Below are 72,089 nucleotides of genomic sequence, written 5' to 3'. Positions count from 1 at the left end.
GTTTACTCTTACGGTAGAGTTAAACTTTCAGAGTTAAATCTACTCTATTCAGTGCAAATATTTTAATACACATGATGATAATTTACTCAGTTTAGTATAAAATAAAAACAACTCCACCCTAATTTTACTCTGAGTAGAACAGAATTTTACTCTACATAGTATTTTATTCTAAATAGAGCAGAATTTTACTCAGAATTGAATTCTAATTTATTTCAAATAGAACAACATTTTCACTCCAAATAGAATTAAAATTTTACATACAACTAAATTTTACTCTAAATAGAATTAAAAGAAGAAAAATATATGACTTTATTTCGCCCTCTATGTATTATCATTCACTGCAAGGTACAATAAATAAATCAGAAATTATTTATATTTTAACAGCCACCTTTATTGTTCACAGGAAACAGTATGGTACAATATAAAAACTGGAATCACTATCACTGTATGACACCTGTAAATCAAATGCTTTACAACAGAAAAGCTCTTCAACACAAATTACATGAGGTCCATCTCTTGTACACAAAACTTGAACCCAGAAAATGTGCCATAAACTTGAGCACAACCAAACTGGCCACATTTAAGACGAAGAGTCTTACCAGAACAGAGTCCATGGATCACTTTGAAATGCTTTATCAAGGAATTAGCATTTGTCTGGGACCTCTTGCAAATGAAACAAAACATTCCAGCTCAACACTCTTAGTAGAAAAAAAAATATTCAACGCAGCATCCGAGCCCTCAACTCTGCAACCCTAGGATTCACTTTGGTTGTATCAACATCTATCTCGTAAATGGTGGTCTGCAGGAAGTTGTACATATTGACCAGATCGTGGTCATATGACGTACCAAAGACAAAGTGAGCTTTGAAAAGCTCATCAAAACAAGCAAGAGAGCCTGGTGACTTACAAGGTACTGCATGTTTGTCTATCACAATGAAGTACTTGTGAATCACATTCCTCTGAGTGCCCACTGCAAGAAGGTATGGTTGAAGGCTCTCTGTGATGCCATCGAGATGCCCCTGGATGCTAGTTCCCGTCTGTGACACAAAGACAGATAAACGTTCCAACATGATAAGACTTCGGTTAAAAAACAAAAAGCTGACAGAATTAAGGACAGATACAAAACAGACAAAACTAGTTCAATTTTAACTACTAGCTTGTCAAAACTAGTATCTGTTATCTGTATATCTACAAAAATCTATATGCAGATATAATCTATATAAATATGTTAATTACCATGACAGTTAATTTGTTGAAATTGTAGCATTTCTATTTACAATGAACTTAAAGTTTGGAATGACTTGTTGTTTGTGTACTTTACTCAAGCGATAAAAGAAATGTGTGATGTTGCAAATACAGCCTACATATGGTTGTGGAAGACATAAAGGCTGCTTGACTGAGCTGTATACATCTCTTGGTAATGACTAAATTCATAGTTGTATTTAAACATACACCTTTTAGTTCGTCTGAAATATTGTTATCAATGTAAATATAACTAGTTATGTTTCCTTTACTGTAACTTTACCTTGACAAACTTGACAAGATGGTCACAGGCTTGTCTGGCTGAGAGCTTTCCTGGTCTCTTGCGGCCATGAGGTAATGGTGGTAACAGGTGTACAAGGATCAAAATGGATGACATGTCACTGTCCCATCCTGGAAACATAAGTAAATTGGAAACAATAATTAGCTGCCAAAACACGTTATCTGCAACTGTGTTAACACTTACATTATAAAGTTTTGAAAAAAAAAAAAGCGACAGCAGGTGACGGTGTTACACTTTCAAATGCTCCAATTAAAACATAACAATAAAATTCCATTTATTTTATCTCACCATTTTCCACTTCTATTGTGCATTCAGCATTTTGCACAAGGTACTGAAGGTCATCTGATTGCGTGAGACCACGGCTTTGTTTGAGGACTTTCTGCTTGTAGATAGTGGGCCACTTCTCCAGGAACTTCACAGAGGTGGCTTCATCGAACATCAAAGTAAAATCTTGTTCAATCTGCAGAAGAGATGAAATTAAGTTTTTGAAACTCCTTGTATCAAACAACTTTTATGCTCACTTTTTTCTCAGATGCACCTCAACTTATAAATGTAACAGTGAGGGAAGTTGAAGGTAAGATAAACATACTAATCCTCCTATATCCAGGAATCTTGGGAAGTCCAAAAAGATATCAGATGACTTCACTGGATCATGAATCATCTTTTGGCGATAGTTGAAGGTCTGCTTCATCTTCATCATAACAATTCCTTCATCAGCTGTATGTTTCATCAGTGCAATAGCCTCAGAACACAAGCTGTCTGTCATTAGGCAGTTGTCTTCTCTGAAACAGTCTCTATCAGATGTTGGGCCCCCTAACAGTGGATATGAATAAGACAAAAAAGTGACACCGTGTCCTACAAGGCTTGAGAACTCAGCTAGAATTTTCATGCATGCAGTTTAGTCTCCAGATGAGTGAGACTTGAATTATAACTACTAACAATATCACATACCCATTTGCGTTTTTGACATTCTGGGAGTCTTGTTTTGTCCATTAGAAGCTTCCTTTTGGATAAACTTCAATCTCCAAGCCAGATACCCACTCCCATCTTCTGCATTGTAAAAATGCTCCTAAAATTAAATGAAATATTTTAATTAACATGTTAAAATATATTTACACTTTCAATCTGAAAATTGCAGCAATTGAGCTCCCTTGCTCGGGACTGGAGCGCTGAACTCTAAAGGGATTTAAATAATGAGAGTTAAGAAAAGGCAGCACAGAGGAAAGTCCTGCGAAAAGAAAAACATCTTCAGCTTTACTCAATCCAGAGCCAAACTGTTAAGTAAATTCTACATATATTTCATGCCTGAAAAATGTCTTACATTCACGAGTGAAAAGTAAATTGTTTGAACTTATTCTTTTTTGTACTTACATAGCCCAGCCTGCTCCTAGGATCAGCCAGGTATGGGAACAACGTGATGATACCCTTTGCATATTTCTCTTTAACACGTCTTGAAGGACTTGTCCTACACAGACAAACACAAAGTTGAAAGTCTAAATACCACCTCTAAGAAAATAAATGAATGAATAAATGACAGCAGGGCAGGGATAGCTCAGTAGGTAGAGTGGTGGCCCCATGATCGGAAGGTCGGGGGTTCGACTCCACTGAACGGCTACCCTGAGGTACCCCTGAGCAAGGTACCGTCCCTACACACTGCTCCCCGGGCGCTGCACTGGCGGCTGCCCACTGCTTCACTGGGTGAATGGGTTAAATGCAGAGGAACTATTTCTCTATGGGGACTAACACGCACACTTAAAATGATAAATGAATTTATCATATATATACTTATGAAATAACTATGTCAGCATACCCATGTTCACTTGTCATATGTGCAACTAATATCTTGACCATGTCACGCCGTCTGCTATCCGTTAGGCTTTTTGTCCGGGCATACTCATTGATGATCCTCTCTCCTCCTGGTTTGTTCTTTAGAACATCTTCAACCATCTAAGTTACAGTAAAATAGAGCGATATAATAATATATAATCAATATATCATAAATATTTTTCTTGTGATACTAAAAAAGCTTTCAGGTTCGTTCTAGATCAAATCAAAGGTCTATAGTCACGAATACATGTTATTTTTTTTAAAGTATGTTTTAGTATAGAATTGAGGTTCATTAGATATTCATGATCACTGTGCTTCAAAGCCACCTAAAGTTCTGTTAAAAAGCACAAATAATTACCCTTAAATTTGTCTGTCTCTCAAGCACACTAACTTTTTATGTTGCCGATCTGGTCTACAATTTGCAGACCTGTGCTGAAGGAAAGACAGCAGAATCTTGTGCTTTTATGACAGTGATAATAATACATATAATATATTCAAATTTGTGTCAACTTTCTGAAAGGGTATACAGCAAACTACATAGCTTACTCGGGCAAGAGAAGTGTCGTCAGCTCTCCGTCTTGTTGTAGGACTGTGTTCCAATAATATGGTGTCATCAGAGTCCACTTCAATTTCCCCACTGGAACTGGTAAAGGAGGTGCTTGCAGAAGAATCTATCAAATCATAAAAATTATAGAGGTCACTTTTGTGCTGCCCCTGACTGCAACAATGAGGTTCATGTAGCTGGGTTTGTAAAGTGCTTTATGAGTGAGCAGTGTTGAAGATTTTTAGTTGTAGTGCCTTGATGTTCCTGTTTTAGCCAATGAGTGACAGAATCGATAACATAAACTAATTTAAGTTTATTAGTCACAACCAACCACATGACATCACATTCCATAACAAACAGAAAATCTTTTTAAATGTTTAGCAGTTATTTCTTAAATCCAGCTTCAGAAATAGTTAAATCCATGTCAGTTTTTGAGAGCAGGGCTCCATGATGTAAATTAGCCTTTATATGTTTAGTGTTTCATGTCTTCTTGCCTTCTTGTTTAAGTTTGTATGATGGTTAGTGTTATTTACACCATCATAAACATTGTAGTACCCAGCAAAATATAGGATTATTTGAAAACAATTCAGTAAATTTATTAGCTTGCCTTACACAGAACATGTTCTACTAGCCAGGACTTAAAGCATGAATGACACAGTGGCTCAGTGATTGAGTGATTCTAGTGACATTTACCTTTCTGCAGATGTTAGATTTTTCTTTGCTTAACCTTCCTGCCTTCTTGGGACCTTTTTGTGCCACTGCTATGTGTTAAATGGCTGCCATTTCCACTGTGTTCAGTGGAATATAACCAAACTTGCCACAGGATAGTTTTTACCTGTCAATGTTAATATTCCAGTGTGAATTCCTTAAATCAGCCTAAAATGGCTGAGCAGCAGAAATCCCCACACCCATCACCCTGGGGACCATTTTCTGCCCATTGACTTCCATTATAAACGCTATTTTTCAACCCCAAATTATCATCATATGATTTTATTTTTTCTTCTTTTCTTGGATGTCAATGAAGACTCAGGGCCTTGAAGTTTTAATTTTTAAATTGCAAAAAAAATGCAAAAAAAATAATGGCAGGTCAAAATGTATGTTGGTGCCAATCTTTGGTCCATCTAAAGGCCTACTTATAATGACAATCACATATTACTTCAACTGGTTTTTTGTGGAAATATTTAGTTTCGTTTTTTGGTTTTTGGGGCTTATAACACAGGGCGCTCATGTAATAATACTGGGATTTGAAGGGTTAAAACAACGAAAATATAATTAAAACTTTACATGAATATTTCAGGGAGAAGTAGTTTTACAAGGTTGGCTAATTTAAAGTGGAATAAAATATGGATATATGGTCTTTTTATGGCGTGGCTGAGAATGGTCCCTAGGGTGATGGGTGTGAGTTTTTTAAAGGATGGCAGGAGGGTTAAGTTAAAATGCTGTTACCAAGCTGATGGGACATTAAACTGTTAAAAATTCCATCAGGGATAGAAACTCATCATTATTCCATTCCCGTGGGATCCTGAAAAAAGTTTGGCCAATCTTAATATTTGGACCAAGTAATTTGATAGGACAACTGACTGTGTTACGTAACTGCTCACACCCTCTCAACTTGCAACCAGGAAATAAACTGGACTGTGGTTTCTCTCCCCACTACCCGGTCAATTAAAAGTTTAAAAATGACGATGATGATGACATTCCAAGATACTTACCATCTGGATTTGGACCTTGTGCTTGACAAATCTCTAGCACACCAAGGTTTTGTTTTTTCATAAGGAAATCAAAAACATCCTCATCAACTTCAGTCTTTGAGTCATCAAAAACTTTGAAGTCCAAGTTTGGAATGTTGAACTTCTTGGCAACTGTGAACATTATAAAATTGCATTATACATTTGAAATTAATACCAGAACAAGGCAAAAAAAAAAGTGAAATTACATAAACTGAACCAGAAAAAAAGCCTAAACATTTGGTATAGCAGCTATTATAGCACCATCCCCAAAGCTTGACTGATTCACACAAGCTATGAAACACACTGGAAACTTTGATTTTTTTACTCACCACATTCCAAAAACGATGTGTAGGTCAGTTGGCCCTCAAAACAGATGTACTTTTGTTGTTCTCTATACTTTACACGCACAGCTTGCATCCTTCATGATATGAAAAGGATATTGTTAAATAATCAGATTTATTACAAATACTTGCAAAATTGAACAAAACACACACATATATTCCTTGTATGTCTTACAATCTCACGATGCTCTGTTCTGATGAAAAAGCATGTAAAAAAAAAACACATAAGTAATAGAAAGCTCTACATTGCAGCAATAGGAAGTTTGTATAATGCTAATCTAATACACTAGGGGCTACAGACTGCAACCATGCACACAATTCAATTCTGAGTAAAAAACATGTGCTCACCTACCATTTTGGATAAAACATTGGTGCACAGGATTTGTTAAAAACACACTTCCCTGGTCAATTATACTACCTAAAAACAGCTATTCAGCAATGCTAAATTAAGTTTATTGAAATATAGCTGTCTGAGTGGTCGAACAACATTAATTTTGTTGGAAGCTAACATTAGCATAAACCTTGGCAATTATGTAGCATGTAAGACCCACAAACTCAGAAGCTGTAATATAATACATGCATTACCCTTCACATAAACAAAAACTCCACATTTTATTCTATATAAAATCATTATTTAGCACTTTGCTCACTTACCTGGCTTATGCTGACAGTCGCCTCCGTTCCACTGCGGGATAAGAAAATGGCGGCAGAAACGAAACTTAAGAAGCGAAAATGGGCGTGGTCTTTCTATATTACTCTGATAGAATTTCCTCTGTTTTTTGGCTCCAACTCTAGCGGCCAATTGAAGTGATTAGGTTCCAAAACGTGCAATAACTACTCTTTTAGATGAAAATGATGTTGACCCTGGAAAAATTACTCTCTCCGTTTTCCTGTGTGTCCTTCTCCTCCTCTTCAGTTCGCCTCAACATAAGCTCGTCATATTCTGTGATATGATTTACTCTGAGATGTTTGACGAGGTTAGTGATGTTGCCACAACACCGCACTTTCCTGCCAGATGTATCGCAAACCAGGTCTTGGCTGTTTGTGCACAGCAAATTCAAAAGTGTTAAATGTTTTGGTGTTAATAGTCTCCTTGCAAAAGTAGAGTTAATTTTACTCTAAGCAGAGTCACATTCTTTTAATGTAACTCTGAGGTGTAAAATGATAGTAGTTAAAATCGAGCGTTAAAAATGAGTGTTTCTATGTCAAATCTGGAGGTGTTACAATGGAAACATTAACTCTTGACCTCTTAACTCTGAACTCCTACAGGGGCTATGACACCAACAGAGTAAATTCACAGACTCCGCCCCCAGCACGGCTCCAATCGAAGCTGAAGTGAAGCCGTTTCAGAACATTTTGCTCTACATATTTGAGTTGTTTGCCATGCTTGGTAAGTCATTTTTTCAAAGATTGTTTCAATTATTATTATGAGCTTTTACTTCTGTGGCTCTTTGGAGTTGAGACAAAGCTGTGTGAAAGGCATTAGCCATGTTGCTCGCTGATAGCATAACATTCTGTTTTAGCTAGCTGAAAGGTATTGTTTGCGGGCAAATACCACAGCCTTGAAAAAAGCTTGCATGTGAATTTTCAGTCAAACTTTTGGTCAAATACACCTAAAACAATGTCTAGAATGTGAAATGTTGGTATAATGGTGCTACTTGAAGCCTGAAAACGATCGCCCATAAAAAAACCGAGCAAACAGCAGTAGCAGACGTCCTGACTGGATTCTACGTTAGCATAGATCCCTCCAGAGTTTTGTGCACACGGTTTAGGTAAAAATGAAAAAGGTTGAGGTTTTACATTTAGTTCAGTATTACCTGTTGCCTGTGTCTTTGTCTTTTGGGAAAATACTTTACACAAGTAATGGCTCAAAGAGGATTCCTTTTTTTTTTACTGTGCTGCAATTGTTTACTGGATTATTTGTGCCATTAATTAGTGTCAACTAATTTTTATTCAATCTCCGCACAGGATATGCTTGTGAAGATGGAATATGGGGGAGAGCAGAAGTGCGTTGAAGTTCCACAAAGGGATGAATGAAGGACATGCATATTGTATTGAAGAAATAAGTGATGAGAATGCTGTTATTTGCATTTACCATGTCAGACCTTTTGACAAACAAAATTCTAATGAAAGTGAGAACATGCATACTGTTACATCTTTCAGAAAATGTTTTGAAATTGTGGTGCACAGTTCAGAATAAATGTTTTTCAAAAACCATTGCATCTTTTTAGTAAATGTTTATTTCCAAAATAAATTTCTAGAAGTTCAGAACAGTAAAATTCCCGCTTTTTAGAATGAATTAGAAGATAACTCTTACGTAGTTAAACTAAAATACTCTTTGAGAGTTAATATATAAACTCTTAACACCAAGTGTTAAATTATCAACTCCAGACAGATTTGGTGTTTAACACTAAATCAGAGTTAACTCTCCAAAAAGAGTTAAATTAACACTCTCTGGTGTGGACCCATATAGACACTTTAATAGTGTTGAAATCAAATCCACACATGACTCTGTTTACACTCAGCCATTGCTGTGAGTGCGCACGCCAGGGGCTGTGACACATTTATACAGCCGTGTTTTGCACATGACTGTGAAAGTCGGTAGAGGAAGTAGTTCCTTCCAATTTAGACGATCCGAATGATATAGTTTCTTTCCACTGTGTTCCTGTTAATGAAAAACTACAAATTTACCCCAGAGTACTAAAATATTGATATTTTAATATGAGAATCGATTCTAGAACATAAATTACTGGCATCGGAAGAATCGATATGTCAATATCGATCCGCACACCACTAGTAAGTAGTAAATATAAACACAAACATGCCTATTGTTAACATCACACACTGTAAACTTGTTTTTTTAGAAATTAACTTAAATATATATTTACATCTACACTTTATTATACATGATTGTCGACATGGGTTTTATATATGGATCATTATGAATATTTAAATAAACATGGATTTTAGTGTTTCAAAGCTTGTTGTAACTTTATTATAAGAGTCTATGATAGTGTGTGTATAACCCCAGCCTGAACTTCAGGTTCCAGTTTCCCTCTAGTGTCACCAAAAACATCCACTACAATAAAATCCAATCTAAAAGTCAGAGAAATTATGTGTTTTACACATTGTGTAATGCTTTTGGACCAATGTTGACATTCAAATGTGGAACACAGACCTTGCGTTGTGGGCAGCAAAAGCATATTTAACATTCAAGAACTACATCTTTGATGAAGGAGGGGCTTTGAGGCTTTTCCTGAGAGAGATTTGTCTGGGCAGAGTGACACAGATCCTGAGAGTATGTCCTGTGGATGAAGTCTCTAATCTTCCATATGTTGTCACTTTCTTCCAGTTCCTTTTAGAGGTTAAATGTCTCCAAAGCATTTTGAAACTGCTCTGAATAAATTGCGCTATTTAAATAAATTTGCCTGGCTTTGCTTTCACGATGCAAATGAACAGGTCTCTCTTTCAACTTAGCTCAAACTCCCAGTCATGCCTGTGTTTGACAGAGGCAGGAGAAGGTGCAGCACGGCAACAAAGGAGAGCGATTCTAATATCAGAAAAAGACTAATAGGCGATTATGTTAGAAACTGGAGGCTTTCTGGAAGAGGCAGCAAATGCACTGTGGACCACGGATGGCATTAATTTGCAATGCAGACTGTACATCGGCTCCAACAAAAATCTGATGGATGCAATACTTAAACTAAACAAACAGCAAAGGTCTCAGAACAAAGGAAGTGTGTGACATGTAGATGATACAGAAAACTCTTACAGCAACAGAAAAAGAGGGAAACAATCGCAGGACTTTTCTCTGTTGCTTTGATTGACATCAGAACATTTTTTTTAAGAAATCCTTCAGATGTGTGAGCTCTGTCTTTGTCTTCTACAGAGAGACTCCGCCATTAACGCAAACAGCCAGTTTTTGGACATGAACTAAATCTAAGTCACAGCACTGACCCTGTACAACTGTGTATAATAATCTCTTACATGCCTGTGTTTGCTTGTTATATTAGCTAATGTTCATATCCCACACATTCATGTGAAGTAAGCACAGGGCAGGAAAATGATGCTTTCTTTCACCGTGTTTGTGATCCCTCTGTAGTAAAACGTTTTATTAATAAAAGGTCATAGTAAAAAGGTCAGACCCAATAAATGATTCACATCCATTTCACAACAGAAAAAAGCATGAAAGCATGGTGATGCAGAGGTTAGTGCTGTTATCTCAGAGCAAGAATGTCCTGGGTTTGAAACCTGCCAGCTGGCCGGTGTGTGCATGTTCTCCCACGTGTGCGTCGGTTCTTCCAAACACATGCATATTATGTTAACTGGCAAGTCAAGTTGGCCACTGGTGTGACTGTGAGTGTAAATGTAGCTCAGGAGGTAGAGCAGGTCACCTACTGATCGGAAGGTCGGTGGTTTGATCCCTGGTTCCTCCAGTCTGCATGTCAAGTATCCTTGGGCAAGATACTAACCCCAACTTGCTCTCCAATGCATCCATCGGAGTGTGAATGTGTATAAATGTCGTTAGAAAGCACTAAGTGTAGATAAAGTGCTTGTGAGAATGGGTGTGATTGGGTGAATGAGGCATGTTGTAGCGCTTTGAGTACTCAGTGAGAGTAGAAAAGCGCTCTATAAGAATCAGTCCATTTACCACAGTCCTCTGATGAATCTGAAGTGGGAAATGTCTGTATTTGCATTCATACCTGTGAGTATATCTGCACTGCTTCGGCATCCAGAGTGAAACTGAGCTGCTCCTGGTAGTCTTATAGGTAATAATTTTAAACTTAGCAAGGGGAAAAGAAGTGATTCAAGCAGTAAGAATAATGTTGAGTAGCTGAATGTCTATACTGGCAGAATAGCTATTTACGTTAGCATGATGAGCAAACTGATGCCTTATTTCCTTGTTCCTTTTACTCTGACACACACACACACACACACACACACACACACACACACACACACACACACACACACACCATTCCAATTCAGTTCAGTTCAGTTTTATTTATATAGTACCATCGCAACAGCAGTCACCTTGAGGCACTTTATAAGGTAAAGACCTCATAATAATAGAGAGAAAACCCCACCAATCAATAGAGGGAAGGAAAAGCTCCCTTTTGACAGGAAGAACCCTCGGGCACACCAAGCTGTGGGAGGGCAGCCATCTGCCACGATCAAACTGGGGGTGAGGGAAGGGGGGCAGGACAAAAGACACAGTGTGGAAGACATAAAGAGATTAATAATAGCTAATGATTAAATGCAAAGTGTTGTATGAACACATAGTGTTTCACACTGTTTCCTTGTCTTGGCACACAGCTAACAAGTGTTTTGTACTGTTGTGATCATATTAAGTTATCTGCTGAGGAGCTCATCCTTCCCACTGTGAAGTAAAACCTGAACGCTGCTCCACAAGCAGTAACTCGAGTCTGTGTAGAAACATTACCATGCTAGTTGTGGATTATGTGGTGAAGGATATGAAGTCAAATCAATATATTCAGAGGTCAACAAACAGCAGGCTGCACACCCTGTGTATGTATCATCAGCACACACACGCTAAAGAGGTGTTTAGTTTTGCATTTCTCTAAAAAAACCTTCATCAGGCAGAAACATCAAAATGTATAGCATTATTTTCAAGGCTCTTCTCTAATGTCTACAAAGGAGTAAGGCCCCAAAACGAGACCTAAGAACTTTCAGAACATCTGCATCCAATCCATCCACTGGACTTGGATAATTGGTGTTAGATGTCTAGATCAGGGGTCGGTTTTAGCTGAAGTGTATTTTATTTATGTTAGTTATTTTTTTAGTTCTAAATTGGAAGATTATTGTGATATTGACATATAAAAATAAAATTATATTTAATTATTTTTTCATCGCTCAAAATCAGAGTTACACTCGTGTAAGCCGGTGTACCCACCGAAACGTGTGCATTTATGGAGACTTTCAACCCCAGCCAGGCCAGTTATGGATCTTCGGATCCACATTATGTCGGCAGCTGTTCTCCACCCTGAACTATGATGAAAACAAACGCCGCTCACGCTTCACAGATGACAGCTTATAGTTCTGCGTAAAGATGAAAGTGACTTCGTACAGCCCCGATCTGCAGACGCTGTGCGCAGAGGTTCGGGACCATAAGTCCCATTGTAAACATACCACGGCAGACCTAACGATGTTTCCATGAACACGCGTTTCAGCATCTCTTTATTGACCACTTTTCACACACAGTTGCTGTGCGCATACAGCCGGCTGTAGCTTTGCAGCTCACAGCCCGACATACAGTGGGGCAAAAAAGTATTTAGTCAGCCACCGATTTGCAAGTTCCCCCACTTAAAATGATGACAGAGGTCAGTAATTTGCACCAGAGGTACACTTCAACTGTGAGAGACAGAATGTGAAAAAAAAAATCCATGAATCCACATGGTAGGATTTGTAAAGAATTTATTCGTAAATCAGGGTGGAAAATAAGTATTTGGTCAACAACAAAAATACAACTCAATACTTTGTAACATAACCTTTGTTGGCAATAACAGAGGTCAAACGTTTACTATAGGTCTTTACCAGGTTTGCACACACAGTAGCTGGTATTTTGGCCCATTCCTCCATGCAGATCTTCTCGAGAGCAGTGATGTTTTGGGGCTGTCGCCGAGCAACACGGACTTTCAACTCCCGCCACAGATTTTCTATGGGGTTGAGGTCTGGAGACTGGCTAGGCCACTCCAGGACTTTCAAATGCTTCTTACGGAGCCACTCCTTTGTTGCCCGGGCGGTGTGTTTTGGATCATTGTCATGTTGGAAGACCCAGCCTCGTTTCATCTTCAAAGTTCTCACTGATGGAAGGAGGTTTTGGCTCAAAATCTCACGATACATGGCCCCATTCATTCTGTCCTTAACACGGATCAGTCGTCCTGTCCCCTTGGCAGAAAAACAGCCCCATAGCATGATGTTTCCACCCCCATGCTTCACAGTAGGTATGGTGTTCTTGGGATGCAACTCAGTATTCTTCTTCCTCCAAACACGACGAGTTGAGTTTATACCAAAAAGTTCTACTTTGGTTTCATCTGACCACATGACATTCTCCCAATCCTCTGCTGTATCATCCATGTGCTCTCTGGCAAACTTCAGACGGGCCTGGACATGCACTGGCTTCAGCAGCGGAACACGTCTGGCACTGCGGGATTTGATTCCCTGCCGTTGTAGTGTGTTACTGATGGTGACTGAAAGAAATCTCCGTCCCGGGTTTCTCCGTGGATCGGGTTTCCTCCAAGGCGTGAGCACCGATAAGCAGAGTTTTGTCCTTTCCTTATAAGATTCCTAATTATTCAAAGTAACGCTCAGGTATGCCGTTCAGCAGGTTAGTTACGACGTCGGGAGCAGTTAGGAGAACAAAGCGATACAGAGACTGTTCAGGTTGCTCTCCCACAATCAACTCAAAGGTTTATTCAGTATACAACAGTTTATATAGAAGAAAAAAAGGTTCGTGTGTCAGCAGGTTCTCAGTTCAAACCGGTACAGACCAAATAAGGAAACGTCTTCCTGCCTTCTGAGCAAAGAAGTATCCTTTGTGTAGTTTATCAGTTCAGCTACAATTTATGATCATCCCAGCAAAATACACTCCTAGACATAGAATACAGAGTTCTTTCATTAGTGAATTCTGAAACAAACCACCTGGCCTTTAACAAGCTCTTTTCTAGGAGATAAAGAAGGGAGGATGGGAGTAAGGGAGTGATCTCTGTGGTGTTTTCAACCTTGAGGTACCATCCTGTGATTCTTACACATTAATTCTTGGGTCACAGAGAAAGAGAAAAACAACTAGTAAATGGGCCTTATTGAGTAACAGTTTTCCTGTATAATATCACTATAAAACAATATCCTGTAAATGCTACCATGGTATCAAAATATCACAACAGTGCCCTTTGTTAGTTTGGTCCCAGCTCTCTGCAGGTCATTCACCAGGTCCCCCCGTGTGGTTCTGGGATCTTTGCTCACCGTTCTCATGATCATTTTGACCCCACGGGATGAGATCTTGCGTGGAGCCCCAGATCGAGGGAGATTATCAGTGGTCTTGTATGTCTTCCATTTTCTGATGATTGCTCCCACAGTTGATTTTTTCACACCAAGCTGCTTGCCTATTGTAGATTCACTCTTCCCAGTCTGGTGCAGGTCTACAATACTTTTCCTGGTGTCTTTCGAAAGCTCTTTGGTCTTGGCCATGGCGGAGTTTGGAGTCTGACTGTTTGAGGCTGTGGACAGGTGTCTTTTATACAGATGATGAGTTCAAACAGGTGCCATTCATACAGATAACGAGTGGGGGACAGAAAAGCTTCTTACAGAAGACGTTACAGGTCTGTGAGAGCCAGAGATTTTCCTTGTTTGAGGTGACCAAATACTTATTTTCCACCCTAATTTACGAATAAATTCTTTACAAATCCTACCATGTGGATTCATGGATTTTTTTTTCACATTCTGTCTCTCACAGTTGAAGTGTACCTCTGGTGCAAATTACTGACCTCTGTCATCATTTTAAGTGGGGGAACTTGCACAATCGGTGGCTGACTAAATACTTTTTTGCCCCACTGTATACCAACAACAGCAGAGAGAGCACAGACATTAATGCGGCGAGGCGTGATTGCGGGTGCCGCTCAGGTGCGTCCGACTCCCCTGCTGCGGCGCTGCAGACCACGCCCCACCACACATATTAACCTGGTAAAATACATATTTAGGCAGAATTTTGCAAATATCTATTTTACTTTTTTTGTCATGGTCCTGCGCCATGTTGGCCCAGTATTCTTAGTTTTTGTGTGTTTTTGTATTTTGTTCCCTATTTATGCCTTGGTTCCTAGGTTATTTAGTTAAGATGTTTCTTATTTGGTTACCTCCTGTGTGCCCCTGTGTATCTGTGAGCCCTCGTCTCTCCTTGTGTTTTATTCCATGTTTTCCCCAGCCCGTTATGTCTGTGTTCTCCCCATGCTCTCTCTCCTCCTGTCTGAACCTCTGTGTACTTCCTGTTTTACTTTGATAGTCTCTCGTCAGTATGCGTCATGTTGTGTTCACTCCTGCCCTGTCTCGTTATGATTATCTGTGTCAGCTGTGTTCCCCGTGTGCTCCCACTTCCCTCGTTAACTCTCTGTGTATTTATGTGCATGTCTCCATCAGGTCAGTGTTGCGTCGTCAATGTCTTCTCCCTGAACCTGTGTGTCTTTCTGTGTTCCCACGGTCTTCTGTTAGTATTCCCAGTTTAGTTCTGTTCCTTTGTGAAACCTGCAATAAAGCAGTGATTTTGAGTTCAGTTCCTGCCTCCGTGAGTTTTGCGTTTGGGTCCTCATCTGCCTCCACACAGCCGGTTCATGACAGTACGACGCGACCAGTAATGGACCCAGCAAACTCCCTACGGAACCGGCAGCGTGCAGACCCCGCCTTCCCTAACGAGAGGAGAAGGCAGGAGGCTCGGCATGCCCGGGAGCGCGAGTCTGCCTTTTATGGGACTCGATTGGCTCTAGGTGGGCCGCGCAGCCTCCAAACTACAAACGCTGCTGCCTTTTCCCCACATCGTCCCACAGTGATAAGAGTTGGAGGATTCAGCCTATCGCCTGCCACAACTCCTCCGGCCTTCTCAACTTCCGGTTCACCTCCCCAGTCGCCGCCCACGTCCCGCGCAAAAAAGAGGGTTACTCGGCGGCCGAGGAGAGATTTCGTGCCTCCGACAAGCAGCCTATCTCCGCTGCAGTCCTTTGCGCTCTTCCATGGGACTTCCACGCTCGGAGCTGCACAAGCTCCCTGTCTCTTCGGCGCAGCCCGGCCCGTCATCGGCTCGGTCAGCCGACGTCTCTGGGGTGCCCGCGTCTACAGCCTCGGGAACTTACGGCACAGTTCCCAGGAAAAAACGACGCTCACGCCGTCGCCACCCTAAAGTTACTGAGCAAACTCCGGTGGTGAGTGAATCTGACTCTTTCTTCCATGCCACTTCCAAGTCGGACCGACTCGGACAATATTATGTTCCTGAGTCCGCAGTTTTCCACGTCTGTAACTCATCAGAGACGAATAGTGAGTTTGAAAATGACTGTGTTTCCAGGCCTCACAACATTTCTAAGTTCACCTCTGCACCTATTAAGTATGAGACTGAGTTCATTGCCCCCCTAGAGACTGCAGTTCTGTGTGTGTCATCCCAGAGACCGTCAACTCTGTGTCTGGTAATTCTGGGTCAGTTAATCCACAGCCTGCATTACCTACCCTCACGTCCCTGTTTGAGAATGACTGTTTTTCCTTTGCTCCTCCCAGGTCAGCAGTAATTAACACACAGGCTAATAATCTCACCTTAGAGAAGCAAAAGACTAATTTTGAGTTGCATACTTGTGAACTGAATATTAAAACAAACAGTCCTGTGGTTCCTGTTCCTGCTGAAACCAGAGGGGACCCCCTGGAAACTGACCTGTGTGTCTTCCAACCTTCAAAGGCTGCGCTTTCTGTTCCTCAGGTTGCTTTTGACCCGCTGTCACATTTAACTCTTCCTGCCTTGTCTGTTAGCTCTGACTCTGTTTCTCCAGGGATAAAGAATGTTGCTCCTCTCGAGTTAACACTAGCTGATGCGAAGTCTGTTAACTCAGGTTTTGAAAACACTAAGACTGTGCATTCAATCACAACTGTTAAGGTTAAGGGCAACAAGTTACCGTCCGTCATGTGTAAACTGCTAGGGAAGCTCAGGTTGACTATTCCTGAGTTAGTTTCGCACCCAGTTGCCTCAGACACCACCTGTGTTACTGAGTATACTCCTGTACCTGCTGAGTATAAGACTGTGGATGGTGTTTCTTCACTCCTGGACTATGCTGCTCTCCAACCTGCGTATTTAGAAACAGTCTATGAGAATGCTTCTATGTCTATAACGCCTCCCTCTGAGCCAAGAATTACAGACTCTAACTCTGCTAAGCCTGGATCTTTCTGTACGATGACTGTTTTAAAGACTGCTACCTCTAACATGGACAGCTTAAGAACAGCAGAGTTGCTAAGATTGGCCTGCCATAAGTCTCTGTTTGCTGAAACTGTGTTTGGCTCCACTAACTTGGTTTTCCCAGTGTCTGTTACTGCTCCTGAACTCAGCTCTCCAACTCTAGTTCCTGTAACCAGGGCGGCGCGGGCCCAGCTTTCCCCTGCTCCCGTATCAGTTTCTCGGGAGAGGGTGGCTGAGGTCCAGCTGGTCCCCGCTTCTGTCCCCAGCCTGGCAGAGGCTCCGTTCATCCCGGCGCCCGTACCTGCTCCTCGGGTGGGGTTGATGGACACCCAGCCTTTGCCTGCTCCTGTTCCGGTTCCCCGGGTGAGGTCAGCCGTGACCCTGCCGACTCCTGCACCCGTCTCAGTTCCTCGGGTGGGAGCGACAGAGGTCCAGCTAGCTCCTGCACCTACACCGGCCCCCAGGGTAAAGGCAGCCAGAGCCCAGCTCGTCCCTGCACCCGTATCTGTTCCTCGGATGGGGATGGCTGGTGTTCGGCCAGGCCCAGCACCCATTCCTGTTCCCCGGAGGAGAGCAGCCAAGAGCCAGTCACCTGCTCAATCACAAGTTCAACTACCTGCTGACCCACCATCACTACAACCACAACTACAACTTGCACTTCTGTCCATAGCGCAGTCATTAGCTCAGTTATTAGCACAGTTTCCTGTTTTGTCACCAGCTCAGTCTCTAGCACAGTTATCAGCTCCATTACCTGCTCAGTCATCCGCTCTGTTACCACCTCAGCGTCTTACTCCATTGCCTGTTCAGTTAACGGCTCAGTCATTATTAGCTCTGTCATTACCTCTGTCACCAGCTCAGTTCATAGCTCAGCAACCCGCTCAGACACTGTCAACCTCAGCTGGAAGCCTTTGTGGGCTTTCTCCACCAGCTGAGGACTGCGTGGTACTGACGGACTTTGGACAGACTGTTTGCCCTGCACAGCCCCAGCCGTTGCATCCCAAGCCAACTGCGTGCCCTGTGCAGCTACAGTTAGCGTCCGCTGAGCCAGAGGTCCCCGCATCTGCTGGCTCTGCATCCGTCTCCGCTGGGGGTTCAGGAGGACCCCTCCAGCCGCTCCTCGTTTCCGCTGGGGGTTCAGGAGAACCTCTCCAGCACCTCCTCGTCTCCGCTGGCGGCTCTGCTCAGCCCGGCCAGCACCTCCTCGTCTCCGCTGGCGGATCAGGGGAACCTCTCCAGCCGCTCCTCGTCTCCACTGGCGGCTCAGGTCAGCCCGGCCAGCACCTCCTCGTAACCGCTGGCGGCTCAGGTCAGCCCGGCCAGCACCTCCTCGTCTCCGCTGGAGGGTCCGAGGGACCCGTTCAGCCATTGCCCGGTCCGGCCTCTGTATCAGCTGCACCCACGCCCGGTCCGGCTCCCGCATCGCCTTCAACGTCGCCCGGTCCGGCTCCCGCATCGCCTTCGCCTGGTCCGGCTCCCTCGCCTGTGGCTGCCACGCCACCGTCTGGTCCTGCCTCGTCTGGTCCTGCCTCGTCTGGTCCTGCCTCGTCTGGTCCTGCCTCGTCTGTTCTCTTCTCGGGAAGAGTTTGCCGCAATGAAGCGCCTCGGCATAGTGCAGCGCTCGAATAGTGCCTGGGCTTCTCCGCTACCCATGGTGCCCAAGTCAGACGGTCGGTGGCGGCCGTGTGGGGATTTTCGCCGTTTGAATAATGTCACGGAGAATGACCGTTACCCCATTCCCCACATCCAGGATTTTTCCGCCCACCTCGCCGGCACCTCGATTTTTTCTAAAATTGACTTGGTGCGGGGGTATCACCAGGTTCCCGTGCGCGCCGAAGACGTCCCCAAAACTGCCGTTATTACCCCTTTCGGCCTGTTTGAATTTTTGCGCATGCCGTTCGGCCTGAAAGGCGCCGCCCAGACTCTTTAGCGGTTGATGGACTCCGTTTTGCACGGGCTGCCTTTTGTCTTCGTGTACCTTGACGATATATTGGTGGCCAGCTGCTCTGAGAGTCAGCACGCGTCCCATCTGCATCAGGTTTTCCAGCGCTTGGCGGCACACGGCCTGATCGTCAACCCCTCCAAGTGCCAGTTCGGCTTGCCGGTTCTGGATTTCTTGGGCCACCGCATTTCCGCTGACGGTGTGGTTCCATTGCCAGACAAGGTCCGGGCCGTTTCGGCTTTTCCGCGTCCTGCGTCCGTTAAAGCGCTGCAGGAGTTCTTGGGGATGGTCAATTTCTACAACCGCTTTCTCAGAGCTGCACACCTGCTGCAGCCTCTCTATGCTGCCTTGAAGGGTAAAACAGCTAAGAACCTGATTGATTGGCTCCCTGAACACATCCAGGCATTTTCTGGGGCCAAGACCGCGCTGGCAAACTCCGCCCTGCTGGCCCACCCGTTTCCGTCGGCGGAGATTGCGTTGACCTCCAACGCGTCGGACGTGGCAGTGGCCGCAGTGTTAGAACAGCGGGTCTCCGGTGTCTGGCAACCGCTCGCTTGTTTTAGTTGCACACTTAGAGACAGTGAGCGCAAATATAGCGTTTTTGACAGGGAGTTGCTGGCCCTACACCTCGCCACACGGCATTTTCGTTTTTTTCTCGAGGGTCGGAGCTTCACCGCGTACGTCGATCATAAACCTTTGACATTCGCGATGTCCAAGGTCTCTGATCCGTGGAGCGGGCGCCAGCAGCGCCAGTTGGCAGCCATTTCCGAGTTCACAACGGACATTCAGCACGTGGCTGGTAAGTCCAACTGCGTGGCTGACTGTCTATCCCGCGTGGTGGTTTCTCCTGTTTATGTTGGCATAGACGTTGAGGCTATGGCCGCTGACCAACAGGCCGACCCAGACGTCCTTGCCCTTCGGTCTGCGCAAACGTGCCTTGTACTGGAGGACAGACCAGTGTGGAACGGCGGGCCTAGCCTGCTTTGCGATGTTTCCACCAGCCGTCCACGCCCTGTAGTTCCCCTTTCGTGGCGTCGTCGCGTTTTCGACTCCGTACACGCCCTCTCTCATCCAGGCGTCCGGGCCTCGGTCAAGCTGGTCAGCTCTAGGTTTGTTTGGCCGGGCCTTCGTAAATCGGTGAAAGACTGGGCAGCCGCGTGCATCCCATGCCAACGCGTTAAGATCCATAGGCACACACAGGCGCCCCTCGAATCCTTCCGCGTTCCAGGGAGGCGTTTTGATCCATGCGCATGTGGATCTGGTTGGTCCTCTGCCGCAGTCACAAGGTTTCACGCACCTTTTGACTGTAGTGGACCACACAACCTGCTGGCCTGAGGCAGTGCCTCTGGCGTCCACTACAGCAGCAGCAGTGGCCAGGGCATTTTTGTCAACGTGGGTTTCGCGTTTAGGTCCCCCCGCCGACATTACCTCAGACAGGGGCCCCCAGTTCGTTTCCGAGCTTTGGTCTGCCAAGGCTGACGGCCTGGCGGTCAAGGTTCACCGCACCACTGCGTACCACCCGCAGGCCAAGGGGATGTGCGAACATTTCCACCGGTCGCTTAAGGCCGCGTTCCGTGCTTCTCTCACAGATGGCAACTGGGTTGACCGCCTTCCATGGGTTTTACTGGGGTTGCGCTGCGCGGTTAAAGAAGACCTTGGGGTTTCCCCGGCTGAACTTGTCCTTGGTCAGCCCCTCTGGGTCCCTGGGGAATTCTTGCCTGAGAGCCCACCCCCGTGCTTCGCTCCCTCTGTGCCGTCTCTCCGTCCCCCAAGAGACTCGTTTTCTCTTCCTGGCCCAGTGCACCATTGTGTGCCTGACACCTTTGTTCCGAGGTCGTTGGACTCTTCGCAGTTTGTTTTTGTCAGGCATAACGCTCATAGGCCTCCGCTGCGTCCACTGTATGACGGCCCCTTTCGGGTTATTCAACCGGGCCGGAAGCATTTCCATTTGGATTTTGGGAGTCTGTTTCTATTGACAGACTTAAACCAGCACATGTGCTTCTGGATGACCAGGTGGTGCTGGCTCAGGCCCCCCGCCGTGGCCGCCCGCCTTCCACTGGACTGGACAACCCTGCTTCTTCCTCTGGGAGCGCCCCCCACCTGGCGGGGCCCGAGCTATCTTCAGTTTTTCCTGACCGCCCGTGCCAGCCTGGCCCTCAGGGTCGTTTCCCCTCCGCCAGCTCTCCACCTCCCCGGTTCAGCCGTTCTGGACGTTTAATTAAAGCAAGGGTTCTGGACTAGGGGACTAGTAACATAAGCACTATAGTAACATAAGCGCTATAGTGACATAAGCGCTATAGTAAAATAAGCACTATAGTAACATAAGCACTATAGTAACATAAGCACTATAGTAACATAAGCGCTATAGTAAAAAAAGCACTATAGTAAAATAAGCGCTATAGTAACATAAGCGCTATAGTAAAAAAAGCACTATAGTAAAATAAGCACTATAGTAAAATAAGCGCTATAGTAACATAAGCGCTATAGTAACATAAGCGCTATAGTGACATAAGCACTATAGTAAAATAAGCACTATAGTAACATAAGCACTATAGTTAAATAAGCTCTATAGTAACATAAGCACTATAGTAACATAAGCGCTATAGTAACATAAGCACTATAGTAACATAAGCACTATAGTAACATAAGCACTATAGTAAAATAAGCGCTATAGTAACATAAGCACTATAGTAACATAAGCACTATAGTAACATAAGCGCTATAGTAACATAAGCGCTATACTAAAATAAGCGCTATAGTAACATTAGCACTATAGTAACATAAGCGCTATAGTAACATAAGCACTATAGTAACATAAGCACTATAGTAACATAAGCGCTATAGTAACACAAGCACTATAGTAACATACGCACTATAGTAACATAAGCACTATAGTAACATAAGCTCTATAGTAACATAAGCACTATAGTAACATAAGCACTATAGTAAAATAAGCGCTATAGTAACATAAGCACTATAGTAACATAAGCGCTATAGTAACATAAGCGCTATACTAAAATAAGCGCTATAGTAACATTTGCACTATAGTAACATAAGCGCTATAGTAACATAAGCACTATAGTAACATAAGCACTATAGTAACATAAGCGCTATAGTAACATAAGCACTATAGTAACATAAGCACTATAGTAAAATAAGCTCTATAGTAACATAAGCACTATAGTAAAATAAGCACTATAGTAACATAAGCGCTATAGTAACATAAGCGCTATAGTAACATAAGCACTATAGTAACATAAGCACTATAGTTAAATAAGCTCTATAGTAACATAAGCACTATAGTAACATAAGCGCTATAGTAACATAAGCACTATAGTAACATAAGCACTATAGTAAAATAAGCTCTATAGTAACATAAGCACTATAGTAACATAAGCGCTATAGTAACATAAGCACTATAGTAAAATAAGCGCTATAGTAACATAAGCACTATAGTAACATAAGCACTATAGTAAAATAAGCGCTATAGTAACATAAGCACTATAGTAACATAAGCACTATAGTAACATAAGCGCTATAGTAACATAAGCGCTATACTAAAATAAGCGCTATAGTAACATTAGCACTATAGTAACATAAGCGCTATAGTAACATAAGCACTATAGTAACATAAGCGTTATAGTAACATAAACGCTATAGTAACATAAGCACTATAGTAACATAAGCACTATAGTTAAATAAGCACTATAGTAACATAAGCGCTATAGTAACATAAGCACTATAGTAACATAAGCACTATAGTAAAATAAGCTCTATAGTAACATAAGCACTATAGTAACATAAGCGCTATAGTAACATAAGCACTATAGTAACATAAGCACTATAGTAAAATAAGCGCTATAGTAACATAAGCGCTATAGTAACATAAGCACTATGGTAACATAAGCGCTATAGTAACATAAGCGCTATAGTAACATAAGCGCTATACTAAAATAAGCGCTATAGTAACATTAGCACTATAGTAACATAAGCGCTATAGTAACATAAGCACTATAGTAACATAAGCACTATAGTAACATAAGCGCTATAGTAACATAAGCACTATAGTAACATAAGCACTATAGTAAAATAAGCTCTATAGTAACATAAGCACTATAGTAACATAAGCACTATAGTAACATAAGCGCTAGTAACATAAGCGCTATAGTAACATAAGCACTATAGTAACATAAGCACTATAGTAACATAAGCACTATAGTAAAATAAGCTCTATAGTAACATAAGCACTATAGTAAAATAAGCACTATAGTAACATAAGCACTATAGTAACATACGCACTATAGTAACATAAGCACTATAGTAACATAAGCTCCATAGTAACATAAGCACTATAGTAACATAAGCACTATAGTAAAATAAGCGCTATAGTAACATAAGCACTATAGTAACATAAGCACTATAGTAACATAAGCGCTAGTAACATAAGCGCTATAGTAACATAAGCGCTATACTACAATAAGCACTATAGTAACATAAGCGCTATAGTAACATAAGCGCTATACTAAAATAAGCGCTATAGTAACATTAGCACTATAGTAACATAAGCGCTATAGTAAAATAAGCTCTATAGTAACATAAGCACTATAGTAACATAAGCACTATAGTAACATACGCACTATAGTAACATAAGCACTATAGTAACATAAGCTCTATAGTAACATAAGCACTATAGTAACATAAGCACTATAGTAAAATAAGCGCTATAGTAACATAAGCACTATAGTAACATAAGCGCTATAGTAACATAAGCTCTATAGTAACATAAGCACTATAGTAAAATAAGCGCTATAGTAACATAAGCACTATAGTAACATAAGCGCTATAGTAACATAAACACTATAGTAACATAAGCACTATAGTAACATAAGCGCTATAGTAACATTAGCACTATAGTAACATAAGCACTATAGTAACATAAGCGCTATAGTAACACAAGCACTATAGTAACATAAGCACTATAGTAAAATAAGCTCTATAGTAACATAAGCACTATAGTAACATAAGCACTATAGTAACATACGCACTATAGTAACATAAGCACTATAGTAACATAAGCTCTATAGTAACATAAGCACTATAGTAACATAAGCACTATAGTAAAATAAGCGCTATAGTAACATAAGCACTATAGTAACATAAGCACTATAGTAACATAAGCGCTATACTAAAATAAGCGCTATAGTAACATTTGCACTATAGTAACATAAGCGCTATAGTAACATAAGCACTATAGTAACATAAGCACTATAGTAACATAAGCGCTATAGTAACATAAGCACTATAGTAACATAAGCACTATAGTAAAATAAGCTCTATAGTAACATAAGCACTATAGTAAAATAAGCACTATAGTAACATAAGCACTATAGTAACATAAGCACTATAGTTAAATAAGCTCTATAGTAACATAAGCACTATAGTAACATAAGCGCTATAGTAACATAAGCACTATAGTAACATAAGCACTATAGTAAAATAAGCTCTATAGTAACATAAGCACTATAGTAACATAAGCGCTATAGTAACATAAGCACTATAGTAAAATAAGCGCTATAGTAACATAAGCACTATAGTAACATAAGCACTATAGTAAAATAAGCGCTATAGTAACATAAGCACTATAGTAACATAAGCACTATAGTAACATAAGCGCTATAGTAACATAAGCGCTATACTAAAATAAGCGCTATAGTAACATTAGCACTATAGTAACATAAGCGCTATAGTAACATAAGCACTATAGTAACATAAGCGCTATAGTAACATAAACGCTATAGTAACATAAGCACTATAGTAACATAAGCACTATAGTTAAATAAGCACTATAGTAACATAAGCGCTATAGTAACATAAGCACTATAGTAACATAAGCACTATAGTAAAATAAGCTCTATAGTAACATAAGCACTATAGTAACATAAGCACTATAGTAACATACGCACTATAGTAACATAAGCACTATAGTAACATAAGCTCCATAGTAACATAAGCACTATAGTAACATAAGCACTATAGTAAAATAAGCGCTATAGTAACATAAGCACTATAGTAACATAAGCACTATAGTAACATAAGCGCTAGTAACATAAGCGCTATAGTAACATAAGCGCTATACTACAATAAGCGCTATAGTAACATAAGCGCTATAGTAACATAAGCACTATAGTAACATAAGCACTATAGTAACATAAGCGCTATAGTAACATAAGCACTATAGTAACATAAGCACTATAGTAAAATAAGCTCTATAGTAACATAAGCACTATAGTAACATAAGCACTATAGTAACATACGCACTATAGTAACATAAGCACTATAGTAACATAAGCTCTATAGTAACATAAGCACTATAGTAACATAAGCACTATAGTAAAATAAGCGCTATAGTAACATAAGCGCTATAGTAACATAAGCGCTATAGTAACATAAGCGCTATAGTAACATAAGCACTAAAATAAAATAAGCACTATAGTAAAATAAGCGCTATAGTAAAATAAGCTCTATAGTAACATAAGCTCTATAGTAACATAAGCACTAAAGTAAAATAAGCACTATAGTAAAATAAGCGCTATAGTAAAATAAGCTCTATAGTAACATAAGCTCTATAGTAACATAAGCACTATAGTAAAATAAGCACTATAGTAACAAAAGCACTATAGTAACATAAGCACTATAGTAAAATTATGGAAGAAATATAGTATCATCAGAATTCAAGTATTTTCAGACATTGAATTTATGACACTGAATTTTTATCCTCCAAATTTCCCTGCAAAAATATTCACCTGCAAAAATTCACCCGCAAAAATTCACCTGCAAAAAATTCACCTGCAAAAATTCACCTGAAAAAAATTCACCTGCAAAAAATTCACCTGCCAAAAATTCACCTGCAAAAATTCACCTGCAAAAAATTCACCTGAAAAAAATTCACCTGCAAAAATTCAACTGCAAAAGTGATGAACTTTAATGATCCAAGCCAGAGCAATCACCACCAGATCGAGTCGAGTGGCTCTCGGCCAATTAAATTACGCTGTTTGATCACATGACACCGTTAGCCAGCAGTTTGTCTCCTAAAAGAGAGCTGTTTAGAGGTGAGTGATTAAGTTTTTCTCCTAAATAGAGATCATTACAGAACGCCTAGTCCTACTTAAAATCCCATTTATTTTTATTTTATCATCTACTCGAACTAAGGAAAATGTTTGACTAACTCAAAGACAATTTCCACGCCTCCCCTGCCTGACTGCAGAGGCAGTTTTGAATTTAGGAGCAGCAAGATGGAAGCGGCAAACCCTGGCGATTCTCCGGTAAGTATATTGTTTTTTATCTTCAAGTTTGTCTTTTGAAACGTTAATTTTATTTAAATCCGTTGCTCACGTATAAAGTACACAGACGGGGTCTTTGCTCAACTCGTCTGAGGCGTGTCTCACTAAGCGCTACATGCTAGCATCCTGCTAACCGAGCTACCCTTTACATGCTGTGCTTTAGAAAATAGGATACTCGTTAAAAAATACTCCGCAGATATTGATAGATAGACGAACACTGCAAATATAATGTTGTAAACGAAAACGGCCTTTGGTGAAGTGGTAAAATACACCATGAATAAAGCCATAGATTGAATGGCTGCCATGGTTGCAGAACGGCCTGATTTAATGACAAGAATGGGGAAGAGTGAGGCGAAGTGAACCACAGCCACAAAACACGGTCAGACAAGGCGGCAAAAGGGCAGTGATCTGTCCGTCAGTATGAAGTTGGTGTGTGCTTTGGTGAACAAAAACTCCAGACCGGTAGCAGGAAGGTGGGAGACTCGTGTTTCACTGGAATAGTGGTGAATTAAAACATCCTTTGTTGGGGACATTTAGGTGTAAATGCATCCATAAAGGTGAGACAGAGGCAGACCAGACAGTGAAGAAAACAAGGCAAACATTAGAAATATTAAAACGGAAATATAGGATTAATATAACATACAATTGGGGAAAATGTAAGGAACACAATGTAAATGATATTGTAAAGTCATTAAAACAGCATACTCTGATTAAAAGAAACAGATAATTGGGTAGGATGATGATGATGATGATGATTTTGATGATAATAATAATAATAATAATAATAATAATAATAATGTTAAAGAACATGTACAAGATGGGTATGTATACTTGTAGCCAGAACTTAACAACTACAAAGTTGTAGCATGCCAGACCATCTTGATTGAATGTAACTTCGCTCCACATAAGTTTTATGGTAGACATATTCATATTGGTATCTAATAAATGATTAATTCTTAGATTTTATCAAACGTTAATTTATAAATTGTTTCTGTCTTTATGTGTTTGTTTCAGATTATGCAAGATGTAATTATTCAGTCAGCAAGACACTTGCTGCAGTTACTGACATCATCCAACTGAACTGCTGCTGTGATGAATCAGAATACAAGGTTTACTTTAGCAAGACCTATGAGTTAATGCTACATTTAACTAAATTGTTATATATTTTGTGTCCAATATTGTCTCCATATGATTTTGTTTTTTGCAACATCTTGCAGAGAACAGAGTCAAGGTACCAGCTTGGTCAACCCTAAAAGACCATCTGTTCATCAAGAAATGACCAGGTGAAAAAGTCATAAACTAAACACTCTGCATGAGCATGGAATTTAGGATGCAACTTTATATCTTACCTGCTCTACACTCAGGGCTTGAATTACAACAACAGTCAATCACATAGTAAAATAAGCACTATAGTAACATAAGCACTATAGTAACATAAGCTCTATAGTAACATAAGCACTATAGTAACATAAGCACTATAGTAACATAAGCTCTATAGTAACATAAGCACTATAGTAACATAAGCTCTATAGTAACATAAGCACTATAGTAACATAAGCACTATAGTAACATAAGCACTATAGTAACATAAGCTCTATAGTAACATAAGCACTATAGTAACATAAGCTCTATAGTAACATAAGCACTATAGTAACATAAGCACTATAGTAACATAAGCTCTATAGTAACATAAGCTCTATAGTAACATAAGCACTATAGTAACATAAGCACTATAGTAACATAAGCTCTATAGTAACATAAGCACTATAGTAACATAAGCTCTATAGTAACATAAGCACTATAGTAACATAAGCACTATAATAACATAAGCACTATATCAGAAAAACAAAATAGCTCAGAAAGGCAGAATAGAAAATACAAAAAAAGTGATGAACTCAAAAAAACAAATCTAAGTACGATACAAAGCAGAGAGTCTAAAATAGATGTAGAAACGCATTTTCCTCATAAGATATTTTTATATTATGTAAATCTGAGAAAGACAGAGCTGACGGTGCCTCTGTGTTGATGATAAGTGCAAAGGTGTTGATAGTGTAAATGTAAAAACTAAATCTTATCTCTTCCCAACAACACTGTGAAGTCGCACTGAATCAATAAAAGGGATTAATGTTTATAATGTCTCCTCAGAGCTACAGTGACAGAGTGTGAATGTCACCATCCTCGTAGATGAACAGTCAGTAATATAAATTCCACATGTTCAACAAGCAGGAATACAGCACTGTTTTATATGAGAGCAGTCACATGGATCGATTGCAACACATATTTATGAGCCGAGCTGATATAATTTGCGAGGGCCGATCATTAATGAACCACTGACACCATTTCCAACCAGCAGTGCTGCAACTCTGCTCCCCTGGTTCAGTTATATGGCGCTGCAGCACTGCTGAACATCATGTTCATGAGAGAGAAGTCTGAGAGGGCAAGTGAGAGGGAGGGAAGGTGCCGGATGTTTAAATGACTCATATAGCCACATGTTAATTAGAGGACTACACTGAGTTACTATTGTTACTGATCAAACCTGCAGTGTGGAGCTTTTCACTGTTTACTAAACACTGGTTATTCTGCTGTTATTTACTGTACATTACAGTCATGCTCCAAGTTTACCAGAATACAGAAACAATCATAATCCAATGGCTTCACTTGTTAACTGTGTACAGTGACTCTGTGAGCTAAACAGTTTGGCACAGATGGAGTAAACTGCAAAAGCTAAGCTAGTTCAGAAAAACCTGTTTATTCAGATGTGAGATGAAATGTTTATGTTTCAATGACAAGCTGCCAGTAACAAAGTGCCTAAAACCTGGTTTCATTTCATTCATTTACGTTTGTTTTTCTTCTAATAAGTTACTGTATATGTAGATACGAAAGTGCTCCATCCCTTGAGCACCTTCTTTATGCCTGCCTGAGTCGTAGGTTTGTGTTAGTGGCTAACAAAACCAACTATAAGGTAAGCAGAAATATATGTGTGTAATTTTATATTGCTCACAAGCAAGGAGACTGTAGATTTTTATGGTTTAGTTTATGAAAGTGTTTTTATTTACATCAGTACTGAAAAAAATGTTTCATTGCATCCACTGTGATTCAAAAGTATGAAAACAAACACACCACGAAAGAACGTTTGTACTGTAGATTGTAGAGCTTATGTATTTGTGTATGCGTCTAATGATGAGAAACATGCCTGTGCCTGCGGCAGATGCTCCATTTTCAGTTCGAGGGCTGGTGTGGTGTGTTTGTAAAGCTGCAGCACTCACAAACTCACAGTTATGCCAACACAGACATCACTGAATCAATTTCAGAATAATTCCTCCAGCCATAAGAAGACATCGCAGGTCTGCACCTGCGTGCCCTTAAGAGTGTGCACATGTGTGCATGAGTACGTGGCAGGAAAGCATTGCAAAAGCTACTTTTTATCACTAATATAGTTTTTATACGGTGCCTTAACTATGTTCACAGAGTTGTATTATTGGGGGGGTGTCAGTCTCGTAACATAATGTTAGTGGTGAAAACATGTATGAGATTATGGTAACATTAGAGAATGATGTGTAGCTGATATATAATTTATCGAGTGAGGTGCAGCAAAATTCGTCAAAACTGTATTTAGTTTTTAAAATGTTGTATAGCATTTCACTGTAATACTGAGGCTCCAGATGTCACTTCACAGTCGTAATGGAGCATAAATCAGTGGGACACAAGACGTGAAGCATGTTGCATGTTTGGGGGTTCCCAGTGAAGAAAATATAATCCGATCAAACATTATTCAGCTTTAAATATTGTTCAGCTTTAAAGTTACTGTGCAACTGTGTAATAAAAATGTGTGCTCACGACTTTGGCCTTGAGAGCGATAAGAAGCGATCGCCTCATCCTGCAGGTGCAAGATATCTGCAAGCGAAGAGACTAGAACACCCAAGGCCGCTTTCCTTTTATGGAGTTGTTTTTCTGCTAATGCAGCACTTTCCTCACAACCCCCTCCTGTAAGTTTTAGAGAATATATACCCATCCTCACAGCAAATATGAGGAATCTCCTGATGTGAGCTGTGTTGAGAGATTGTCTCTGTCTCAATAAAAGTTCACTGATTCCCCATCTGCTGCAGGTGTCCGGTTGTCTTCATTCTCCGCCAGCCTGGTTAAGTCAATTCCTCCTTAACATCTAAAAGAACCTATTTAATGAAGGAAGACGGGTTCACTTTGTGTTTAATATTATTCTATTGCTGTTGTTGTTTTTTTTATATCCTTCAATTGGCGTCACGGAACAGGATCCGCTCCAGGGCAACTGGAACGGATGGGAGGACATCGGCAGTGGTCTGAGTGAACGGAGTTTGGACAAAAGCTGTGTGCACACAAAAACAAGGTAAGCAGACCTTTTATTTCTGCTATATTGAACATTATAAAAATACTTAGTGTCCAAACTCCTAGTAATTCATAACCAAAATTGTCTGGCTTACTTAAGGCTTGTTGAGAATCAGACAAGTGAATAAGAGATAAGTGAATAAGAAATAAGTGAATAAGTGAATAAAGATAAGAGTGAACTGAGGTCTGACCACGGTTGCAGCCGACGGGTTGCTCTCCGGTGTCGGATAAATACCTCAGTGCAGGTCTGGGACCTTGAAAGGGTTTATTAGTAACGCCTTTCTAAACAAATTAAAAGGTTAAAGGCCTTGAGAATATTTTTTAGTAATATTCTCTAAACTACAGAAGGGTTAGGAAGGCCCAGAGGACTTTATTAGAAAAGATCCTCTAAAACTTAAAAAGGAGAAGTACTGGTTGGAGTCCAAAGGAGGGGTCCCTTTGATCAATAGGAGAAAACGGATCTCTTCTTAAAACCCCGATGATTTCAGTGTTTTAAATGTTTTGATGTTCTGTTTGATATTGGACACACATAAATACACGCTGAATGCTTGCTGTGGAACACTGGGCAGGACAGTTTGGTTCTCCGTTGTTCACAGATTATACAATTAAAGGAACTAGGTTCCTCTTTTGGTTAAAATAATACACCACACATAGAATTTTTTTTTTACACATTTATTACATACATAAGGAGGGTAATGAGTGACTGCAGGTAATGTATGAAGTGTGAATGAGACGTGTGAACAAGGTGACAACCAACTAGCACCCCTATCAGGAAGCTCTAGGCAAGGTTACCCGCCAGACTCCGGTTTGGTAGAAGCTTGGTAACACCTGAAGGGATATTTCAGTGCTGACTCACCTTTAAAGCAGCACCCCAGCTGTTAGTGCCTAACAGAGGCAGAAACCCAGCTGGCCCAAATTCTCCTTTAAAATCAATAAAAGAACACTCCTCCATTGACAGTAAAATGGATGGAGAATTAGATCGAGAAACTAATGATGATGGTTGGGGTCCCGGTGTTATTCTTAGCACATTGGGAGAACAATTAACATGTGTTGAGACAGTCATCAACTCCACACACCAGCCTAAAGAAGCAAAAAAGCAGAAAGAGTCATTGAGGAAAACAGCTGAAAGGTTAATGAAAGAAAAGGGAAAGGACGAGGGGAGTAGTGGTAATTGGGGAATAATTTGGCAGAATAAGGCTATGCAGGCAAAAGAGAAAGAGGAAGAAGCCAACTCAGCAGCAGCAGGTGCAGGTGTGATGAGCGGGGTGAGACACAGAAAGGAAGCAGATAAGCACGCAGGCCGCAAAGTTAAATTTAATCACTGGGTGTGTTTATGGGAAACTGCAAAACCACACATGAAGAAAAATAGGTCTCAGCCACCTCCCTATTCTGCCTCAACTCCTCCCTCAGCAGGCATATATCCGGTACTTAATATCTCTGGTGGAATAATGACTATTGGAGAAGAACCGCCCGTAGCTCCAACTCCCATAGATACCAAGCATTTTTGCCCAGGAAGCTCCTCTCTGTCGGCGACATCCTCAGCTAGTAGTAGAGCCCCCTCTTCTATGTCCCAGTGTTCTGGAACCGGATCTGAGGGCCTAACTGACCCATTTGCGAGCGCACCATTTGCGGTTCGAATGAACAGACAGGAACCCACTGAACAACAATTAACTGATCTAGAAGCAGCATTACGCAGCTGCTTAAATGAACATAGGTCAGTGGTCCAGGTGAATAATCGTGTTGCGTCAGCCCCCCTTTCCCGGTCCAACCCCTTTGCCAGCACTCCTGTCGCTGTTAAGGGAGATCTGACCGCTACTGCAAAAACTGAGCCTGGCACTTCACCAAATGTCACAGTTACCATGTCTTTGGTGGGCCGTCAGGATCCGGAAACACAGATGAGTTTAGCCCACGTTTTTGCTGACACTGCTACCCCACCAGGCGGGGGAAAAACTGAGGATACTGATGATGAACTCAGTGACCTTAACAATACACCCCTCTCTACCTCTCCCAGTTTAGGATATCAGACTAGATCTAAGGGCCCTGTGCCTCAGCCTCCAGGCATGTTTCCCCTGGTCCAGACTAAAGCGCAACGTACACCAGTGTATCAACCTTATTCATTCGGAGATGTCCAGGCCCTAGTGGACAAACTCCCTGACATAATGGAGGGAGGGAATGCCTGGTTGGCTGGTTTGGATAAATACACAGCTGGACAGGACCTCGCACTGGGAGATTTTAGAGCTATTATAACTAGGTGCACATCCCGATCTCAGGCAGCGGACCTGGAACAAAATGCGGGTACTACCATGCATGAGAACGAGGTGCCCCTAATGCAGGCCTTGAGGTTTATTGGACCGGCCCTGCGCAAACAATTCCCACCCAAAAATCAAGGCACCTTACAGAAATTTAAATGGGAGGGAAAGCAAAATCCCACCCATTATCTAAATCAGGCTGTTGAAGACTGGGTGAACCATACAGGTCATCACCCCAGTAGGACTTGTTCACAGAGCATGTGGTTTAGAAGGGCGGTGCTGAGGGGCATTCCGGAGTCAGTAAGCCAGAAAATGGAGGATAATCCTGATTTGCAGGACTGTGACTTTGCAATCTGGAAGAAACATTTGATTTTTAATCTTAACAAAGTGCAGATTAAGTCTGATGATAAAGCGGAGAGCGTCGAAGATTTACAGTTGCAACTGTTGAAGGTTCAGCTGCAGAAAGCTAAAAACGACCTGGGTGGAAAAGGTGACAAGCCTAAAAAGCAGCTTGTGGCCGCTGCGGCTCCCCCTCCTGGTCCAGTTGCCCCTGATTTGTATCCGAACCCATGGCCAACTGATCCACAGCCCCCCCAGTATGGTGCTTATCACTCCCCGGCCCCTTATGGGCAGAGAGGTTCCCCATTTGGAGGAAACAGAGGTGGTTTCAGGGGAAGGGGTCAGATGGGAGGTGGTAGGGGAGGCCAGATGTATGTTTGTTTCCGGTGTGGACAACCTGGACACTGGGCTAAAGCGTGCCCTTTGAACCCGGCTGCTGGAAGAGGCAGGGGAGCCCGTGGTGGGCCCTATCAGCATCCTGGCCACAGAGGTGGACCTCGTGGTGCTTTAGTTGAAGTGCCCCCGGCCCCACAGATGCCTGTGATGGGGTGGGAGTACTACGAGGGTGGTCCCCAGCTATAGGACACCCCACAGACTGCCCAGGACGGTGAAGGGACAACGGCGGACCCTATGCTGTCCATAACTGTAGATAGAAGAAGAAGCAGCTTTTTAGTGGACACTGGAGCTACGTACTCCACCATTAAGGATGTTGCTCGTGAAAGACTTACTGACACAGTGATTACAGTGGTGGGCATATCTGGGGAACCTAAAACTCTGCCTTACACCGTGCCCCTCCCCACAACGGTTGGAGATCAGACTTTGTTACACAGCTATGTGTGTTCAAAACAGGCTCCTGTGAATTTACTGGGAAGAGACTTGTTGATTAAATTAGGAGCCACAATACTCTGCTCTTCACAAGGCCTAACTGTGACTCTCCCTACTGGGGTTGTGCTTCCCTGTTCTAATGGGCCAGAGGGAGGTGGTCAGTTTCTACTGCAACCCTCCTCCTGTTTGGCGGACTCTGCTGACATCTACTGGGCATTATTGGAAGTTGAAACACCTGCTGAACCAGGAGTTTGTACTGCTTTTCAGCAATGGCGGCCGTGGCTCTCACTCCTACATCCTTATGTCCCTCCCCCTGACCCACCTCATGTTACACTGTTTTATGACAGGCATGACACCACCTGGTACCAGCACATGTTCCAAGAGCAGTGTGAGGGGCGGGCTTGGTCTCTGAACATGTCGTGCATTTTTGCGGCACCGGAGGGAGTGGCAGCAGCGGTTACTTTTACAACAGATCAATTACAGTGGTACATGATGTCTGATGAGGCAGCTCCCCATGTGTCACTGGCCTTACATCCTGGACACCAGGCTAAGGAGCTGGGTGGAATGGTTAAACGTTCCCTTGCGGCCACTGACTGGACACCTACAAAACTCCCACAGGTTTTGTTTTCTCCATCTACCAAGACATACCAAATTTTAAATGATTGCTTTAATTCCTCAACACTGCAACATAGAGTGGTCAGCGGGTCACATGGCAGAGAACACACAGACCACTGTGATGCTGCGCCTTTACTCGACTCTCTTCCAGATTGTTTGTGGTCCCATGGACCCACAGATGTAGGTTTAGTTGATGTGGAGCCAGTCTCTTTTCAACTGTCATCTGCTACCCCTTTGTGGCAGCCTCAGTACCCACACAGACCGGAGGCTGAGGCTGGGATTGCAGAAACAATTTCTGGTTTGGTCACTGCCGGTGTCTTGGAGCCCTCCTGCTCTAAGTGGAACACGCCCATCCTACCCGTTGAGAAAAAAGGCACGGGGAAGTTCAGAATGGCACATGATTTGAGAAGGATTAATGCCTTACTTGGCACTCCTACTTTGCCTGTGCCTAATCCTTATGTTGCCTTGACCAACCTCCCACCATCTCATGCCTGGTTCACCTGCATTGACTTGGCTAATGCCTTTTTCTGCCTCCCACTTCGTGAGTCACTGCGTGACATTTTCTCATTTACATTTAGAGGCCGACAATGGCGTTACACTCGCTTACCACAGGGATTTGCCCTCTCCCCAGGACTGTTTAATCAGTGTTTGAAAGAACTTTTACAAACCAGCCCACTACCATCTGACTGTATGTTAATACAATATGTGGATGACCTTTTGCTGTCTGCCCCCACGGCTGACATCTGTTTGGAGGCCACCAGAGTGGTACTTCACCACCTGGCCAACACAGGTTTTAAAGTGAGCAAAAACAAACTACAGATTGCAAGAAAACAGGTTTCTTTTCTAGGCCGCATGGTCTCACAGTCCGGTATTTCCTTGTCCCCAGAACACAGGAACTCCATTTTGCACCATCCAAAACCTCTAACTGTAAAAGACATGTTGTCATTTTTGGGCCTGACTGGTTACAGCAGGACCTATGTCCCAGACTATGTTGGCCTTACTTCCCCTTTGCGCGCTTTGGTAAATGAACAAGGCATGAGAAACCTCTCTGCTCCCCTCTCATGGACTACAGAAACAGAACAGGCGTTTATAAAGTTAAAACAACAGCTTTCTGTCGCCTCTGACCTTGCTGTGCCAGATTATGCTTTGCCTTTTCATCTTGATGTTTCTGGAACTGGAACCCATATCAATGGTATCCTGTTCCAGAAAAAAGGGGGAGAGAGAAAAGTGTTGACATATGTAAGCGTAATGCTTGACAACACTGAAAAACGCCACCCACCGTGCACACAACACGTTTCTGGACTTGCAAAAATCATTCAGAAAACAGCACACATAGTGATGAACCACCCACTAAAAATTTTGACATCACACAGTGTGGTGGCCTACGTCTCCTCACAGGCCTTCACACTCACTTCACTCAGGCAGAGACGCCTCAGTACCATTTTGGAAGCACCACACATCACCTACTCACATGAAGGCATAAACATGGCTGATCACATGGGATCGGGGGAACCACATATGTGTGAAGAGGTTGTGCAGGTACAGGAGAAAATCAGGCCAGATTTGCAGGCAGAACCTCTAATGGATGCAGAAAAAGATTGGTTCACAGATGGATGTTGTTTCAGAACTGAAAGTGGAATGTTGAAGGCTGCATGGGCAATAGTGGAACAGACAGACATGAGATGGAAAACAGTGAAAGCAGAGCAGTTGACAGGACAACAGTCTGCACAGAGAGCTGAACTGAGAGCGGTGATTGAAGCCTTAAGGATGGGAAAGGGACAGAAAGTGAATATATACAGTGATTCAGCTTATGCTGTGGGAGCAGTGCATGTGGAGCTCAAGCAGTGGCTAAGAGCTGGTTTTTTGACAGCCAGCGGAAAGCCTATTAAACATGAGATAGAAATGAGGGAATTAGCGGAAGCACTGTTGTTACCTGTTAAGGTGGCAGTGGTAAAATGCAAAGGACACAGTGCCGGACTAGACTTAGTGGCATTAGGTAACAAACAGGCCGACTTAGTAGCTAAGCAGACAGCTGGTTACTTACCCTCCCTGATTATGGTAATGGACCCAGAAGCCACACCCCCTCCAGAAAGACCACCCATACAACTAGGCCTAGCCACAATCAGAGAGTTACAGGACAAAGCCAGCCCCCAGGAAAAATCATTATGGGTAACAAGAGGGGCCACAAACACAGATGTTTGGCGTGGCCCAGATGGAAGGCCCATTCTACCGCCAGGGGTCAGACAGACAGCAATGGAAGAGGCACATGGAGTGGGGCATGTGGGACCTGCACAAATGATGAGGAACTTAGCCGCCTGGTGGCACCCTTATCTAAAAGACATGACAAAATACATGGTTAAAACCTGTAAGGAGTGCAACCAATTTGGAATCAAGCCCGCCTTCAAGCCAATAGCAGGGTACTTCCCCATCCCACTTTGCCCAGGGAAAGAAATAATCATTGATTACACAGACATGGTGGACAGAGTAGGTAGTTACAGGTACCTGCTGGTGGCTGTGGATGCATTTTCAGGTTGGCCAGAAGCCTGGCCGACAGCAAGTGAAAACAGTAGAACTGTGGTGAAGTGTCTGATTAATCATTATATACCACAGCATGGGTTTCCCGAGGTCATAAGGTCGGACAATGGTTCACATTTCAGGAACCACGATCTGCAGAGGGTTGAAGCCGCATTAGGTTTGAAACATAAGTTTGGCTCAGTTTACCACCCCCAGTCCCAGGGGAAAGTGGAAAGGATGAATCAAACTCTAAAAACTAAATTGGCTAAAATCTGTGCACAGACCAAATTAGATTGGGTTAAGGCATTGCCTCTTGCATTAATGTCCATAAGATGCTCAGTAAATCAAACCTCTGGTTACACTCCATTTGAGTTGGAGCATGGCAGGCCTTTTCCTGGCCCCTCCTCTCGCCTGTTAATGTCGGATGAAGCTGATTCAGACCTCGATCCGAGGACATATTATAACATGCTCCGCAGTTTTGTTGCCCAGTATTCCTCACAGGTCGCTGAAAGAAACCAGCAAGAGCTGAAAGAGGCGGCTACACCTGGAATGGACTACGTCCTCCTGAAAGTCACAAAGAGAAAGTGGGCTGAGCCTCGCTGGACAGGCCCTTACCGCATAACAGAGCGGACCTCCCACGCTGTCAGGCTCGAAGGGAAAGGTGACACCTGGTTTCATTACACACAGTGCGCTGCTGCCACCGAACCAGGAAGAACCTTGAGAGAGGTGCAGAAGGACCTGTCAGAAGGAGCTGCAACAGCATCACCAACCACTTGAGGGAGCCAAAACTCAACCTACAAGCCGGCTGGTTACAAAAGGGGGTGTTCTTCATACTGAACTAAACATTTTTATTTTTCTATTTTTAACATCTTTTATGACTTTGCTTTTATATTGGCTTGAGTTTTTAAGATTTACATTTTACATTGCAATAGTTTTAACCGCTGAAAGCTCATTTAAAGTTGTGTCACTGATACTTTTTGTTGCTCTTTAACTCCTAGAACACGCCCTTGGCGAGGTGGGGGGAACTGGACCACCTTTCTGTGCCCCATCATCCTCTATTAGACGACATCCAAGCTAAGTAAACATGTCTTGGCCCTTTCCCCCTGAAATGACAGGCAGGCAAAGATGTTGCGTCTTTGTTTGCTTCCTGGCCCTGGGTCTCATTCCCATTGGCATAATCCTGATCTGTGAAGGGCCCCCGACACTTCTGACACCTTCAAGTTCAAAAGCTTCGCCCCTTTCTGACAGTCCCAATCTGACAAATGTAGCCCCTAGGGTCTTGCCCACCACTTCCTCTCCAGTTTTGCCCACGCCCGATCGATTTAGAAAGAAACGAGACACGGTTACCTCCTGTACCCCAAGTACGACTAGAATGATTACTCTCTGTGTCCCCAACAATAAAAGTTGGGTAGTTGAAATAGATTTCGCTAGCTTCCCAGTCACTCCCGTCACCAAAGACCAAGGGGGGGATCTTTTTAACCTTGCAGTACATCTCTCCTCCTCAGTGTGGTATATAACCCTGGGAGGTTGGCATCAGTGGAAGTGGTCCAGTTTAGTGTCAGAAACGGACCTCGATTGGTCCAAGCACTCTAGGGGTCAGGCTTTGCACTGGAGAAACCAAAATATGCTCAGAATAGCAAAAAAACCGGATCTTTCAGGCTTAATTTTTACCCTAAAGGATCTGGCCTTGACCTCCTGTCAACAATTTATACTTGCCCCTTGGACTGATCGCACCGCCCTGTATTGGCAAATGGAAATATGCCCTAGCGTTGGTGCAGCTCCAAGCTCTGTAGTTAAAGATGATAACCCCACCTTTAATGGCCCTCCGGTGACATATACAAACGGGGGGAGAAACGGCCGAATACGCATTGTAGACACAAATAAAATGTCTAAAGATGACCTCTTCCAAATTCTAACCGGTATTTCTGGAGCAACAAACAACTGGTTACTACTAGCTGAACAAGCTGCTGACAAGACGGCTTCCGACTGCATAGTTTGTATGGGAGCCCGCCCCACTTTAAGAGTTGTACCGGCGCCAGTCAATAGTGCATGCCTCCTGCATCTTATGAACAATACAAAACGAGGTCATTGCTCATATCTGGAAAACCACTTTCCTAAAACTCAACGCTCGGTCTCTAATAAACCACCTTTCTTTTCTTCAGATGTAGCTGTGAACAATTTCACTTGTATTAACCTGACTGGCAATGCAGTAAAACTAGGTAGCTTGAACTCTTCTTGGTGCACTGAGATGACGGTTATGAAACCAAACTTCCGACCTACGGCTAGGGCTGATTTGTGGTGGTGGTGTGGCAAAAACAAGTTATATGATGGTTTCCCTCGGGATGCGTCAGGTCTTTGCGCTCTCATAACTCTTATTTTACCTGTTTCAGTCACTCCAGTAGATCTCTCTATAGAAGTACACGAAGTTGGCCTCCCATCCTCCTCTGAACGCCGCTCTAAACGTTCTCTAATCCCAGGTTCAGCTCATAATCCAACCTATATTGATGCTGTAGGTATACCCCGTGGGGTCCCCGATGAATATAAACTGCGAGACCAGGTTAAAGCAGGATGGGCCTCGATACTTTGGATGGTTGAAATAAATGCGAATGTAGACAGAATTAACTACATTCACTTTAATGTGCAACTGTTAGCTAATTACACTCGAGATGGTTTTGAAGCTGTGCATGCACAGTTATCTGCCACTTCCCTAATGGCTTTCCAAAACAGGGTCGCAACGGATTTTCTCCTCGCAGAAAGAGGCGGAGTCTGCAGCCTTTTTGGTCAGGAGTGCTGTACCTATATCCCCAATAACACAGCTCCTGATGGTTCCCTCACTAAAGCTATTACTGGTCTCACAGCTCTTACTGTTAAAATGAAGGAACACTCGGGCGTTGATACTGCCATGTGGGACTCTTGGCTTAACATGTTTGGCAAATATAAGGCCCTTGTAGCTTCCATCCTAGTTTCCATCTCAGTTTTTGTTGCTGTCCTAGTCACCTGCGGTTGCTGTTGTATTCCATGCATTCGATCCCTCTTCCAGAGACTGATTGTTACAGCTTTCACTCCTGAGGATAAGGATCTCGCCCGGCAGATGCCTTTATTGGCTAGTCAACTTCCCACCTCCTCGCCAACGGATGATGAAAACTCTGATCGTGAGGGTGACGACCATTATCGTCTTTCTCTTGTTTAAATGCTTCTAGAATGGTTGTTTCTCTGTGGTGTTTTGTCTTAGGCTTGTTATTAATTGTTTCCCTCACCCACTTCCTCTTGAAGGATATATCTGGTTGTACTGTGTCTGGTCGGGTTGTGAGGGTTAAGCGATGTTCTCAGGGTCTCCGGACTTAAGCCTGAGCGAATGTGTACTCCCACCACTGGATATAAATTGTTTTTTTTTTCCACACCCCTTCCTCACGTTTTACCATATTCACTTTTGAATGTCCTTAGCAGTTACCGTTCTGGGTTTATTTTATGGTTGATTTATTCTTTCACATTTTCACGTTTATATCTCTCATTATTATAGTATACTCTGTACTCTCCACATTTTTATCATTACTTATGCTTTTTGGTTGCTGAGTTACAGGAACTGTTAATTTTGTGTCACTACCCTGGTTGCACTGACTCGTTGTATCCTTTTGTGCAGGACAGCTGTTACTGCTTTCATCGGGAACCGAGACTGCTTGCAGCCGACCCCTGGGCAGGGTGGTGCCTGGACTCTTTTCTCCTCATCTGCAATGACAGATAAAGACAAATGATAAGACCCGAGGAGTTTTTCGAGCCAGGCTTCGACACGTCTCTGTGTTCCTTTGAATGTTACTTATTTTTGTGTGTTGACCCATTTAAGATGGGTCAAAAGGGGGATTTGAAGAAAATATAATCCGATCAAACATTATTCAGCTTTAAATATTGTTCAGCTTTAAAGTTACTGTGCAACTGTGTAATAAAAATGTGTGCTCACGACTTTGGCCTTGAGAGCGATAAGAAGCGATCGCCTCATCCTGCAGGTGCAAGATATCTGCAAGCGAAGAGACTAGAACACCCAAGGCCGCTTTCCTTTTATGGAGTTGTTTTTCTGCTAATGCAGCACTTTCCTCACAACCCCCTCCTGTAAGTTTTAGAGAATATATACCCATCCTCACAGCAAATATGAGGAATCTCCTGATGTGAGCTGTGTTGAGAGATTGTCTCTGTCTCAATAAAAGTTCACTGATTCCCCATCTGCTGCAGGTGTCCGGTTGTCTTCATTCTCCGCCAGCCTGGTTAAGTCAATTCCTCCTTAACATCTAAAAGAACCTATTTAATGAAGGAAGACGGGTTCACTTTGTGTTTAATATTATTCTATTGCTGTTGTTGTTTTTTTTATATCCTTCACCAGCCAGAGCGACGTCCGGTTCAGACCTCCAATAACCTCGAGCTTGAGCAGACATTAGTGTCTGTGTCCAGTTAGCTTCGTTTGATGTCTAAAGTCCACCACGAGTTATCCGAGCCAGTTAGACTAAAAGATCAATGTCTTTTTGATAGAAACAGTTGTTGTCAGGATTGCAAGCAGGAAATGTTTTGTTGTTCACTGAGTTTAGAATCATGAATTCATCAACCAGGATCAGACTGTCAACACAGAGTTTTACTGAAACCTCCTGAGGCCACCAAGTGAGAACATTCGGTGCAAACGACCTATACTGTGGTTTGTGCTACTGTACACCCACACAGGAGGGTTTGTTTTTAGCCACACCAACACAGTCTTCACTTGCCAAACTCTAAATTTGACAGATTTAACTCCCTTCAACTTCATCCTTGTTTCCAGAGAGATATTCAAGTTCAGGGGTTTGGACATATTTTTAAAGATTGTGTGGTGGAAATGTGTCATTCCACCTTATGAGTCAATAATGTCCTCTGAAGTCTAGATAAGCATGCACGTGTGCATCTGCATGCATGTGTGTGCATGTGTGTGTGTGTGTGTGTGTGTGTGTGTGTGTGTGTGTGTGTGTGTGTTCCTACCTGGCTGTGAAACTGTAAATTAGGGCCCCAAATTTAGTTCAGGCTCATTAAAAAGTTTCTGCTTCTGATTTGCACACTCCAGTTTTTCCATCCACTTATCAGCCAGCCATGGAAAGCTGTGTCTGTAAAGAAAGCAGGAAATAGTTTTAGTGAAGGTGCTGATGATTATCTGTGGTCCCCAGTGTCCTCAGCACCAGAGCAGAGTATCATCATCTAATCAGGAACTGATTTACACCAGGGATCCTGATGATTGCAGCTAACTAGCTGACCGTGGCGGGGGGAAACTTTTTGTCCTTCAAATTCATCCTAAAATGCAAATTGGAACTTCCTGAGCATTTTAGGAGGGAGAAAGGGAAAATAATGACACAGGCCAGCAGGAATGCTGTTGCCATGGTAACACTGCTACTGCTCAGGTGAATTAAATCTTGATCACAATACCAATCACTACTGCCATTGTGTTTTCACTCTGCTCTTAATAACACACATAATAATAATAATTAATTAATAAAAAAAATGAAAGCCCAGCGTGGAAAGACAGAGCTTCCACACTGGAGGGTGAAGAACAGCTCGCTGATTCTGAGAAAAATACATGTCGAAGTTAAAGATGAAGTCCTGAGACATGCACGCTGAGAATATGCAGGTCAACCCACTGCCCCATGGCGCCAGAGCTGTCCAACGGCTGTATGTGGGCAGAAGGTCAGGTTCAAAAGTGCTGAGCCTCCAGCAGGAAGAACAGAATAGTGATGGGATTTCCGGCTCTTTTTAGAGATGCGGCTCTTTCGGTTCGGCTCACTAAAAAGAGCCGGCTCTTTCGGCTCCGAACCGGGTCTTCGGGTTGTTTTGTTGCTTTAATTAATTTATTATTAACAATAATATAAAATTATGCACAAAAGGAATTACTAACGTAAAAACAAGTGGTTTTATTTATATATGTTTATATATAAATATATGCGGTGGCCCCTAGAGACAAAACACGTACAAACTCCAAAACACATTTCTAGCATGAACTGAACTTCCAAAGCAGAGCTACTAGATCACTTAAATTACACAATTGAAAGCATGTGTGTATTGTTTGTGTATTTATACACAGGCACTCATATATATATTCAAATAATTTTAAAAAAAAGTTCATTTACCTGTTATTACCACACACCAAATCCGGTCGTTAGTACTTGCTGGCTTGTGTAGCCACAAGATAACAAAGGCTCAACACTGCGCCCAGCATCCTGGAGCACTTCTGTTGTCTTTTGTACGTGTTTTGAGTTTTTATGTGCTTCTGAGTTTTTACGTGCTTCGGAGTTTGTACGTGTTTTTACATGTTTTGGAGTTTTTACGTGTTTTGGAGTTTGTACGTGTTTTGGAGTTTGTACATGCTTCAGAGTTCGTACGTGATTTGAAGTTTGTATGTGCTTTGTCTCTAGGGGCCACCGTAAATATACTTTTATTTATTCACTCCACATAAAATGTAATAAATAAATCATATAATACAAAAATCAACTATTCACATTTCAACTTTTAACTATTTAAAATTTCAGCTTTTTCCTTTCACAAATTTAAAGTGAAAAGAACACAAAACACTGCAAACCACAACACAATTAAATATAAATTATAATATGAAAACTAAAAGAACATGCATATTCTCTGTCATATGGACCTGCATGAATAAACTTTCTCAATCCTTTATCATCTGCAACCGAAAATAGTTGTGGATGATTACTATACCTTTCTAATGTTGCTGTCCCTGCCTCTCTTTCTCTCTCTCTGGCTCTGTTCCTGTGCTACTGAGTGTAACTACCGCCCCTCCCCCCTCTGCCCAGCGTAAAGCACAAGGCCCGCGTGCAGAGTGAAGCGGGAAAAAAGTGCGAGAGAGAGGCTGAGAGAAAGAAAAAAAAAAAAAACCCACGTGACGGCTCGCGATAAGGAGCCGGCTCGCGTCGTTCACGTCAAAGAGCCGGCTCTAAGAGCCATTTCGTTCGCGAACGACCCATCACTAGAACAGAAAGGTTAAAGAGTCTCCACACCACTGAGAGAGATACGTATGGAAGCCCGTTTCCGCCACTAAAAAAAAAAAAAAAGAAGATCCATAACTCGAAATTTCGACTTATTTTCTTGAAATTTCGAGTTATTTTCTCAAAATTCGGACTTATTAACTCGAAATTTCGAGTTATTAACTCGAAATTTTGAGAAAATAACTCGAAATTTCGAGTTAGCGCTGCCAATAAGAAATCTACGTGGCTGATGTCATTTCCTTGTTACCCGGAAGGATATGGTGCAAAGGGGTGCACACTCAAAACTGGATCGTGTCGTGAGCTGCTGTATTAACAACAAATGGCGCCAGGTTCTTCAGTTTTGAATGCCTTCCTACAAATGATAACTGGATAAAAGGTATATAAAAACAGTGTGACAGCGATTGTTACATACAAAGTTGAATAGAATGCAACGTCAGGGTTAACCAAAGGTACCTATAAGGTTTCTGTTACACGCTAATGACACCTGTTACGTCTGATGAAACAGACGTTTTGCTGAAAGCATGCGTAATAAGTATACAGCACTGTATAAAACAAAATCACAAATCACCCAAAACAGGGAATATGACTGACAACTATATAAATAAGGAACAAAACCAATAAAACTGTAACCAGACAACTGAGAAAATGTGGGATTGACTGTATTGTGATGCTGATTGTAGTTACAGTGCAAATGGACACTTAAAAATGCAGTTCCCACTTCTCCACCATAGTCAGAGCTCATAATGTAGGTAGGCACAGATACTTTGACGATAATATGGTGGCTTTATTTTAATTTTGTAATTTTAATTTACATCCTTCCTTACAGCATGGGAGACTTGACTGAATTCTTGAAACAAAGAGAAGTCTCTGAGGAAATTATACAGACCTTGGAGAATGAGAAGGTACTTAATTCCAACAAGATACTGGTTGAAATGCAACTTTTCCTCATTGTTCTTAAGTTAAAAATAGAATTGTATTTTCAAGGCTGGTTGTTTCAATAAATTAAATTATTTTTCCATCTTTAGATTGATGCCAGTGTCATAAGTCTAATGACAGATGAGGAGCTGAAGACTTATTTGCCATCATACGGTGATCGTCTAGCAGTATTTGGATTTTGCAGACGGAGGGGCAGCAGCCGCAAGTCAGCGCTTTTTGAACGGCTGAAATCCAAACTGTCCAAAAGAAAATTATCTGAAGAGGATGGCAGTAGCACACGGCAAGAAGAACATTCCCAAACAACCCATAAAAGAAATGCTCTGAAGAGAAATAGAAAAATAGAAATAGGATGGATGCATTATGATGAAGACACTGAGGTTTTCAAGCAGGTTAGAGCTAGACGAGGAGGAGGAACAAGAAAAATAGACATCTGCAAGGATGCCAAGAAAAGGGACATATTACAGGTTGCAACAGGCCTGTTCTTTCCAGATGGAGGAAACATTCAGGGGCCCTTAACAGATTTTGACTGTGATCTGAAGGATTATCAAGAGATGATAGTCGATGATGCATTGACAGTAGGAGAACTTTATCATGTCACAAAACTTAATATCCTCAGGTTCTACCTCACCACAAAGAAAAAACAAAATGACAGCCTTCAGAGCTCCAACCCAGGTTTGCATCCATCTTCAGAAATTGAAGCGAGTCCTCAAAACCAAACCTCTTCTTTTACTGTCACTACAGTCCAAACATCTGCTCCATTTGAAACAATCAGCCATGATGTGACATACATTGAAGACACTCCAAACGATAACCTTCCACAATCTTCCACGCAGTCTCTAAGCGCTAACACTTCTCACAGCAGTGACATTATTTTTAACCGTGGACCAAGAAGAACTTATAGACATACTTGATAACCACAGCTGCAGAAAGATACCAACAGCCTGCAATGCCACTGAAGTCCTATTGGAGCTTGCACACAAAACACTTGTCCAAGAGCCTGCCTATGTTATTGAACAGTGGGCAAGAACACTCAGCACTGCATGGGAAAGCCTTTGTGATCTATCTTCAGTTTATGAAACCCTCCAACCAACTGTGAGAAAAGTTCTCAAGTGTCTCACTTTCCCTGAAACAATGACGGCTCACCAGAAGCTGATTCAGAAATATCTAACTACATATGTGAAGAATGCTGAGAAGGAACATTTGTGTTTGTTCCTCAGGTTTTGCACAGGTTCAGATTTACATCTGGGAAAGAACATCATCATTGGGTTTAACGAACTGAAAGGTTTCCAGAGACGACCTGTGGCACACACATGTGGGTGTGTACTGGAGCTGTCGATAAATTATGACAGCTATCCTGACTTCAGATCGGAGATGAACAGTGTGTTGGAATCAAATGTGTGGGTTATGGACATTATCTAAAGGTTTGATTCACGGACAATGGCTTAAAAGCCATTGTTGTTTTACAACAGATTATATTTGAGTTGTGAACTAAGACTAAAGTGTTCCCATGTGAATGTCACAGCAAAGGTTTCAGGTGTTTAAAAACTGAGTTCCAAGAAAAAGTATTTGGTGAAATACCACTGTAATGCAATTTGAGGTACTTCTTTGTGTTTCTGTGTTTTCCTATTACAACTGAGGCAATATTTTTCTAAACACTTGTGAAATGCATTTCTGCAGAGGTCTCAGAGTGGCAGTCTGGAGACCATTTATAAGCATTCCCATTTCCTCAGTCAGCATGTGTGCATGTGAACAATGAAAGCAGTTTTTCCACCTTTTATTCATTTTTTCTATTATTTGAATCCAAAATCAACTTTAAAAAATGCATTAGGTTAATTTTAATTTGTCAAATTTTATTACTGTAATGTCACAAGATGACATGTATTGTAGTGGTTCACCAGAAAATTAGAGATTGAGACCCCTGCAATATGTAGTGTATAGTACATGTAGGAGATATATGCAATATCTCCTACATGTTTTATCATCGTGCACACATTTTACAGTTTACAAGTCAGGTTTTACTTTATCATTGTATTTTATTACAGTTATGTTTGTACAGTTCTGTTTAGCCATCTGGGTTATGGTGACTTTTGCTAAATTGAATGGCCATAAGGCACACCTATATGCTTTTATTTTGGATTTCTGTGAAATCAGCAATTGCTTAGCTGAAGGTTGATTTTTGGTTGGCTTTTCCTGATTTTTGTAATGGAAAAAAACCCCTGTGTATCATAGCCCCCTTTTTCAAAACTACATAGCCGATGGGGTAGTTATTTAAAAGATATTTTCCTATATTTCTGTTTTCATGTTTGAGCCTAATGTATTTGCTTCATAGTGGTTTTAGACCACACGTTCTTATTCTTTAATTGTAGGATATTGTTATCAGATCTTGCCATATTATCCTCAATCTCTTTTTATTGTCCCATTCTTTTTGTATTTTTAATAATAATTGAACTTTTGCAAAACATATTGCATATTTTTGTTGAGTGTATTATCGTACTTTTTCCAAGTCTTGTGCTTGCAATTAGCTTTTTATAAGAATACTTTAAGGTTTTTTGTGTTACTGTAAATACAGTACAGTTATTTTGTTTTAAGACAAGATGATGGCAAAAGATCTGTGTTTTATAATAAAGTGTTCAATGAGACAAATTACATCTTTAATTTTGGTAATTTCTGGGTTTTTATTATTCTGAGGCGCAATCCGAAAAAAAAAAAGGTCCATAAATCTCACTCAGTTAGGTTATCCATATGCTAAAAAATATATAATTATACTGCCCATAATCAGGAAAACAGTCAGTATATATAAAAAGTCTCAGCAGTGAAAAAAATGACAGTGAAAATTTTTTTTACTGCTACATAACCAGATATTTCAAAACATCAATAATTACTCAAATAAAAAGAAAGATGAAAAAGCATATTTACAAAAAGTTGAAATCATAATTCCAAGGAGACATGCGCTGCATATCCTCCAAATAGCAGGTCTAACAGACATTATGTTTACATATGTTTTAATAATAAGGCTTTTAAAACAAAAAATTGGTTTGTTAATTGAAATAAACCATCCAAAAAAAAAAACAACCCTCCAAAAATTAAATACAATTTTTATAGCCTTTTTCAATTGGCCCTGTTCGTGAAATACATTTTCAGGCCCTCAAAACCCATGTATGTGTGCCCCAAAAACGACAACCATCCAAAAATTAATAACTCATAAAAGTTTACAATTTAAATATGAAAATACAGAATTAAAAATGCATAACGATGTCTAACCTTTAAGGCAAAAGCTCCAACTCAGTAAGCATCAACTGCCTTAGCTTTACATACAGATCCACTGTATGAAACACATCATCTGAGAAATCCAGGTTATGTTCTGACATGAGTTCTACACAGAGATGAAAGACATCCTCTTCACATGGAAAGTCTTTGAACACGCATTCTTCAAGGCAGGCTTCAACTTTGTCCATATTGACATGTTTGAGACAGTCCCTCGCGCCATAAATGTCTGGGAGGGCATACATAAAAGATGGTCGGCCATGAGGACTTCGGGAGTTGTGGACTGGGCGCATTCTGTGGTCATTCCAGGCCAAAGCAACTTCATTTAATTCTTCCTAGATGAAAACAAAATGAACAAAAGAAACATTTTCAGGCATACAATATGAAAATGTTAATGTACAAAAGCACAACTAACTTCTACATTGATTTTCTTAGCTTACACACCATTAATTTAGCTTTGAGCTACATTAATGATATATATCCGTATATATACACACACACATACCTATACACACACACACACACACACACACACACATCATGAACAGACAGATACTTATTTACTTAGTTTTGACCCACCAAAAATGCTAACCGAGTACAGAGAGAGGCCTAAACACATAAATAATCAATGTGTTATAATGTATAATTGTGTTCCTTGATATATATGTGGAATTTTTTTTTTAACAAAACAGTTTAAAAAAAAGCACTACTTTTCACGTGTACTTTAATATATCTGATGTTTCTATAATATACAAAGGCCGTGTGAGTTGTTACAAATTAAACAGTTACAATACATGTCGTTTACACAATCACCTATGTAAACTCACCTGTATAATGTGAAGAAAACAGAACTGGACCAATGATTTGTCCAAGAAAGAGTCTGAGAAGTGGCCATCCTCTCTTAGTTTGTCAAATAGTTCAATCCAGTACTGGATACACTGGCTTCGTAAGATTAGCCACCATCTTTCAATGCGTTGATTTCCTGTACTTGCTCCAAATATGACGTGCTCTCTTTCTGGTTCATTGTCTGTAAAGTGCAAAAATCGTTGCATGTGAGCCACATGGACGTTTTCTGTTCCTAGATCTAATCTCACTCGATCAGGGCAACCACCTTGTTGAATCACGGCATCCATGAAGTAGCCAGCAATTACTCTCGGGTCATTATTTGTCTTGTAAGCGTCTAGCCATATTATACTCCTTGAAAATCCGTCAATGCATCCACTGATTGCTTCAGTTTATCGTAGCCGTCGATATGCCACACATAGTTGGGGCCTCTGCTATGATACACTCGCCTCCGCAGTCGTCTACGTGACCTCAAATCCACACCTTCTCCATCGAATAAACGGAGCAGAAGACGAACGGTTTCTCTGTCAGTAACAATGCCATTCATCCAACACTTCTGGTGCATCCAACGATACCCATGACACTGTCCTGAGGTTGCCAATTGTGCTTGTATAAAAGCTGCCACCTCTCCCACCTCTGTTTTGTTCTTTCTGCGCCAAAGTCGGTTGTTGTGTAAAATCCTTTCAAGTGTACGGAGGCTGATAGTAATGCCATGTGATTCAGCTAATAACGCAAGAATCTCCTCATTTGTGAAGCCACGCTTAAAATACTCAGCAATTTGTGAATTCATGATCCGTATCTATAATTAGCATTTCTGTAGCATTTGTAGCTGAGGGCTTCAGCTTCCGGGTAACACGGAAATGACGTCATTCACATAGATTACTGATTGGCAGAGCTAACTCGAAATTATGAGAAAATAACTCAAAATTTCGAGTTATTTTTCTCATAATTTCGAGTTATTAAGTCGAAATTTCGAGTTGCTAAGTTGAAATTTCGAGAAAATAAGTCGAAATTTCGAGAAAGATAACTCGAAATTTTGAGTTAAGTATCCTTTTTTTTTTTTTTTTAGTGGCGGAAACGGGCTTCCATAGATACGAGAGGCACAGTGAAGTGAACGAATACAGTAAGACTGCTCATCAGCTGCTCATCTCTTTTTCTTTGGCCACCTTGGGTCCATCGGAGCAAGCTGGAAGCACAAAGCTAGACGATCTCTATTCACATGTAGATTTTATTATTCATTTATCTGCATTGCTGCTTTTTTCCATCTGTACATTTATTCTTTGGTTTTTAAACATTTTCTGACCCTGAGGGCCAACTTAAAATGTGCAGTTTCACTCCATGTTTTTGCTCAGATCCACACCTGCGGTGGTTGTTTGACCCCACTACAGAGGCCAGCCCCACAGTGTACAGTGACTGGTGTGATAAACAGCACATAGAGCTGATTCTTCAGACTGTGACTCTACAAAACCACTACAAAAGAAAACAGGATAGAAGGATGCCTCATTCAGCCCCAGTGAAATCCCTTCAAATGTGCACCTAAGCTCGTTCATTGTGTCTCTTTAATAGGTCCAGTTTTGGCTGCAACTCCCAACATGCCAGAGAACTCAGAGCCAGTTGGTCTCTGTTCCAATAAGAACCATGTTGTTCGTTCCTGTAATGTTGGCAATATCATTGCACAGTATAATAGGTTCCAGCGTGCTGGCCATTTTGCCAACCACGTGTAGAATCAAACGATATAGAAAACATGACAGAAACGTGATGTCTGTGTTCACTGCATTAACGTAAAGATGTTCCTAACGCCACACACGGTGTTTTATATCACCTCATAATTTATTCAACAAACCTGTTTGTCCCTTTTGCTCAGTAATATTAGATGAAGTTAAAATTCGTAAATCATAGAAAGCTTCTTCGACCGTGAGATCAGCCATGCAGACCTCCGAACAAGAACAATTCAGGTTTAGAAATGAAACTGATGGTAACTGCTTGGCCCCGAGGGGGGTTCTTCCTACAATATACTCAGCAATAGCCAGTAGTCTGCATTGGAAGAGTGTGTTTAGAAGATTAGAACTGCACAGTATTTCATGCGCAGTACAGAAGGATCTGCACCCTGTACAGTCGGGTCATGGCCTTAAGGACCCTAAATGCTTTCAGGTATCAGAGCTTTACATATGAAGAAGCTTCATTAATGTATTTTCGGTCATTCTTTGTTCTACCAAGCAAAATGTCTTGTCAGAAGCAAAGGGAGGAACAATGGCAGCGAGCAGTAAGTGGTAAAAGAAAGACAAGAGGCTTGAGGGGAGACGGGGAAGATGGGGAAGGTGAAATGAGGTGAGAGTGAGTTTGGGATGCTTTAGATGATCAGAGCGAGACGTCCCACTGGGGCTGTTAACCAGATGACAGTAGAGGGACCCAATTATGGAGAAATCACACACTTAGCTTCACAGCCTCGCCTTGCTGCAGGAGATGGCTGAGGGTGGGCATGGAGTCTAACTTTGTGCTCTGCTTTGGGCCCATCTCTTGCTCATAAATGATTCATCAATCCTCTCCAATCATTTCCATTTCAATTCATCTTCAGCCCCACTTTCAGCCAAAAATACCCTAATATTATTTTACTTCGTTTTACAGAGTCACGCTGAGTTGCTGTGTAATGTTTTCAGTGATATTTGGAGGCTATTTAAATCAATCTTATCTTCAAGCAGGCGTCAGCGTGGCGCCACAGACGCAGACTCAGACAGGCACAAGTTTAAATGCCCTGCTATCAGGCTTCACTAAATCTGTTAGACATTATTAATTACCTGCTTACTAATGCAATGACTAACATGAGATTAAATTAGTCCAACAGAGCATAATCTCATTACTTTCAGACACTATTACAATTATAATACCAAATATAGCTGCAAGTCATCTGTAAGGGTCTGGGCGTAATACGTCTCTCTGACTCAGCGTGCTTTAGGAAGTCTGAAGAAATAGCCTGCAGTGTAGTCTTCTTTACTTTAAGATTGAAACATGATCGTTTTCATATTGACCTATGCTGCGTAACGCCAAGTTTAACCAAATCACAAAGACTGCTGGACGTTTTTAAATCTTCAAAAACAATTTGTAAATCGTAGAGCCAAAATTCATATTCATGGATGTGGTGGGACAGATTATTGACGACAAACTGTGAAATTCGACATATTTTGGTTTAATGTAACAGGAAACTGAAAACCTGCATTCTGCCTCCAGACTATAGACTGCAAATAAACTGTGGGAACTCATTGGTTTCTTAGCCGTATAGTTTCCGTATTTGTTAGATGTAGTGATGGAAATAACTTTTGTACAAGGCTGTAAACTTACAAAATAAACTCAAGTTTTAACATGCATAGTGAGAGGTGTGGACCCAAGTGGATATCGAAGGAAATGCTTGGTTTTAGCTTTATTTCTCATCCCCAGAGGTTTCCACCTACTCAGAGCAGTTCAGTTGTTTCATATCTCTGAGACCACACAGTGCTCAGATGGCAAACATCTCACAGAACCAACCACAATCCTAAAAGTCAAAGTTCAGTTAAGCTGACTGAAAGCAGAAAGCAGTGGTGCTCTGTGCTTTATTGCAGTCAGTGTAGAGAGCGATGACTCGCGCAGAGAGGAAAGTCGTACACACGTGTGAGCTCATCCTCACATGTTGTGTATGACACAAGTGCATTTTATAGATTGTATATAAAGGATGGAGACAACAGCCAGTTGTTTTGATAAGTTTCCATATAAACACTGGCTGCCTTGTCTCAGTCAGTAAATACATCCACTGAATGTTATTACATAACAGAATAATTTAAAAAACGAATTTTACTCCTTTAAACTGAAACACGAACTTTTACCGGACATCAGGCAGATAACACTCGTTAATAAGATAACACAGATAACGCCCTCCCAGGCCTATCTCCCCTCACCACACTCCCTGCAAGTTACTGATGCCCTCAGGGGTCGGTGCGTTGGTGGTTCTTGGTGTCTGGGGCTGGGCGCTCAGGTATGTACCAGCTCACTCCCAGTGGCTACTTGGTGGGGCCTGGCGCCTGTTGCTCGGTCAGGCCTCTTCCGGGGCAAAGGGGGCCCTCGGGCCTCCGGGCCTGCGGCTCGATTCACTCTGGCACAGCTGGCTGCCAGCAGAGCCGGCGGGCACGCCACTGCAGCCCCCTCTGGCTTCTGCTCCGTGGCTGCTGGGTGACCCCTCATCTGGGGCTCTCCTCAGCTCTGCACAGGAGGGTGGCACGGATGCCCCTCCGGTGGTCCTCCTTGGGCTCTCGCACTCTGGGGCCTCTGGATGTCTGGAGCCTGGATCTCCTCCATGCCTGCTTCATGCCCTGGGGGGCGGGGCTATGGCTCTCTACACCCTCTAAATCAAATCAAATCACTTTTATTGTCACATCACATGTGACAATAAAAAATGTGACATAATTTAACATTATGCACTCCACACTGTATATAAATGCCACTTGTTTTGCACATATTCAACTCTGTATATTTTATATATTTTATTATTATTATTATTATTATTATTATTATTTATTTTTTTTTTTTTACTATTTAATTTGTAAAAATGTGTATACACACACACACACACACACACACACACACACCCACACACACGTAGGAAAACATTTAGTATACACATCCAGAAATGCATACACTATTATATATTGTACATATATTTATTAGTTTCAGGTTGGCCATTCTTGTATTTTGCTCGTTTGTGTTGTTGTGTTTGCACATCTCTGTTGCTTGTGGGGCTCGCACACAAGAATTTCACTCGCATGTGCTGTGCCAGTGTGCCTGCACATGTGATGTGACAATAAAAAGTGATTTGATTTGATTTGATGTGCAGGTACATTGGTACAGTACATGTGAGTGAAATTCTTGTGTGCGAGCTTCACAAGCAACAGAGTTGTGCAAAATACAATAATGTAAACAAGCAAAATACAAGAATGGCTAAATCTGAAACTAATAAATACCTGTCCGCGCTATGCACGGAGAACCCCGGTAGTTGTATTGCGGAGTCCGGTACCTTGTCCGATAGCCAGGTTTCTGTGAGGCAGATCACGCAGCAGTCCCGCATCTCTCGCTGGAATGAGATCCGTGCCCGAAGCTCGCACAGCTTGTTCTCCAGAGACTGCACATTAGCCAGTAATAAACTGGGTAACGGTGGTCTGTTAGTGCGCCGTCTCAGTCGAACCAGAACGCCAGATCTTCTCTCTCTGCGTCGGCGTTTGCGGCCTCCAGGGACAGAGAACAAAGGCGTCTCAGGTGAGATGAATGGGGGGTCTGCAAACGGAGCGTCCGTGTTGCAAAACTTGAACTCCGGAAAGTGATAAGAAAGACCGTCTTTTATGTCCAGTAAGGTTTGTCGGTCGTACACAAGGAGACATGTGCTAGTCGTGAAAAAATAAAGTAAAAGTAAAATTAAACACAGAAAACAGCTGTTGCTTGGGGGAGCTCGCGACGAGGCTGCCATACTCGGCACCATCTTCAGTGCACTAGCAGACCATTACATGGGAAATCTTTTGAATACAAGCGCGCTGATCCACACAGGTGTGCACACGGGTGTTCACTGTTCGTAGACATAAGCTACACCTTTATTGGTGCTATTTCCAAGCACATTGTGCGCTGTCGGTCCTGCGTGCTGCACCACAACATTCAAAATTTAGTATTTACTGCTGTTTACACTTGGCTAGATTAACGTGATGGTGTTGTGTTTAGTATGTTGCTTTGTTGTTTTTGCCTGTTTTCTCTTCTTTTTCTCTCAACAGCTGATCCAGGAGATTTTTTTTTCTCTTCTTTCTCTTTTTAAGTGCCCTTTCTCACTGTCCCTCTCCCCTTCTGTTTTTCTTTTCCTTCCTCTTTCTTTCTCCCTTTCCTATCCCTCACTCATGTCTGTCCCGTCTGTAACAACTGAAAATAAAATAAAATAAAATAAACAATAACAACAAAGGTCAATCAAATGGACCAATACGGCAAGACCGTGATGATCCATTTGGCAAAGTAAATCCATTGGGTATCCTTGTTGGTCTTCAGACAACAATTCTGACGGCTAAAGAACCAAATGGGACAGGATAAAAACAAATAAATAAATAAATAAAATAAAATAAATAAAAATAAAAAAATACCACAGATACACAGTTAGAGCTTTTGGCTACAGCAGTACACCTGTCAATCCCAGCAACAATATCCAGTGGGATATGGTAAGGCCACTCAAACAACTGCAGCTAATGGCATTTCTGTGTTTGCTTCATTTTTCAGCCCCAGAGGTTCTCGTTTAATTTCACTTTCAGCATCTCATTGCAGAAAACTCCAGCAGCTGCTTTTTAGTCTTTACAGCAAGTTGATGCTGATGTGGTGGACTCTCCCTCACACACACACACACACACACACACACACACACAGATGTGTGTGCAGTTACGTGGGTGGAGGTGACTTCTTTTATATAAAGAGGGTTTTGTGACTCTTACATAGCGAGCAGCCAGCAGCATGGTGTGCACTGACTGACAGCAGTCGCAGTAACGCTGACGTGCTGTGTCACAGCATGTCAGGATTTCCACTGGCTCAACATGTGATGGATTAAGGACCAGAATTTTGTTTTATTCCACAAAGTAGCCCAAGTCACATTTATGAGTGGCACTCTTGTGATCAGTACAGCTTTCTTTTTTATTAATGCATTTTTTATTTATTTTGAGGAAACATTAGCTGCGGGTCTTCTGCTCGGAGGATCCCATACGTCTGTTAAATATGAAATGATGTCACAGCTCAAATTGATGAAGACAGCTGATGGTTCCCATCGTCAGTGTAAGGCACTTTGCGGGAGATGAGTTTACTGTTACTCCTAAATAGATAATGAGCTACACAAACACCATGACAATATTACCATTCTGCATCTTGCGACTGTTCCCACATGTATATTACATTACACTAACAGCATGCATCTTTCAAAACATTTTTTGCTTGTTGTTGTTTCAGTGTCAATATATTAGAGTGTCTTGAAAAGCTCCAGTATAAGCAATAAGATTACATAAGACATCATCAATCTAATCTTACACAACACATGTTCAGGCTGCTGCACATGCAACCTGCCTTTATAGCAGCAGCTTCACATTAAAAGGGAGAAAATGTCATGCTGAACATCTCATGAGTTAATAAGGAAATTAGAAGAAGAGTCATTTTGACATTTTTCAAGAATATATTTTGTTATCAATGTGACTCTATAATGAGATGATTAAACCAAACATGGTAAACATGTTACAGCTAGTGAAAGGTTCCGCCTGTGATTGTGGTCTCGCACTGACACATGTTGCATTAATGAATGATTCTCAATTGGCTTTTTGTACTATTTTGTGGAACACAGTTTATCTGTAATAATAATAATGCTATAAAACTTACAGTTTAAATATTGTTTCACACATGATTCAGATTTATTACATTTTATGTTCAGTGTTTCTATCCTGTGAGTAATGACCAAAAAATGAGATTGCAGCTCCAAATAAGATTCCTCCGAATGGTGGCTGCAGTCATCCTGATGTAAAGTGAGGAAGCTTAGAGTAGAGTCACTACTCAGGTGTTTTGCACATTACAAAACATCCTGGTGCCTGAACAACTATCTGGTTTCTTTCGATGTGTCTAAGTCAGGTGTTTTGAGGATGATGTGGAGGAAGGCCCAGGGCAGAACAATAAAACTGTGCACAGTCTCAGTCGCATCAAAAAAGGAAATAGAGGAACACATCGCTGGTGTTGCAAAGTGTTAAAAAGCTATTTTTTCCCAAAATACCTGTGTACATGTGGACACATATTTTCTCCAGATTGGAAATTAAAGTTGGCCTTTGATATGAAAACGCTTAAGTTTGATGCTAGAAATGTGTCTTTGCAGTGAAAATATTTCTAATGCAGACTGAGTGAAAACCATGCCACAGTATTCAGAATAGTCCAGTTTATGCACCACGTGAAAGCACAATGTCTCACTGTTCAAGGAGTGTAAACCATTACGAGACCAGTACCACCCCAGCAGCTACAGTGCCTCACTCACTAAAATGAGCCATGAACTTCTCCAACAGGGTTTAATTAAATTTATGATCAGGTCATCACACAGGCCAAAATGACTACTTTACTTTGAAAAATTAGTTATAGTTACTTCTTCAAAAAAGTAACCAAGTTACTGAGTTACAATATTATAAAAGCAACTAATTACTGGGTAAAGTAACTATTGTGTTACTTAAAAAAAAGTTTAACCCTCTGGGGTCCAGGGTATAATTGGGCATTTTTGACTACTTTTGATTTGACCTCTGCATTTCACCTATAAAAACTATTTACCTCGTTTTGTTTGGTATCATTCTTTTGAGCATAGCTATTATTTTTTATTATTTTTTCATTTGGACTGTATTAACACAACTGATCTTAAAATCAGACAAAAAAAATAAAATGTAGTTGAAAAAAGTTCTATTTTTTACTGTAACAACTACAAATGTGTTTAAGGAATCATTTTCCTGAAATGCAAATATAAATTGTAAATTTAAAAACCTTTGCACAAGTTTTGCAAACAACAAAGTTATTTGCACCTAAAAATGCAGCCAAGGCATTTTTTTATAACCATTTCAAACTATTTACAGAACAATCAGCTGTTCTGCACCAAATAAGATGCGACAGAAATTATTTGTGCCACTCCAAAAAATAATTTCTGTCCACTATAAAGGAGAACATCACAGCCTGCAGGCCTGAGAGGTGGATCGCCCCTCCAGCGTTTACACTGCAATCTGTGACATTCGCCTCATTGTTCTGACACAGAAAACTATTCACCACACTACACACTACCTACACAAGTAAACACAGTAACTACACACTCCAAACATGCTTAATGTCACAAATCTCTCACATCTCATAACTCTCTCTCTCTTTTTTCCTCTGTCTTTCTTCCTCTCTCTCTCTCTCTCGCCGCCGTCACTCCTGAAACGTCCCCCTCTTCCAAAACAACCAAACACCACATTGTCATATCATTTTTTGATTGGTCGACGTGGTACGTTTTGCCACCAATAGGAAATGGCTGTTTTTTCATTTCTTTTCTTTCTCACAAGCAGAGAGTGCTTGCTAGCGCTGTTCTTAAATAGTAAACGTGACGATAACATTCAGTAAAAAAGATCGTCTCAGCTAGCTTAACTCAATTTTTTTGTTTGTGATTTTATCCTGAAAACTAGATGAATAATTTGTCTTTAATAGAGCAAAGGATCTCTGCCCTCTAGCAGAATGGTAAAACGGTAAATAGCAGCTGGACTGTGTGTTAATCACTCTGCATCTACAGAAGAGCTCGATGTTATTGTGCCATGGCCAAGACCAGCCTAATCCCAGGCTTTGGAGCGCATTAAGGGCCACATCAAAGGCTCTGATGAGTCCACTTCACTCCACAGTCCAAATGAGCAAGCACTAAAAAAGTGTCCTTATCTCACCTCGCGCTCTGAAGACATCCAGCTGACATCCAGATGAACAGGACTTTATTCCATGAAGGAGAAGCTTCCAGGCTCCATCAACCTTCAGGAGAATCAACCAGACCATGGAGGGTGTTTTGGAAACACAAGGGCTTTACTGGAGGGGCGGTTTACACCCTAATAGACTCTGTTCTGGCACGTTCACAAAGCTGCACCTGTCTATAGCCATTCATGCACCATCCAACCACCACAATCACTGTTCAAACATCACTCCCTCAGGTGAGTCAGCAGTATGTGATGTCCTCTGTGTTGAAGGCTAACCCTAACCCTAAACAAATCTGTCAAGCAAAAGCAGTTGCATTTAATAAAATTGGATAAACAAAAACTTTACTTTTCAGTAGATTTGTTGTAAGATAAATAAATACAAAGAGCAAAATAAAAGAAATTAAACATTTTTGACTGATCCTCTGTTTTCATCACCCATTTTAGGAGCTGCCACTGGAGTCATTTTACTCGGGCCAGCACAGCGCAGTGTCCCTGACACACACACACACACACACACACACACACACACACACACATACAAACCACCACCACCAACAACAACAACAACTTATAATTGGTTTGGTTTATGTACAAGGAATACTCACTTTTCTCCGTGGCGCTCCATCACGTGTAAAATAAGTATCCGGACCCTCCATCCTTCACGTACGGATATGTGCAGGTTTTCTTCAAGACTGGCAACCAAAGATCTCCCCCTCAGGTGAACCTCACGGATGTTCAAAGTTAAATAATTAAAGTTAAAACCTTTTTCATGTTCAATTTGAAATAATTAAATATGCTTGTGATGGCTGCAGTTACAGCCACACGGTGGTAATATCTACTAGAGATGGTATGATACCACTTGTTAATGTCCGATACCGATTCTGATATCATAAATTTGGATATCTGCTGATACTGATATGAATCCGATATAGTGTGTTTTTAATCAATAAAACTGTTTTTTATAAATATCTTACTGCATTTTGTTCATACTCAAGCTTTAAGAAACAAGAGACTGAAGTTATTCTGTATGTAAAAAATACACTCCACCCAAAACATTTCATAGTTCAGCAACACTGATCAATCTAATCAATTTAAACCTGCACCATCCTCCCTATTCTGGCATTTTAAAGAGTACTTACCTACCTAACTAATAGGGTTGCCAACTCCCAGCAAAAATATTAGGGAACCAACCCCCACCCTTAATCGATGTAATCAACTTTAATTTAATGCAAGTATAAAACAAATGCACAGAAATCAATAATTTTTCTACAATATTTAAATAGATTCAACATCTTTCTTCAACAGAACTGCAGAACTGCACAGATGGTAGTTTCCCAAAGGAAAAAGTACTATAGCTTACTAGGGTCTATTAGACTTAATAGTTATTATATACAATAATGGATTTCTATACATTTAATCAGATCACCAGTTTTGTTGCAAGATTCAGATAATTATTTATTGAAAATTTTTAAATGACATAACAAAGAAAACTATTTGTGCCCCCCTCTCCCTGTTAATGCCCTACCTGGCCCCCGACAAAACTTTGCTTGACCCGCCCCTGCACAGTTAATTCAATTCAATTCAATTTTATTTATATAGCGCCAAATCACAACAAAAGTCACCTCAAGGCGCTTCATAGATACAGAGAAAAACCCAACAATCATATGACCCCCTATGAAAAACTGTTATTCATCCCCTTGACAAAGGATAATCTTTCACTAACTGTGCTGATGATGACGGTGAGAATATTGTCTGACACGCTGGTATAAAATCTGCCGTTGGTGTTTAAGTTGGTTAAGATTCAGTGAGGCCACAGTGCCATAGTACATGATCTCCATCCTCGAACCAGTCAGGAAACCCTCATGGTCTATGGATATTGGTACTTCCAATTCCAAAAGAAAACTCCCCATCAGGATATCAATGTTTTGAAGGTGACTTCTTTGACGGTCTTCAAGACGTTTCACCTCTCGTACGAGATGAGAGGTGAAACGTCTCGTCTCGTTCATTAAGAGTACCACCGTCCCTTTCTGTCCGTTGACTGTGTCACTGGGCAGGTGTTTGACTGTCACCAACTCAGGATGAGGTAACTATACTTTAAAATATCTTTTAAATGATCCTGACCAAAGGCCCAGTTTTGTATTTTCCAGTCGTCCAGACTTAAGCAGCATCAGCATGTTAAGAAAGTTAGACATCAGGCAGTTGAGTTGCAAGTGCTTCATCTTCAGCTCTGCCACTCAGCCTGCCCTTTTGACTCTGAAGTCCAAACTCTGTCTGTCCATGAGCAAGAATGCAAATCTGACCCCCTCATCCCTTCAGCCTGAGCGGCAATGCTGATCAAAGCTTCTCAATGCTGCATACAAATACACTGGCAGTCTGGCAACATGCGCCTGCACAAGCACTGAAAATCAACAAAATGTCAAAGCTCAGACTGCCATGAAGGTATGTCTCAGTTTGTGGAAGTATATTCAGATTATTGGGGTGAGGGAGGGGGCTAAAGCTGATGAGGAGAGGAGCCTTGAATAAAACATTACATTTACTGGGATAGTTTTCCGTGCATGAAGAAGATTACTTGCTCTGTTTCTGCAGGGAGCCATGTGAGCTGATCAGAGCGAGGACTGAAACACGCTCCAGTTTCGAGAGTTTTTAAAGATTAAAAAATCAACCTCTGCTTTTAAAATGCTTATTAAACATTGATAACAGGGTCCAGAGAAAATCAATGGCTGAGTGATATTAACCTAATTCTCTCTAACACAGACCCTCTCTGGGAAACGCCTCGTGTTCTCCAGCTCTCAAACACAAGTCAGATTCTAGGCTCTGGCAGGCATCACAATTGCATGTTTTCAAAGGCAGATAAAAGATTGGAGTCTGTGAAACAGAATAGATGTTTTTGATGTGAAGATTCAGCTGACTGAATTCAGGGCTGCTGCAGAGTCTCGGCCTCCTTTGGGTTCTCAGGTAAAGGAGAAAAGCACAAGAATCAGTTCATTTATCATTTATAATACTACACAGCAAATCCAGCATGTCCAAATTAACACTGTCGGATTTGATTTCAACACTATTAAAGTGTCTATATGGGTCCACACCAGAGAGTGTTAATTTAACTCTTTTTGGAGAGTTGGTACGTTAACTCTGATTTAGTGTTAAACACCAAATCTGTCTGGAGTTGATAATTTAACACTTGGTGTTAAGAGTTTATATATTAACTCTCAAAGAGTATTTTAGTTTAACTACGTAAGAGTTATCTTCTAATTCATTCTAAAAAGCGGGAATTTTACTGTTCTGAACTTCTAGAAATTTCTTTTGGAAATAAACATTTACTAAAAAGATGCAATGGTTTTTGAAAAACATTTATTCTGAACTGTGCACCACAATTTCAAAACATTTTCTGAAAGATGTAACAGTATACACGTTCTCACTTTCATTAGAATTTTGTTTGTCAAAAGGTCTGACATGGTAAATGCAAATAACAGCATCTCATCACTTATTTCTTCAATACAATATGCATGTCCTTCATTCATCCCTTTGTGGAACTTCAACGCACTTCTGCTCTCCCCCATATTCCATCTTCACAAGCATATCCTGTGTGGAGATTGAATAAAAATTAGTTGACACTAATTAATGGCACAAATAATCCAGTAAACAATTGCAGCACAGTAAAAAAAAAAAAAGGAATCCTCTTTGAGCCATTACTTGTGTAAAGTATTTTCCCAAAAGACAAAGACACAGGCAACAGGTAATACTGAACTAAATGTAAAACCTCAACCTTTTTCATTTTTACCTAAACCGTGTGCACAAAACTCTGGAGGGATCTATGCTAACGTAGAATCCAGTCAGGACGTCTGCTACTGCTGTTTGCTCGGTTTTTTTATGGGCGATCGTTTTCAGGCTTCAAGTAGCACCATTATACCAACATTTCACATTCTAGACATTGTTTTAGGTGTATTTGACCAAAAGTTTGACTGAAAATTCACATGCAAGCTTTTTTCAAGGCTGTGGTATTTGCCCGCAAACAATACCTTTCAGCTAGCTAAAACAGAATGTTATGCTATCAGCGAGCAACATGGCTAATGCCTTTCACACAGCTTTGTCTCAACTCCAAAGAGCCACAGAAGTAAAAGCTCATAATAATAATTGAAACAATCTTTGAAAAAATGACTTACCAAGCATGGCAAACAACTCAAATATGTAGAGCAAAATGTTCTGAAACGGCTTCACTTCAGCTTCGATTGGAGCCGTGCTGGGGGCGGAGTCTGTGAATTTACTCTGTTGGTGTCATAGCCCCTGTAGGAGTTCAGAGTTAAGAGGTCAAGAGTTAATGTTTCCATTGTAACACCTCCAGATTTGACATAGAAACACTCATTTTTAACGCTCGATTTTAACTACTATCATTTTACACCTCAGAGTTACATTAAAAGAATGTGACTCTGCTTAGAGTAAAATTAACTCTACTTTTGCAAGGAGACTATTAACACCAAAACATTTAACACTTTTGAATTTGCTGTGCACAAACAGCCAAGACCTGGTTTGCGATACATCTGGCAGGAAAGTGCGGTGTTGTGGCAACATCACTAACCTCGTCAAACATCTCAGAGTAAATCATATCACAGAATATGACGAGCTTATGTTGAGGCGAACTGAAGAGGAGGAGAAGGACACACAGGAAAACGGAGAGAGTAATTTTTCCAGGGTCAACATCATTTTCATCTAAAAGAGTAGTTATTGCACGTTTTGGAACCTAATCACTTCAATTGGCCGCTAGAGTTGGAGCCAAAAAACAGAGGAAATTCTATCAGAGTAATATAGAAAGACCACGCCCATTTTCGCTTCTTAAGTTTCGTTTCTGCCGCCATTTTCTTATCCCGCAGTGGAACGGAGGCGACTGTCAGCATAAGCCAGGTAAGTGAGCAAAGTGCTAAATAATGATTTTATATAGAATAAAATGTGGAGTTTTTGTTTATGTGAAGGGTAATGCATGTATTATATTACAGCTTCTGAGTTTGTGGGTCTTACATGCTACATAATTGCCAAGGTTTATGCTAATGTTAGCTTCCAACAAAATTAATGTTGTTCGACCACTCAGACAGCTATATTTCAATAAACTTAATTTAGCATTGCTGAATAGCTGTTTTTAGGTAGTATAATTGACCAGGGAAGTGTGTTTTTAACAAATCCTGTGCACCAATGTTTTATCCAAAATGGTAGGTGAGCACATGTTTTTTACTCAGAATTGAATTGTGTGCATGGTTGCAGTCTGTAGCCCCTAGTGTATTAGATTAGCATTATACAAACTTCCTATTGCTGCAATGTAGAGCTTTCTATTACTTATGTGTTTTTTTTTTACATGCTTTTTCATCAGAACAGAGCATCGTGAGATTGTAAGACATACAAGGAATATATGTGTGTGTTTTGTTCAATTTTGCAAGTATTTGTAATAAATCTGATTATTTAACAATATCCTTTTCATATCATGAAGGATGCAAGCTGTGCGTGTAAAGTATAGAGAACAACAAAAGTACATCTGTTTTGAGGGCCAACTGACCTACACATCGTTTTTGGAATGTGGTGAGTAAAAAAATCAAAGTTTCCAGTGTGTTTCATAGCTTGTGTGAATCAGTCAAGCTTTGGGGATGGTGCTATAATAGCTGCTATACCAAATGTTTAGGCTTTTTTTCTGGTTCAGTTTATGTAATTTCACTTTTTTTTTTGCCTTGTTCTGGTATTAATTTCAAATGTATAATGCAATTTTATAATGTTCACAGTTGCCAAGAAGTTCAACATTCCAAACTTGGACTTCAAAGTTTTTGATGACTCAAAGACTGAAGTTGATGAGGATGTTTTTGATTTCCTTATGAAAAAACAAAACCTTGGTGTGCTAGAGATTTGTCAAGCACAAGGTCCAAATCCAGATGGTAAGTATCTTGGAATGTCATCATCATCGTCATTTTTAAACTTTTAATTGACCGGGTAGTGGGGAGAGAAACCACAGTCCAGTTTATTTCCTGGTTGCAAGTTGAGAGGGTGTGAGCAGTTACGTAACACAGTCAGTTGTCCTATCAAATTACTTGGTCCAAATATTAAGATTGGCCAAACTTTTTTCAGGATCCCACGGGAATGGAATAATGATGAGTTTCTATCCCTGATGGAATTTTTAACAGTTTAATGTCCCATCAGCTTGGTAACAGCATTTTAACTTAACCCTCCTGCCATCCTTTAAAAAACTCACACCCATCACCCTAGGGACCATTCTCAGCCACGCCATAAAAAGACCATATATCCATATTTTATTCCACTTTAAATTAGCCAACCTTGTAAAACTACTTCTCCCTGAAATATTCATGTAAAGTTTTAATTATATTTTCGTTGTTTTAACCCTTCAAATCCCAGTATTATTACATGAGCGCCCTGTGTTATAAGCCCCAAAAACCAAAAAACGAAACTAAATATTTCCACAAAAAACCAGTTGAAGTAATATGTGATTGTCATTATAAGTAGGCCTTTAGATGGACCAAAGATTGGCACCAACATACATTTTGACCTGCCATTATTTTTTTTGCATTTTTTTTGCAATTTAAAAATTAAAACTTCAAGGCCCTGAGTCTTCATTGACATCCAAGAAAAGAAGAAAAAATAAAATCATATGATGATAATTTGGGGTTGAAAAATAGCGTTTATAATGGAAGTCAATGGGCAGAAAATGGTCCCCAGGGTGATGGGTGTGGGGATTTCTGCTGCTCAGCCATTTTAGGCTGATTTAAGGAATTCACACTGGAATATTAACATTGACAGGTAAAAACTATCCTGTGGCAAGTTTGGTTATATTCCACTGAACACAGTGGAAATGGCAGCCATTTAACACATAGCAGTGGCACAAAAAGGTCCCAAGAAGGCAGGAAGGTTAAGCAAAGAAAAATCTAACATCTGCAGAAAGGTAAATGTCACTAGAATCACTCAATCACTGAGCCACTGTGTCATTCATGCTTTAAGTCCTGGCTAGTAGAACATGTTCTGTGTAAGGCAAGCTAATAAATTTACTGAATTGTTTTCAAATAATCCTATATTTTGCTGGGTACTACAATGTTTATGATGGTGTAAATAACACTAACCATCATACAAACTTAAACAAGAAGGCAAGAAGACATGAAACACTAAACATATAAAGGCTAATTTACATCATGGAGCCCTGCTCTCAAAAACTGACATGGATTTAACTATTTCTGAAGCTGGATTTAAGAAATAACTGCTAAACATTTAAAAAGATTTTCTGTTTGTTATGGAATGTGATGTCATGTGGTTGGTTGTGACTAATAAACTTAAATTAGTTTATGTTATCGATTCTGTCACTCATTGGCTAAAACAGGAACATCAAGGCACTACAACTAAAAATCTTCAACACTGCTCACTCATAAAGCACTTTACAAACCCAGCTACATGAACCTCATTGTTGCAGTCAGGGGCAGCACAAAAGTGACCTCTATAATTTTTATGATTTGATAGATTCTTCTGCAAGCACCTCCTTTACCAGTTCCAGTGGGGAAATTGAAGTGGACTCTGATGACACCATATTATTGGAACACAGTCCTACAACAAGACGGAGAGCTGACGACACTTCTCTTGCCCGAGTAAGCTATGTAGTTTGCTGTATACCCTTTCAGAAAGTTGACACAAATTTGAATATATTATATGTATTATTATCACTGTCATAAAAGCACAAGATTCTGCTGTCTTTCCTTCAGCACAGGTCTGCAAATTGTAGACCAGATCGGCAACATAAAAAGTTAGTGTGCTTGAGAGACAGACAAATTTAAGGGTAATTATTTGTGCTTTTTAACAGAACTTTAGGTGGCTTTGAAGCACAGTGATCATGAATATCTAATGAACCTCAATTCTATACTAAAACATACTTTAAAAAAAATAACATGTATTCGTGACTATAGACCTTTGATTTGATCTAGAACGAACCTGAAAGCTTTTTTAGTATCACAAGAAAAATATTTATGATATATTGATTATATATTATTATATCGCTCTATTTTACTGTAACTTAGATGGTTGAAGATGTTCTAAAGAACAAACCAGGAGGAGAGAGGATCATCAATGAGTATGCCCGGGATCTATGCTAACGTAGAATCCAGTCAGGACGTCAGCTACTGCTGTTTGCTCGTGTTTTTTATGGGCGATCGTTTTCAGGCTTCAAGTAGCACCATTATACCAACATTTACATTCTAGACATTGTTTTAGGTGTATTTGACCAAAAGTTTGACTGAAAATTCACATGCAAGCTTTTTTCAAGGCTGTGGTATTTGCCCGCAAACAATACCTTTCAGCTAGCTAAAACAGAATATTATGCTATCAGCGAGCAACATGGCTAATGCCTTTCACACAGCTTTGTCTCAACTCCAAAGAGCCACAGAAGTAAAAGCTCATAATAACAATTGAAACAATCTTTGAAAAAATGACTTACCAAGCATGGCAAACAACTCAAATATGTAGAGCAAAATGTTCTGAAACGGCTTCACTTCAGCTTCGATTGGAGCCGTGCTGGGGGCGGAGTCTGTGAATTTACTCTGTTGGTGTCATAGCCCCTCTAGGAGTTCAGAGTTAAGAGGTCAAGGGTTAATGTTTCCATTGTAACACCTCCAGATTTGACAGAGAAACACTCATTTTTAACACTCGATTTTAACTACTATCATTTTACACCTCAGAGTTACATTAAAAGAATGTGACTCTGCTTAGAGTAAAATTAACTCTACTTTTGCAAGAAGACTTATTAACACCAAAAAATTTAACACTTTTGAATTTGCTGTGTATATACTGATGACCCATAAAGATAGGCTTGTAGTGGTGTTTGTGCCTTTTAGACGGTTTTGTATGCGTTTTTATTACAAATAATGTAACTTGCTGTGTTTGTTTGTTAATTAGTTAGTTAGTTTATTTGCTTGTTTTATTCAATTTTAAATCATGCTTTTTATTTGTTCTTGTTTCTAATGTCTCTGTAAAGCACTTTGAATCACCTTGTTGTTGAATTGTGCTATACAAATAAACTTGCCTTGCCTTGCCTTGCCTAGTACAGTGCACCCAAGCAAAATGGGTTTCAGTTTTTGTGAGTTAAATTCTAATATTTTCTCAGTATGTTAAACAGCTGCTAATAAGCATCTATCTGTATCTGTATGAAGCACCCATAGACTGAAGAAGTCACTTGGACGAGTGGAGGAACGATCCTCCCACTGAAAGCGCTACGTTCAGATGAACAGATGAACTAACTAATGATTAAATATACATTGAGACTGTTGTTGTGAATGTCCACTATATTAATAAAACTAAGATTACATTTCTTTAAATAAAAATAGAGCATATGAAATCTTTGACTCCCATCACCCTCGGGAACACAAACCTGGAGTAATTAGGACCCTACACCACCGGGCAGAACATGTTCCCTCTAAGCCTGGAGGGAAAAGAAGGAACACACACATGTAAAGGAAGCACTTAAATCATGCGGTTATCCTAGATGGGCGTTCATCAAGTCAGCAAAGAGGCACAGAAAAGAAGACCAGACACCAGCGAGGGAGGATGACAGACGCAACAACATTGTCATCCCCTATGTAGCCGGAGTATCAGAGGAACTCAGGAGAGTCAAAGACAAAACGCCAAAACACAGACTTAACAATGTGGTGTATGCTGTACAGTGCAGCGAGGAATGCTCAGACCTCTACATCAGAGAGACCAAACAGCCACTTCACAAGCGCATGGCACAACACAGAAGAGCCACCTCCACAGGATAAGACTCAGCAGTCCATCTGCATCTTAAGGATAAAGGACACTCTTTCGAGGATGCCAATGTTCACATTTTGGACAGAGAGGACAGATGGTTTGAAAGAGGAGTGAAAGAAGCATCTATGTCCACTGTGAGCGACCATCTTTGAACAGAGGCGGGGGTTTACGACACCAACTCTCTGCCATCTATAATCCAGTTTTGAGATCCTTCCCAGACGCCTTAACGCCCACTCACATCCTGGGCCATCTGACCTGGGGGGGGGATACGCCCACAGGCCTGAAATCTGGGACTCTTCACCATTTCACCCTAGAACTGAAGAAGCTTCTCGGATGCGAGGTGTGAGTACAGTAGATGAGAGGAATGGGGAAGGATTTGTCTGTGTGTTTCAGTTTGGCTTAGCTGTAGCCTGAGAGTGTAATTGTGTACAGGGAAAGGAGTTTATGGACACCGGGGGTCTGCTGCCATAAAAGGAGACAGGAAGCTACAGTTGGGGGTTGCTGATGCTGATGCTTGTACCTTCAATAAAAACTCATAATTGTTATAACTAAGAAGCAGGTTTGCAGGAGACTCTACACATGCTTATCTGTAAATGTAAGACAGCAAGAGGCCACTGGCCCCGTGGAGTCTCAGTGTTTGTAATATGTTAACTCTGTTTTGTTGTGTAGAGGAATTTGGTGTAGCTTGGGTGAGGAGATTACTTTTATGACCGGCAGGAAGTCACGTACACAGAGACACACACACAGTGCTTTGACTGTTATGACGCACCCACACCTACATGCACACTCACTCACATGCACACACATACACACAGGTACACACACAGGCACTCACGTGCTCGTGCATAAACACAGACACAGAGTTTGCAGGACACCATGGGGGTTTTATGATGGGGTGGCTTCTACAAAACTGTGTTTCACAGACAAAGGAGTGAAGATCTGCAGAGGGACACCGGCCTTGCACGTCTCCCCTTCTAGAAGATGCATGCATGAAGATGAATCAAGATGAATAAAGGTTTTTGTGAAAATGACTACTGAGTCCGGTGCCGTCTCTGGATGCCTCGAGGAATAAAAAAGAACCGGGGTGAAACTGATTTCGCAACAGAGGTGAAACGTCTTCAAGCAACTCAAAGAAGTCCAGACGCTTTTCTTTCTAAGCTCCTTAGACTACGATGACCTGGATGACTGAGACTCATTTAACAAAATTCAGATTTGTAATCTAAAACTTAACCAAAACTATTAATTATAAATAGACTTTTTACAAGTAAAGAAAAATAATGCTTCCTTTCTCTGAAAAAAAGATGCATATGGGGAACAAAACCTTAGCACATCTAAAGAGGAACAGTCCACAAAAATATGGGATTTTCGTTACACATGAGACTTACTGTGCTGTTCCAGTCAACCTTCTTTACCTTTACCTCCCCATGAAGTGACCATTTTATGGCACAATTACTTTTCTCGTGATCACTGAAATTCCTTTTTTCCTTTACTTGTTTTTAATGAAACGTCTTTCTATGCAGACACGTAGACGATAATTCATTAAAGGTTTCTTCCTCATTTCCTGACTGTTTTTGCACGGGTAAGTCTCACTACTGGTAGTAGAGGTGATACCTACAGGAAGTCCAACTCATCCAGGATGGCACGTCAGTATGTGCCATTGCCAGGTTTGCTGTGTCTCCCAGCATGGTCTCAATCTCAAGATGAAGGACATTTCAGAAGACAGGCAGTTACTCTAGTAGAGCTGGACAGGGACACAGAAAGTCCTTAATCCATCAGCAGGACAGATAGGGCTGTGCGATATGAATCTCGGGCAGCTCGACTTGCATGAAGTGTTTCCAGCTGCGCGTCCTGTAGCTGGAGTCGAGTGTTTTAACCGATGCATGAAACGATACATTTTAGACATAAGTTGTAACGGCGCCGTTTTCTTTGTATTTATTACACGGCGTGCTGCGGGGAGAAGCCTGTTCTAACGTTTGAGTCTAAGGTTTATTTTTTAGCACCTGGCGGCTCTTTTTTGCTTCTCATCCGTAAATAATCTGCTCTTTCACGTGATTCGGTTTATTTTGAAAAGTCTCAACAGGATCTTGAACTTTATTGTGAAAGGTTTATGTGGAACATTAACAAGCCGACACGCGATGGTGTTACCGTCGTTGTTGCTAAAGACAACACATAAAAACAGGCGCTTGTCCGTCAGCAGTGTGGTTATATTAAATATAAGAGAAAGAGAGAACTTGAATACAGCCACTACAGGGACCATCAGAACAATGAGAAAATAAACAGGTTTATAAACAAAAACAGTTTATTTTGCGACACCACGAAACAAACGATAGCGTAAAATGAAACGATAGACGTTTTTATATCGACATCAGATATATATCGTTATATCGAACAGCCCTAAGGACAGATATTTGCTCCTTTGTCTGAGGAGGAAGAGGATGGGCACTGCCAGAACACAAGGAAAACCCAACGGGACCGATGCTGCAACAAAAACAAAGTGGAAAGAAATATTTATGCACATGTGGGTAATCAGAGAGGAGGAAATGACTCAGGGAATAAGAAACAGTTCCACGTAATCACACAAAGACAATCAGTGAAAGTAAACCAGGAGGGGAAGTACAACTTTAGTTTTAAGAAGAAACCAGAGACAGAAGACCACAAAAATAAAACAGGAAGTGAGCAACTGAGGGGACTTTTCAAAATTACAAATCAGAACTAAGATATTGGCAGATCTGAAGGCCCCCAGCAGTCAGGAATTTTAAAACTTACACTATAAACAAAATTAAGAAGTAAGAAGAGAATATAAATACCCTAGAGGAACCCAGCACCACCACTGACCTGCTGCTCCGCAGAGTTTCAGTTACGTTTATCACTTTGCTGGAAGCCACTGTGTGATGTTGCTATTTTTGTATTTTTTAATTTGATGCTCTTAGTTGAGGTCTATGAGGTCTTGTTTATTTGTGCTTCAAATATTGCTCATTTTTAACTTTTTATCCTTTTTAACTTTATTTGCAATGATTAGTCCAAAGTGGACCGGTGAGCGCACACTGGCCACCGCATAAAGGCCTTTTCACATCAGGCGCTGCGCTGACCGCTAACTACAGCATGTGGCTGAACCTAGCGCAGCTGTAGGCTTCGTTTCTATTGGTGACGCGAAGGTACGTCACAGCGCACTTGACTCACATGAACGAGTACTCCTCGCTGGCGCACTTGCGCTACTCGTTGTTCAGCGTAGCGGGAAACTGTTATTGCGCGGCACCAGCAATAGAATGGAACTGGTTTCAGCGCATCGCTGCACGTGCAGCATCCTGGGTGAAAGTGCCGTTACATAGCAAAGCAGATCCCATCCGACAGTGCTGTCAAAATAGTCTTATCTAACTTCTTTTCTGGGTAATAAAGTTAGATTACGTGCTAATTCTCCATAAGTAATTTTAGTACATTTTTCTACAACATTCTCATCACTGAAGTTGAATTTTATCTTCTGCAGAACACGTACTTTTCTGTCCAAGTGATTTCTGTGAGCCAGACCTTTCATCTGCTGCTGCTGCAGTTATAAACTCAGCACTGGGGTGTCTGTTCAGGCCCTGAATGCTGGCTCCTGCCCTGCATAGCCTCGGCCCAGCCTCCTGGAACAGCTTTGCATGACAGCCGCTCCTGACTGATTGTGCTGCTTGTTACTGTGTCTTTGATCATTA

General features: G+C 41.1%; 5 protein-coding genes across 8 annotated transcripts; 3 read left to right on the top strand and 2 right to left on the bottom strand.

Annotated features, from left to right (window-relative positions):
• Window positions 1-718: 718 nt before the first annotated feature.
• LOC146618150 (uncharacterized) lies at window positions 719-6,060 on the bottom strand. 4 transcript variants are annotated; one of them, XM_085372274.1, is made up of 10 exons: window positions 5,973-6,060; window positions 5,622-5,775; window positions 3,916-4,069; window positions 3,353-3,489; window positions 2,914-3,007; window positions 2,494-2,611; window positions 2,132-2,355; window positions 1,831-2,002; window positions 1,525-1,652; window positions 719-1,036 (listed from the first exon to the last, which is right to left on the bottom strand). In XM_085372274.1, exons 1-10 carry the CDS (start codon window positions 6,058-6,060, stop codon window positions 719-721), a joined length of 1,587 nt encoding a protein of 528 aa, XP_085228400.1. The 4 variants fall into 4 exon arrangements, with proteins under 4 accessions (XP_085228400.1, XP_085228403.1, XP_085228401.1 ...); XM_085372277.1 differs by having other exon boundaries at window positions 1,525-1,618; window positions 1,833-2,002; XM_085372275.1 differs by having other exon boundaries at window positions 3,916-4,061; window positions 5,626-5,775.
• A 25,386-nt stretch (window positions 6,061-31,446) lies between these two features.
• On the top strand, window positions 31,447-33,786 carry LOC146618149 (uncharacterized). The gene has a single exon (XM_085372432.1). The coding sequence runs from the start codon at window positions 31,527-31,529 to the stop codon at window positions 33,732-33,734; it is 2,208 nt and encodes a 735-aa protein (XP_085228558.1). The 5' UTR covers window positions 31,447-31,526; the 3' UTR covers window positions 33,735-33,786.
• A 4,404-nt stretch (window positions 33,787-38,190) lies between these two features.
• LOC146618148 (uncharacterized) lies at window positions 38,191-40,296 on the top strand. Its single transcript, XM_085373567.1, has one exon. The coding sequence runs from the start codon at window positions 38,191-38,193 to the stop codon at window positions 40,294-40,296; it is 2,106 nt and encodes a 701-aa protein (XP_085229693.1).
• Window positions 40,297-44,453: 4,157 nt separating this feature from the next.
• Window positions 44,454-45,912, top strand: LOC146618147 (uncharacterized; the record flags this gene model as incomplete). Its single annotated transcript, XM_085372852.1, has 3 exons — window positions 44,454-44,483; window positions 44,934-45,009; window positions 45,133-45,912. Coding segments are annotated over exons 2-3 (855 nt in total), but the record flags the coding sequence as incomplete, so codon positions are not given.
• A 2,096-nt stretch (window positions 45,913-48,008) lies between these two features.
• LOC146618146 (uncharacterized) lies at window positions 48,009-49,530 on the bottom strand. The gene is made up of 2 exons (XM_085373268.1): window positions 49,135-49,530; window positions 48,009-48,642 (listed from the first exon to the last, which is right to left on the bottom strand). The coding sequence occupies exons 1-2, from the start codon at window positions 49,438-49,440 to the stop codon at window positions 48,307-48,309; spliced, it is 642 nt and encodes a 213-aa protein (XP_085229394.1). The 5' UTR covers window positions 49,441-49,530; the 3' UTR covers window positions 48,009-48,306.
• Window positions 49,531-72,089: the final 22,559 nt, after the last annotated feature.

This window comes from Diplotaxodon limnothrissa, linkage group LG15 (genome assembly GCF_057381915.1).
Source record: "Diplotaxodon limnothrissa isolate DT_005_m linkage group LG15, D_limnothrissa_male_GT1.1, whole genome shotgun sequence".
In the NCBI taxonomy this organism is placed as follows: domain Eukaryota; kingdom Metazoa; phylum Chordata; class Actinopteri; order Cichliformes; family Cichlidae; genus Diplotaxodon; species Diplotaxodon limnothrissa.
The sequence above is the reverse complement of the archived record's forward strand: the minus strand, read 5'-3'. Positions and strand labels throughout refer to the sequence as shown.

Excerpts from the sequence above, each read along its gene's own strand:
- LOC146618150 (XM_085372274.1), bottom strand. The coding sequence starts at position 6,060 with ATGCAAGCTGTGCGTGTAAAGTATAGAGAACAACAAAAGTACATCTGT. Across the intron at positions 4,070-5,621 it reads GGTCCAAATCCAGATGGTAA|TGACCTCTATAATTTTTATG; the intron begins GTATCTTGGAAT and ends GCAGCACAAAAG. Across the intron at positions 2,612-2,913 it reads CTAGGAGCAGGCTGGGCTAT|GAGCATTTTTACAATGCAGA; the intron begins GTAAGTACAAAA and ends ATTTAATTTTAG.
- LOC146618146 (XM_085373268.1), bottom strand. The coding sequence starts at position 49,440 with ATGGATGCCGTGATTCAACAAGGTGGTTGCCCTGATCGAGTGAGATTA. Across the intron at positions 48,643-49,134 it reads GTTTTCTTCACATTATACAG|GAAGAATTAAATGAAGTTGC; the intron begins GTGAGTTTACAT and ends GTTTTCATCTAG.
- LOC146618149 (XM_085372432.1), top strand. The coding sequence starts at position 31,527 with ATGGATGGAGAATTAGATCGAGAAACTAATGATGATGGTTGGGGTCCC.
- LOC146618148 (XM_085373567.1), top strand. The coding sequence starts at position 38,191 with ATGTCTTGGCCCTTTCCCCCTGAAATGACAGGCAGGCAAAGATGTTGC.